General features: G+C 37.1%; 10 protein-coding genes and 1 pseudogene across 14 annotated transcripts; 7 read left to right on the forward strand and 4 right to left on the reverse strand.

The window, feature by feature from the left end:
• Window positions 1-1,542: 1,542 nt before the first annotated feature.
• LOC117619691 lies at window positions 1,543-2,446 on the reverse strand (annotated as a pseudogene).
• A 756-nt stretch (window positions 2,447-3,202) lies between these two features.
• LOC117618818 (acidic endochitinase-like) lies at window positions 3,203-4,105 on the reverse strand. The gene has a single exon (XM_034348553.1). The coding sequence runs from the start codon at window positions 4,103-4,105 to the stop codon at window positions 3,203-3,205; it is 903 nt and encodes a 300-aa protein (XP_034204444.1).
• A 2,662-nt stretch (window positions 4,106-6,767) lies between these two features.
• Window positions 6,768-11,910, forward strand: LOC117618817 (BAG family molecular chaperone regulator 6). Its single transcript, XM_034348552.1, has 3 exons — window positions 6,768-6,929; window positions 7,547-9,563; window positions 9,991-11,910. The coding sequence occupies exons 2-3, from the start codon at window positions 7,614-7,616 to the stop codon at window positions 11,758-11,760; spliced, it is 3,720 nt and encodes a 1,239-aa protein (XP_034204443.1). The 5' UTR covers window positions 6,768-6,929; window positions 7,547-7,613; the 3' UTR covers window positions 11,761-11,910.
• Window positions 11,911-12,453: 543 nt separating this feature from the next.
• LOC117618775 lies at window positions 12,454-14,038 on the forward strand. The gene has a single exon (XM_034348502.1). It carries the CDS (start codon window positions 12,738-12,740, stop codon window positions 13,557-13,559), a length of 822 nt encoding a protein of 273 aa, XP_034204393.1. The 5' UTR covers window positions 12,454-12,737; the 3' UTR covers window positions 13,560-14,038.
• Window positions 14,039-19,864: 5,826 nt separating this feature from the next.
• On the forward strand, window positions 19,865-23,193 carry LOC117619985 (F-box/kelch-repeat protein At3g61590). 3 transcript variants are annotated; one of them, XM_034350064.1, is made up of 3 exons: window positions 19,865-20,374; window positions 21,516-21,570; window positions 21,691-23,159. In XM_034350064.1, exon 3 carries the CDS (start codon window positions 21,716-21,718, stop codon window positions 22,931-22,933), a length of 1,218 nt encoding a protein of 405 aa, XP_034205955.1. In that variant the 5' UTR covers window positions 19,865-20,374; window positions 21,516-21,570; window positions 21,691-21,715; the 3' UTR covers window positions 22,934-23,159. The 3 variants fall into 3 exon arrangements, with proteins under 3 accessions (XP_034205955.1, XP_034205956.1, XP_034205954.1); XM_034350065.1 differs by lacking the exon at window positions 21,516-21,570 and having other exon boundaries at window positions 21,691-23,193; XM_034350063.1 differs by lacking the exons at window positions 19,865-20,374; window positions 21,516-21,570 and adding an exon at window positions 20,414-20,861.
• Window positions 23,194-24,738: 1,545 nt separating this feature from the next.
• Window positions 24,739-31,916, forward strand: LOC117619237 (putative phosphatidylinositol 4-phosphate 5-kinase 11). Of its 2 annotated transcripts, XM_034349147.1 has the most exons (10): window positions 24,739-25,003; window positions 25,846-25,999; window positions 26,511-26,676; window positions 27,037-27,147; window positions 27,516-27,703; window positions 27,973-28,008; window positions 28,713-28,804; window positions 29,660-29,777; window positions 30,734-31,042; window positions 31,439-31,916. In XM_034349147.1, the coding sequence occupies exons 1-9, from the start codon at window positions 24,892-24,894 to the stop codon at window positions 31,026-31,028; spliced, it is 1,272 nt and encodes a 423-aa protein (XP_034205038.1). In that variant the 5' UTR covers window positions 24,739-24,891; the 3' UTR covers window positions 31,029-31,042; window positions 31,439-31,916. The 2 variants fall into 2 exon arrangements, with proteins under 2 accessions (XP_034205038.1, XP_034205039.1); XM_034349148.1 differs by lacking the exon at window positions 27,973-28,008.
• Window positions 31,917-33,925: 2,009 nt separating this feature from the next.
• Window positions 33,926-37,305, forward strand: LOC117620191 (uncharacterized protein At5g41620-like). Its single transcript, XM_034350329.1, has 3 exons — window positions 33,926-34,522; window positions 34,941-35,066; window positions 35,673-37,305. The coding sequence occupies exons 1-3, from the start codon at window positions 34,130-34,132 to the stop codon at window positions 37,131-37,133; spliced, it is 1,980 nt and encodes a 659-aa protein (XP_034206220.1). The 5' UTR covers window positions 33,926-34,129; the 3' UTR covers window positions 37,134-37,305.
• A 13,493-nt stretch (window positions 37,306-50,798) lies between these two features.
• LOC117617044 (BTB/POZ domain-containing protein POB1-like) lies at window positions 50,799-54,515 on the forward strand. Its single transcript, XM_034346287.1, has 6 exons — window positions 50,799-51,318; window positions 52,160-52,285; window positions 52,688-52,809; window positions 52,897-52,960; window positions 53,060-53,339; window positions 53,448-54,515. The coding sequence occupies exons 1-6, from the start codon at window positions 51,051-51,053 to the stop codon at window positions 54,259-54,261; spliced, it is 1,674 nt and encodes a 557-aa protein (XP_034202178.1). The 5' UTR covers window positions 50,799-51,050; the 3' UTR covers window positions 54,262-54,515.
• Window positions 54,516-55,275: 760 nt separating this feature from the next.
• LOC117617047 (protein CURVATURE THYLAKOID 1A, chloroplastic) lies at window positions 55,276-58,053 on the reverse strand. The gene is made up of 5 exons (XM_034346289.1): window positions 57,786-58,053; window positions 56,274-56,371; window positions 56,000-56,107; window positions 55,749-55,820; window positions 55,276-55,545 (listed from the first exon to the last, which is right to left on the reverse strand). Exons 1-5 carry the CDS (start codon window positions 57,928-57,930, stop codon window positions 55,480-55,482), a joined length of 489 nt encoding a protein of 162 aa, XP_034202180.1. The 5' UTR covers window positions 57,931-58,053; the 3' UTR covers window positions 55,276-55,479.
• Window positions 58,054-61,008: 2,955 nt separating this feature from the next.
• LOC117617046 lies at window positions 61,009-62,515 on the forward strand. Its single transcript, XM_034346288.1, has one exon. The coding sequence runs from the start codon at window positions 61,481-61,483 to the stop codon at window positions 62,408-62,410; it is 930 nt and encodes a 309-aa protein (XP_034202179.1). The 5' UTR covers window positions 61,009-61,480; the 3' UTR covers window positions 62,411-62,515.
• Window positions 62,516-62,815: 300 nt separating this feature from the next.
• On the reverse strand, window positions 62,816-65,756 carry LOC117618558 (GDSL esterase/lipase At4g01130). Of its 2 annotated transcripts, XR_004584474.1 has the most exons (6): window positions 65,394-65,756; window positions 64,727-64,942; window positions 64,470-64,627; window positions 63,619-63,883; window positions 63,067-63,385; window positions 62,816-62,991 (listed from the first exon to the last, which is right to left on the reverse strand). XR_004584474.1 is itself a non-coding variant. In XM_034348184.1 (5 exons), the coding sequence occupies exons 1-5, from the start codon at window positions 65,644-65,646 to the stop codon at window positions 63,117-63,119; spliced, it is 1,161 nt and encodes a 386-aa protein (XP_034204075.1). In that variant the 5' UTR covers window positions 65,647-65,685; the 3' UTR covers window positions 62,816-63,116. The 2 variants fall into 2 exon arrangements, 1 of the variants encoding a protein (XP_034204075.1); XM_034348184.1 differs by having other exon boundaries at window positions 62,816-63,385; window positions 65,394-65,685.
• Window positions 65,757-69,140: the final 3,384 nt, after the last annotated feature.

Here is a 69,140-nt window from a genome sequence, read left to right on the forward strand (position 1 = left end):
CACAGAAAAAGAACCAAAAGCCTTATCAGTGGCATCAACAGTGTGCATATCAAATCGTTGTTCCTGGCTCTTAAGAATTGCCAGAACCTCCTGTAATTCAACCTTGTCTATACACTTCGTATTCTCAATCACAAGACAGATGGGATCATAAGGTTTGCTAAGACTTATTAAAACCTTTTGCACAAGTCTTTCATTAGGCAATACCTCACCAAACGTCTTCATTTGGTTAATTAGTTCATTCAACCGTGTAAGATACTCAAATAACGTTTCATCATCACGCATCCTAGTATACTCAAATTCACGTCGAAGATTTTGGAGTTTAACTGATCGTACCTGATCACCACCATGATATTTACCATATAGCAGATCCCATGCCATCTTTGCTGTATCAGCATTGGCAATTCGAGGGAATATTTGATCCGAGACTGCATTCTGGATAATACCCAGAGCTTTCGCATCTCGCATGTGTTCTGCCACTGTTTTCTCATCGTCTTCCTCTTTTGCGCTTCCTTCAGCCATCTTCTCCTTTGAATCAGAGATCGTAACCCCCTTTTCAACTAATTTCCATAACCCATGAGATTTAAAGATTGTCACCATCTTGATTCTCCAGAACTCGTAGTTCTCACCGGAGAAGATCGGAGTTCTCACCTCAGAACCTCCAGATCCAGCCATCTCTAGGCTTAGATGATACGAATCTCAAAATCAAAAAACGATGGGGTTCAGCGATTTCACCTGAACCAGAACGAGCTTGAGTGCAGCTCGATTGCAGCAACGTCGCACAGTCTACGCCCAGATTTCAGATCAAACTAGGCTCTGAGGCCATGTTAGAGTTCTGTGTATATTGAGTGAGGAAGAGATAGCAGAGAGTAAGAGTAGAGAGCAAGGCTCAATGGAACAGTGTATTGCTATTGCATATTCTGTGCTACAATTAAGCAAGCTCAGTGTGAGCTATAACTGTATGAAAGAATAGCTGGATTCTCTGACATCACAGAGAATCACAGCCTTACATCCAAAACTGCTCTCTAAGATTTTTACATGTGGCAACTACCACTTAGCATGTCTAACGCCTAACACCTGTCATAATCTAGACTAAGTGAATACACAATTTAGAACAAGGCTTATTTACTTAGCTCACAGCTTATACACTATTTCCTTATTTATAGAACTAAAACCAAAACATAATTTAGACGTAACGAGTTAAATTTGGTTACAGCATTGTTCTGGCTGCGGTCAACGTAAATTTCATTATACGAAATGTGAGCATGTAATTTGAGTATGGGGAGTTTTAGACTTTCGTTTGAGAGAGTTAGAAGTTGATCAGAACATAGACAATTCTAAAGCAGCCTCTCTTAGTGGGTGTGAAGACAATGTGAAGTTTCATTGTTCTTCTGTACCCTATATAATCTTCATAAGGTGAGCATGATTTGCTAGGAAACAGAATTACAATTGTTACTTGTAAAATTAAACTAACGAAAGAACAGGACTGCATCAACTGCTTTATTTACTTTCTATAAGCCATTTTGATCACAATCCAGGCTTAAATTATACTTTGCCTTTGATCTTAGAACTATAGCCACTCTTGTCATCATTTAACTTGTCATAGAGCATGAGACCCCCATATTTGGGTGACCTTTTAACAAAAGGTAATGCTTTGTTTATCAGATCATTCGACCGCACAAAACCACTACCAGCAGCTGCACGCGAAGCCGGAAGCCCAATGAAGAACTGACCGGCTTTTATAGAGGATGTCCATCTGTTCCATGAGTTCTGGAAGGCATTGGGGTTGCTGGAGGTAAATTCACACTGAGGGTTGTTGTAGAATTGAACCCAAACGCAGTTAAATAGGCCAGTGGATAGTGCACTATTGAGATACTGATCAGGAAATGGGCATTGTGGTGCTGCACTTAAGTACACTTTTTTTGCCTCTTTTGATATACTCAGACAACCTCCTAGCAAGTGTATCATAGTGAGGTCCACCTTTCTCAATGTCGAAATCTATGCCGTCCAAAACAGCGGTGCCTAGAGGCCGTGACTTTGATTTCCCCCTTAAGAAGTTGTTCCATAGGTAGTCTGCTACACTATTAGCATCAGCTTCATATGATAGTCCATAATTCCCTGCGCTGCCACCAATCGAAAAAAGGACCTTAATCCCCTTCCTTTGGCAGTTTTTGATGCCAGCACTCACTTTTCAGCAACCGTTTGATGCTGGATCACAGTGACCTGCTAAGTTGATTTGAGGTGCTATTGCCAAATTATGAAAGGAATCCTATGTTAACAACTTGATATCTACCGGTGTTACATGTTTTTGTTAGTGAGCCCTCGCCACCACTTTGGCCCCAATAAACCACAATGACTCCGGCATTGGATTTGGAAAACAAGACTGGGAGAATCAATTGGAAGATAGTGAGAGAGCTTGAGAACAAAACTTGGTGAACAAGGCAGCCATTCTTGTTTTCTTATGAGTTTGATGCCGAAGGTTCCTTTGGGATTTAACCTATTTATAGACTTTGCGGTATCTGAGTTCGGCATATTTCAAATTTGTGAACACGGGTTTTTTGAGTTCTTGCCAAACAAGTAATAATTACCAAGGAGAAAAGGTATACAAAGTTCAAGTTGATGATTCTTCTTTCAACAAATTAATGGTGGTTTTTCATTCTATTGTAGCTAGAAGGGTATTGGGAATAGCTAGTTAGGCATATGGAAGGTTTTGGAGGTTGATCCCCCACTCCTAACTAAAGGGCTACCCAAGTCGTAAACAACTAAGCAATGAAGAACTATTAGGGAGAAAAGTATACAAAGTTAATGGTGAGCACGAATTCTGTGAATTTGGATCCTTTTCTGTCTGTCAATTTTGTGAACATGGTTTTGCTATGAAACAGAGTTATCATGGTTACTTGCTATAGTCAATTTTCGATATATCTGTTCTTTCTTTTTCATTTTCATTTTTTGTGACGTTAACTAGCGTCGACAGTTAGTTTTATGCAATTTGAAAGGAAGGTGTACTGATAACAATGTCTCATTTATTACAGTGTTAATTTTATCATAAAATTACACTGATGAAAGGGCAACAACTGCTTTATTCATTTATTATGAGCCATTTTGATCATAATCCAGGCTTAAATTACAATGATGAAAGAGCAGGACTGCAGCAACTGCTTTATTAACTTATTATAAGCCATTTTAATCATAGTCCAGGCTTAAATTACACTCTGCCTCTGATTTTAGGACTATAGCCACTCTTGTCATCATTGAACTTGTCATAGAGCATGACACCGCCATATTTGGGAGACCTCTTAACAAAAGGTAACACTTCGTTTATCAGATCATTTGCAGGCACGAAACCACTGCCAGCAACTGCACGCGAAGCTGGAAGCCCAACAAAGATTTTGGCACGTATAGAGGAGGTCCATCGGTTCCATGATCTCTTGAAGGCATTGGGGTTTCTAGAGCTAAATTCACACTGTGGGTTGTTGTAGAACTGAACCCAAACATAGTCAAACAGACCGGTGGATAATGCAGCATTGAGATGCTGGTCAGGAAATGGGCATTGTGGTGCTGCTGATAAGTACACTTTTCTGCCCCTTGTGCTATGCGCAGCCAACATTCTAGCAAGTGTAACATAATGAGGTCCGCCTTTCTCAATGTCGAAATCTACGCCGTCCAATATGGCATCACCTAGAGGCCTTGAATTTGATCTCCCCCCTAAGAAGTTGTTCCATATGTAGTTGGCTACATTCTTAGCATCATTTTCAGATGATAGCCCATAGCTCCCAAAACCACCACCAATCGAAAGCAGGACCTTAATCCCCTTCCTTTGGCAGTTTTTGATGCCAATACTCGCTCTATGGCAACCATTTGACTTCGGGTTACAGTGGCCAGCCAGGTTGATCTCAGGCGCTTGGCCTCTGCCAAATTTTGAGAGGAACCCTATGTTGACAATTTGGTATCTTCCAGTGTTACATGTTTCTGTTAGGGTGCCCTCCCCACCATTTTGGCCCCAATAAACTACAATGCTCCCGGCATCTGATTTGGAAACCAAGGAAGGGAGAACCAATAGGAAGACTATGGCAGCTTGAGAACAAAACTTGGTAAAGAAGGCAGCCATAATTGTACTTCCAATGAGTTTGATACCAGGGTTCCTGTGGGTTTATTCTATTTATAGACTTGCATCTGAACGTGCTGAATGTATATTCTGAAACCTTAAAATTCTTTCTTGCAATAATATCAGACCCATGTATAAATATAATCAAAATTTTGAGCTGTACTTTGGAGTCAATGACATTACTTAATTTGCTTGAGTTGTGGTCAAACATGTAGTAACTTACTGACAAGGACAATACAAATGATTGTATTGGGCTATCTATTTTTTTAGGGGTTGACAAACTTGGCTTGGTGCCATTTGTCAAGCAGCACCAGTAGGGAGAGAGTTTAGGGTTGAAAAAATAAATAGGTTAATCCCATTTTTTTCAGGTGTTGATAAAAAATATTGTAGTCCAGCCTGCTGGTTGGCTTGACTTTAATTCAGACGTGCTAAGCACTAGGCCACTACTCTAGGTCACATTTTTCTCAAAGGAATTACGAAACTGATGAACACATAAACATGTACTACTGGTTTCAATGCATTGCTTCCCTTGCTAGACCAGAAGCCAATCAAAACAGCTTCAATATTTGCAATTAGGAGGATCTTATATGCTCCAAGTTGTACCAAAAAGGGGATCGCTTTTGCGTAGGAAAAACCAGTCTGGAAAGGTTCATTTCCCAAATTGCTAGATACAGAAACAAAAACGATATCACTTGAAGTTAAGCCTGCTATCTAATAGGGGGTTTGTAAATGCCCCAAATTGGCTGTGTAATTTCCTTGCTCTAGGTCACATTTTTTCTTTAGGAACGTATGAGACTGATGAACACTTGTAACTTTCTACTGATTTCAATATATTGATGCATCATGCATTCCTTCCTTTGCTAGACCAGAAGCCAGAGTGGTAGACACTATATTTTCCAAACAATCAGCTAATTAACTAATAATTCATGCTGACAATCTTTTCTTAAACAAAAACAAATCAGATTTGAGACCCGAAAGATGTCTTTGTTCTTCTTCCGTCCTGCATAATCTTAATAAGGCGAGCAATGATTTGCTTGGGTACTTCAAGTCAATCCTCTAGTATTACTTGCTAAGGAACAGAATTATCAAATGGTACTTGTACATTTGTTCGAATTTTCAGGATAAATTATCTACATCCAAGTTCATGAATTTTAATGCACTTCTCTCTTGCTGGTTTAGGGGTTAGTTTTATGCAATTTGAAAGGAAAGTCTACCAATAATGATTTATAGGACATCTTATATAACTAACTAAAGCAAGATGTTTTAAAACTTGCTTAATATTATTTCAACAGCATCAGCTTTATTATTAAATTAAACTGATGAAAGAGCATGAGTGCTTTCTTTTAAGCCAGTCTCATAGTCAGGGCTTAAATTACACACAGCTCTAGTGTAGGTGGCTATATACAAGCAATGTTGTATAACTCAACCCAAGGATTTGTTGGACCTAGATGGTTAGGGTGGGGATAATATCGATGCATAGTTTGGATTTAAAAAAAAAAAGTCTTATTGGGCATGTTGGTCTGCCAGAGGTAAACTCACACCGTGGATTGTATGCCATATGGATTGTTGTAGAATTGAACCCAAACATAGTCAAATAGGCTAGTGGACAGTCCACCATTGAGCCATTTCCAAATTTTGAGAGGAATCCTATGTTCACAATGCGATATCTTCCTGTGGTTTCTGTTAACTTGGTGAAAAAGGCAGCCATAGTTGTTCTAATGAGGTTTTTATTTTTATTTTTATGTGAGAAAGGAAAACTAGCGGAGACACAATCCTCTAGAATACGCAGGCCCAAACAGGTCCAAATAAAAAAAGGAACCAACAGAAAGGGGGAGACTACTCTCCCGAAGCTTCGAAGGCGAAAGCAAATGACCAAGGAAAGCAAAGACATCCGCAACCGCATTGGCTTCACGATAGACGTGAGAGAATGAGACTTGATCACAGAATCTTGTGAGTTGTTCTAACGAGTTTGATATACCAGTGGCTTCTTTGGGATTAATCTATATATAGACGTGCACCTGAGTTGTAAAAGAAAGTTTTGTTGAAACCACTTTCTTCTTTCTAAGTCAACATTGTGAATATGGTTCACTTGCAATATTACTAGATTCATTCCAAAGTTTTGGTAAATTTCAAGAACTAGTATGCAGAGAATGACATGAAAATATTTGAGGGGGTGTGAGAAACTTTGCTTTGTGCAAGTTGTCGACCATCATCAGAAGGGAGATAAATATTTGAGGTTGTGAACATAAATATATACCTTCATAGTAATCGAAGTGGTTAAGAACATCATCATGATATGTATTTGATTGAATTCTCTACAAATATCATTGTCACAGAAAATTAAACAATAAAAAAAAAAAAAAAATATTTCTCCCTCCAAATAAGAAAAAATAAAAATAAAAATGTCCATCATCTACGTTTGGACGCTATTATTATCACACACCCAAAAAAAAAAACAAAAAACAAAGGCGTAGAATGATCTACATTCTTTGGGAGAAAACTGACACGTGGTGGACAAAGACGACGTGCACGTTATAAGAAGCTCTCGAAACTTCACCGTTAGATGACGCGGGAAACATCTCGAAGACAAAGCTTAGATTTTTTTCTCCATTATTTCCGATTCTAACCCTTCTATAAATCTCCAATTATCTGACGCCCTCTCTCATCAGAACAGAGACTGATATCAGTAAAAAGCCAAAGACAGAGACACACAACAAGCTTCCATTTTTCCCCTTTTCGGGTTTTTGGACCGATTTGCTCCGTTAACTGAGTCATCCGGATTGTGGAACCGTAATTGGCTGTTTGATATTTCTCCAGAAAATAAATTGTAAGTTGTGGTTCTTCCTCTTCCTTTGTTTTGCCTTACAATTTTGATTTTGGCTTTTCTTTGTTTCTATAATATTGTGAGATTCACTGAGAGAAGATATGCAGTAGATAGTGATAACCCATGAATTAAAAATTTGAACTGAGCTTTTGATGTTCTAATTTGCATTGTCTTCAAAAATCAATTAATCTGAATGTAAATTTCCACTGGCTGCTTGTTGGCTCTATCTGCTGTGGTCTGAAAGTTGGATTTTTTAGCATTTTCTTTCCTGAATCTGGAGTTTTTATAAATATTTGGTTATGTATCTTTTCATTTGCATTGTCCTAAATATTCATTGATTTGAATTAGATGCTTCTCTTTCTGCTATGGCTTGGAAATTGGAGTTCTCAGCATCTCTTTCCTTCAATTTGGGCTCTATGTAAAATTTTGATTCTGCATTTTCTGATTTCCATTGTCTTCAAAAACACATCAATTTGAATCCAGTCTGCATTTGGTCCTTGTTGGTTCCTTGTCTGCTATAGTTTGAAAATTGGAGTTTTGAGCTTCTTCTTCTTCCCCTCCCCCCGCCTTTTCAGTGATTTATGAATTTTCTTCTCATTTTCATCTTGTTCTTTTGTCAGCTCTTGGTGCTGCTTAAACGTTTTGGAGGATTTTTTTTGGTGTTTGTGTGTATAAATTTGGTCAAAAATGATGCCAATGTACAGATACATGGATTCAGACCCCTACCAAAGAAACCAAACCTTCTCTTTCCCTCAGCCCCATTATCCTGGTCTCAGAGCCAACTCACCTAGGCCATTTGAGCCTTGGCCCTATGGTGGCAACTACAGCTACCCAATTTCGTGCCATTCTTGTTGTAGCCATAACAACGTCCCCGGCCACGATGGTTTCAGACCCTCTCACCCTCATGCTTCAATGCCATCACCAGTATACTTTTATGGGGGTTATCCTCTTCCATATCATGAAGCCTACCCTGTCCACTATGTACCTCCTACTCCTCATTATTCTATGGAGATTCCTAAATATGAGTATGATAAGAATATGCCTCCAAGTTTTCACTGCTGTGGGTGTCCTAATCATCCTCGCCACCAGAATATCGATAAGGGTGTTAAGATTGAAGAACAAGGACCGGTTGTTGAAAAGAAGGCGCATGACTCTTTGGTTCCGGTTCAGTTGAAAAACAACCCTTACCCAATTGTGTGGATTCCACCCGAATCAAAGAATGGTGGAGAGCAAAGGAAGCTTTCTGAACCAGAGACCATAGATGAGAAGAAAATTCCATGTAATTCGAAGCCTCGTGAGAGTTTGAAGTCTCAGGAAGGAGATCAAAGGCATGGTTGGTTCCCCTTTGACTTGAACAACATTGGGTCTTTGATGCAAGGTGAAAATAAGGGGCAGGTTCAGGATCATCAGAAACAGATGGAGGATAAAAACAAGGAATTTCCATTTCCAATTTTCTGGGTGCCATCTTATGAAGAGATTGGAAAGAAGGATAAGGATGTGAATGCTTCTCAGGATCAGCAGAGCGAAGACCAAAAGAAGCAATTTCCATTTCCGTTCTTCTGGTTGCCTTATGAAAACAAGGAGGAGGAGGAAGTAGGAAAGGAGGACAAGAGGGAAATGATTTCCGCTCCTAAGATTGTTCCAATGAACATTGCTGAGAAGGGTGATGTTACAAACGAGACTGGAGTGAATGAAGAAAAACCTGCTGGTCAGAGGGTTGTTGAGAGAAAGGAAAATACTGCTAATCAGAAAAGCATACATGTGAAGCAAATGAATCAAGAGGAGGAGGAGAACAAATATGAAGACACTGAGAGAAGAGGAGGAAGTGTCCCTGTGAAACATGTAGAAGACAATGTAGCTAACAAACCTTCTGGTACCAGTGTCAGAGGACCATCCTCTTTCCCAAAAAAGTCACCTGAGCTGCCTCCTGTTTGCCTCAGAGTTGATCCTTTGCCTAAGAAGAAGAAGGCAAATGGGAGTTCGCGATCTCCTAGTCCTCATGGTGCAAAAGGACTCAAGCAAGAGAGTTCAACTGATGCTACCAAACCCTCTGCTTCTTTGGGCTTGCAAGAGAACGCACAACAAGATTCAAAATCTGCTCCAAAGTACAGCAAGGAGGTGGAGCCTTCCAAAAAGGAGAAGGTTATTCCGGTGGTGGATAGGAACAGCACTGTAGACAAGGATGCGATGCGTACACCCCAGATTCCCGTTAGCTCCAAAGAGCGGATATCCAGGAAGCCAACCATTCGGGAAGCTGGGAAAGATGAAACTAGATGTGAGGTCAATGAGGATGAAGGAGCAAGAAAGGCACGAGATACAACAGTTGACAATGTGAAAGAGATAAATAAGCCCACAGAGACGGTCAAATCAGTCGTTGATGGAAGGAAACTTGAGAAAAAGACCATGTCAGATATAGAAGCTGCTGTGCGTATTCAATCTGCCTACCGTGGGTTCGAGGTTAGGAGGTGGGAACCATTGAAGAAACTGAAGCAAATAGCTGAAGTGCGTGAGCAGGTGGGTGATGTTCGGAATCATATTGCATCTTTGGAGACTTCTGATCTCCAGAACTATGACAAGCAAAAGGTGGTAATTGGGGAAACCATCATGAGACTTCTTCTCAAATTGGATACTATTCAGGTATGTGTTTGGCTCATTTAATCAATTTTTACTTTCTTGTTGACTTCTTATGGAAACATTGGTCTTTATCTTTTAATTTATAAATTTGGGTGTATGCTAACCAAGATTTAAAAAATTTCATATGTGCATCACTGCGTGGTTGCCTCACATGTGAAAATCCTGTATGCAAACACATGCCCGCACACTCATTCAGACGCATATACAGATGGACAGATAATGAACCATTTTTCACGTATTGTCAGTTTAGAAGTAATTGAAATGTGTGCTGGTTTTGTGATGCATGGTGTTGGATAGGGAATTTGGCATCTGAATCTGCCTAAGTTATATTTGGTTTAGGCCTTTAAGGATTGCAGATGTATTTGAAATTGTGGGATTTTTTTTCAATATTTATGCTCATCTGGTTCTTTCTTTTATTGTTGTTCAACAGGGTTTGCTCCCAAGCTTCAGAGACATTAGAAGATCCTTGGCAAGGGAGCTTGTAGTTTTGCAGGAAAAGCTTGATGATCTAATCACTAAGAAATGTCAAGATACACCACAGGAGGCATCCACTATTACACGTGTGGAAGAGCTCAGTTCCAATGCCAACAACAATAACTGCATGCTAGAGCAAAAAGATGAAGTGAAAGGACTTGGTGAAGGACCGGCTGATGGTGGTAGTGATAGCAGTCACCATGCGACAGAGCCTTGTCAAGGGCAAGTGCTTTACACTACCGATTATGTGCCTGCTTTGAGCACCAAGGAGCCAGACCTCTCTGACCATGGAGAGCTGCACAAAGCATCGAAGGATAGTGCTCAAGAACTGCCAGTGGCAAGTGGTCTAAAATCTGAAGATCTTGGTTCGGAGTCTGTTACGGAACAGAAGAATGATGTGGTTAATGGACAAAATAATTCTGGACAAATCAGTATGGTAAACACAGAAATGGGCAATGGTTCCACTGGGCTCGAGCAATGTAGTGAATCTCCATCTCTTGTAGAAGACAAGACAGTTTGTACAGGTATCTCTTCTGAAGTTGTTAATACGAATCCACAGACAATAGAGCTTGAAGAGTTGCCTCGAGGAGCAACTGATAATGGGCCTGCCATTTCAGAGCCTGAGAAGGATGAAAAAATAGAAATGAACAAGAACGAAGTCCACCAAAGTGGTGAAGTGGAATTAGAAATGTCACCAGATGTAACTTCACCCAATGCTGGTGCTAATGTGACTGATAAGGAAGCAGAGATTCATGAGCAAGCAGATTTGCCACAGAGCATGATCGATGAGGAGAGTCCGGCTAATGAGTTTAAGAAGATCGAAGAAGTCGAGGTAGTGAAGGAGGATGATGTCTTAGAAAGTGGAGAAGAAGAGCATCAAATGGTACTTGATGCCACTTCACAGCATGATGGGACTCCAAATTTGGATCAATTAGAGCCACAGCCAGAGGGAGAAATGGAGGAGCAGCCTATTCTCCAATCGAAGGAGCGGGTAAAGATGGATTCTCACAAGGATGAGGAACTCCCTGGAGATTCAGTGCTTACGGCAGAGGTGGAGCTCCCGCCACAAGAAAAAGCCAGCAAAGATGATTTTCTCCCGCTGGTCTTTGAGTCGATTGAATCCCAACCATTGAGCTTACCTGTTCAGATCGAAACTCAGGATGCCGTGCATGAAGATGGACCTTCAGATGTAATCGACGGTGATATTACTTGCTCCTCTGCATTGGCTGATCCGGGGAGGCCTATTGAGGATGAAGTGCCAATTGAGAGAAGTACAGAAGACTCAAAATACCAGCAAGCAGCAACCGCCGGAGAGGACAGAGAGGTGGAGGATAACAAAGTTGAATGCGAGGACTACAATAGACTGGCAAGTGGTGCTGAAACTGCCAAAGAGGATCTCTTCCTTGAGACACAATCTACTCCAGTGCAGAAGACTGAATTGGCATCCCCCACCAAGGGATGTGCCGTGGGAGTTGAAAATGAAAGAAGCCTAGTTGAAGAGAATGAGAAACTCAGGGAAATGATGCAAAAATTGATGGAAGCAGGAAACGAACAGCTGCAAGTTATATCTAAACTGACCGGAAGAGTGAAAGACTTGGAGAAAAAGCTGGCTAAGAAGAAGAAAGTAAGGACAAGGAGGTATAGAGCAGCATCACCTCCTGGAACTTCTTGCATGAAACCATCAAACGATCCGTTGAAGGAGGGGGCCGTTGGTGTTGCAATGTGAAGAAAGGTCACTCCATGTCTCGATCATTCTTAAAATAAATGTTGAGTTATTGTAATGTGGGATTGAATCTCTTTGTATCTACATTGTGTGAACTTTGTATGGTCTTTTTAAGTTTTAAGTTTTACAGAATAATGAAGAACTGTTTGAATATATACCTTCCATCTTGCGGCGTTCGATTTCTATCTTTGATACAGTAGTTCTCGAGTCTTTGAGTAGTTTGCGTAAAAAATAATGTTGGTTTGTTATACACGAATTACTCTGCTTAATGACGAGCTCACAATCGAAACGTGAAACGTGAAAATGTAAGATGGCGAGCTCACTACCTTTTTTAATTAACTTAAGCTACACCTGCTTATACATAAACTTTAGCCATATTTCATGGAACTCATTAGTCATCTTAGTTCTTAATTTTCAACTTTTTTTAATTGAACTCATAAATTATCATAATTCTAAATTTCCACATTTTTCACCACTAATTCCCACTTGGCGGGTGGACATTTCATGAAGGCAGTAGAAGGAGCTACCTATTTAGGAAAAGTGGTTTAACAATAAAAATGGAATGCCAGTTAGAAGTTAAAATTAAGAAAGAAAAAAACCGTTAATAAAACCATTAATTTTATTTTACCAGCCAAGTGCCAACTAAAATCCACTGGTTTTACTTTAACCCCAGTTGCACCACAAATTTTACTCCACTAGATCATCCACCCTGTAAACACTGGACTCTGGACACCATGGCCAAACCCAAACCAACCACCTCATTTCCCAGAGAATATTCCCCCAACTAAATCGGACCCACCGACTTCGGAAGCTCGTGTTTTTCTACAGTGTCCCCCGCTCCTCCTCTCCCTCCCGCTCTGGCTCTCTTAACCGGCATGTCTTGCGGCGACTGCCCTCTTGTTCTTGAATCTCATCAAGACCGTCCGCTTTCTTCACTGCTTTCTTGACCGAATCGCGTCCGTCGATTCCCCCCGAAAGCGATGATGAAGAAAGAAAACGGAGATCACGAGGGCACGATGCGCGTGCTTGAGATCCACCTCATCTCCGCCCAGGGCCTCAAAGCCCCCACCGGTACCTTGCGCCGCATGCAGACCTACGCACTTGCCTGGGTCGACTCGGCCCACAAGCTCCGATCCCGAGTCGACAAGATCGGAGCCTCGAACCCAACCTGGAACGACCGGTTCCTCTTCAAGGTTCCGCCGGGCTTCCTCTCCAGCGAGACCTCCGCCGTCTCCGTCCAAATCTATACCGTCGGTACCTTCCGCGATCACCTCGTCGGCTCCGTCCGATTTCTGATCAACAATTTTCTTGACGTCCACTCCAAGATGCCGTCGTTTACCGCGGTCCAGATCCGGCGACCTTCTGGAAGGTTCTACGGCGTGTTGAATGTTGGAGCGATGGTGATCGACGGCTCTGATCTGGCTCCGGCGGTGAATGAGATGTCGGCGATCGGATACCGCGATCTGATGGGGAAGGGAGAGAGCTTCGGGCGCAGGCGCAGGCACGGCGACAGCATGAGGATCAAGTCGAAGGATTACTCTGGCGACTCAAAGGAGAATTCTTGTGCCGAGTCAACGGAGAACTCGGACGCAGGCGAGTCGGTGGCGTCATCTCCGGCGACGCCATTGCCGCCTCTGAAGGAGCTGAACGGGGTAGGAGATTTGGCGGGAACAACCACCAAGGTGTTGAGGGCTGCTCCATCGGACGGCTCTCGTTTCTTGTGCTGCTTGCTGACACAGAGGAAGATTCAATACACTCCGACGGATCAGAACCCGGATGGGGCCCACAGCAGAGAAAGGTAAAAAAAAAAAAAAAAAAAAAAAAAAAAAAAAAAAAAAGGTCGAAGATTGAAAAGAAAATGGGTTTTGAATCTCGATGAACGTGGATGGAAATGGAGGTTATTCGTGGGTTTTGATTTTGGAAGAAAAATTGTGTGAATATTGCCGGTGGAGATGAACACAGGTTGGATTAATTGTTGATGAAGAGAGCATTAACAAACTACAAATTACAAGTTACTGAGAGTTGATTACTACCCAGACTTTAGTTTCTTCTTGATTCTGAATGTAAAGGAATCAGGCAGGCACTAGAGAGTGGCTTAGAATCTTCTATTAGGAAAACCATGTATAAATTTGTGTCCTTTTGTGCAAAATGTGCATCGAATCGATCTTGATCATATCAAAAAGCTGATCAATTTTTCGTTCTGAACTTTGATTGTCATGTAAGCTGTCTACTTTGAGGTTTCAATGACAATTCAAGAGGTGTGGACTTTTTGCACATTTCATCTTTTGTTTGATTTTTTATCTTTGACTTTTATGATGTTGCCATTGATCAAACCCACTTCATTTTGGGTATCTTTTTGCTGCAGTTAATCTGTTAAATGCATGTGTTTTATAATTTTACACTAGAATGTGCTTGAGCTACTACTTACTTGGTATATTACCTACATCTAAAGCATGATATCAAAGGCACCCCCATTCTGAGCTCAAGTGATTAATTCGGGTGTTTGAATCTCCATACCTCGATGTCGCTTGTAAAAATACATCCCCGTAGATATAGATAACGTTTTTTTTTTTTTTTAAATAGGGGTTGAATAGTATAAGTACGGCCGGACTTCAGACTTTGATAATGTGTGTGAGAAAAATTTCTCGGTCAAAAAAAACTTGTAGGCTTATTGGGTTGGGCTGTGGTATGCAACTGATGGGCCTTACATGAACCCAAGTTTTATATATGTATTGGCCCAAATAATGTTAGGGTTTGGTTAGTTGAGTCATTCTATACTATAATATTATAGTTAAAGTAAAATAAAAACTCGCCAACGCAATTGTGATCCGTATTTATGGTGTCTCCTTAAATCAACCCATCTGCCCTTTGATTTGATGATTTTAATGAACTCCGTAAACCAAAGCAAATCTCTTTACAACTTTCCCAAAAACTAAGAACACCATGACACGTTCCGAATGAACAGAGCGAGTAGTACGCTACGCATGACATGAACCCCCTTCCCCGCCCCAGTTACAGTGACAAAGCAGAGAAAATCAGCAAATTGCAGAAGCGGCAGGCTGGGTGGGTATACGTACCACCTATATATTTAAAAAAACAAATTACTAAACGGTGTAGCTGTGCTAGAGTGTAGTAGTAGGATAGGATAGTGTAGAGCGCAGTGCACGATGTGATTGATTGAAATGAATAACCAAACAAGTAAGCCAAATCAAAGACAGACGTTTTTGTTTTTGTTTTTTAAATGTGGGATGGGATTGCTACGATTTTTTTGGCTGATGCAAACTGCTGTAGATCCGGCTGGCTCTGATGACAATCTCCGGATCCCGTGCCGATTCTGATTGATTAGCTTATATATTATATTACCTTTATCGATTGCCGTCAACGTTAATCTGATCAGCGATCTCTGTGATACTGACTTCGTCGGCCCTAAATACGAAGCATTGATCAATTTCTTTAAACCCCAAACATAAGCATGGTAGAAATACTTCCTTGAAATAGATAGAGATATCACAATTTTGGTATTCTTAGTTAATAACGTTATGATAAGTATAATGGTGTGACGATTATTCCTAATGAAACTAAGTTGTTTCTGCAAAGGTGAAGACCTAATTTTTATTTTAAATTGCCAAATAACAGGATCCTTTTAAAAAGTTGTTTAATTTAAACAGTCCAAGGTGCATCCCTTTTAGATACAACATAAGTTGTAGCTTCTAGCAAAGATCAAAGGGTGATGATGATCGCTTTTGATAATTTGGTTGGTATAACTAAAATTACTTGGGGTAGATAAGAGCCAACATGGTTCCTGACTGAAAGATAATAGGAAATAAACACAACACTTTGTGACTGTCTTAATCCAACTAAGAGTACTAGCACCAAGTTTAGATAACTTAACAAATACGTCAAAATCTAATAACGACTTGAAAACTAACGTGATATTTGAGCATATAACATTATCTCAATAGACATCTCTAGATGCTCAAGCACCGTGTAAACATAATTTCTACAAAGCGTCAAGGATAGCATTCAATTCTAAAACTAATTAACTTGTAATTTCGAATCGCTATTGCAACACTTTTTTACTTTGGATTTATGCACTTGAAATGACAAACTGGACATGCGCATGGCATGATGCCTATCGACTAGATGATTATGTCTATATATATATTCTTAATGTGTCACATTTGATTTGATACACATCCTTACCTGTATGTCTTTTAGGGTTACAATGATCCACACTAGCTAGATAGATAGTGGATTTGTTTATTTAGGATATTTAAGGGATTGTTTTTGAACTAACAACGGTTATGATTTCTCAAGGGGTGAAAAAATAACAACGAGGGTTATAATTATTTGGTGACCACTTTGAATCTTAGATAGAAAAGGTCAAATGCCATCATAGAGCAAAGTGGGGAAAATGTTGGATTTGGTAGTGATCTTAATAGCCACGACGACAAGTTTATCTTGATTTTGCTGACTAATTGGTTTTTCTACATGCATGCATGCTCTTTGGTTTTCCTGCATTCATATCCCTTGGTTGTATATGTATATGCATCCATTTTTCCAGACAGTGAATAGTTTCTTCTTATTTTACTTTTCGAAATTGACTACCATGTTCCATGTGTTTTAATCTAATCAAGGAGCTGAAAGAAAAAAATTAACCTAGGGAGGAAGATTCAGAGTACCTAATTATTCGTTTACTAACTGATAGAAGAACCATGATCCAACTTAAGGAGGAAGATTAAGAGTACCAAATTACAGAGAACAAAAAAAAGGCTATTGGTCCCTCTCCACATGCATAAGAAAACAAATGCATTTAGTCATGTTAGAGTACCTATAGATAGGGGTAGGGCTCTTAATCTCTTGATTATTTCATGATTACTCAGAGCTTTAAAAAAAGCCGGCCATATATCGGAGATCGAGTAGCCTGCCCCGGCGAGGAGATCCAGCCGCTAGAGGAATGAATTTGGGAGATAAGAGAAATCATTTTTATAGACTAATGATTTTTTCTTCTTTTTTGCCTCAAGTAGGAAGAGGTGTTGAGTGTCCACGTTCCTCATCATCTCCTATTTGGAAGATGTTGTAACCTTTTTGAAATGAAAACCCAGCAAGCAAATGCCTAGAATCCATTAATGGATCTGCTTGCAACTGCCAATTCCCAGTGACCTATTAATGGTCCAAAAACGCTTAGACGTACAGCCAAGCAAAACAGATTGCAATATTTAATCCAAAAGCAAAAGCACATTTTCCACATGCATTTTCCACCCACAATATATGTGTGTACGAGACTAGAAGCACTTTGTGCGGTACTTCGGTTTCACAAAAATCTATAAGCTCCACTCATTGCTATCACCAAACTTAAGTTTGTAATAATTCCCTTTTGGCCATTCAACCATGTGGTGTCCCTTTTCCTTGCATACTTGCTCCACTATCTCTCCTTTTGCGTTGTTACCTTTTTCTATCATGCATTAGGTGTTTGAAGTCCATGCTCAGTTGGAAAGCTGCAAGCCTAATTAAGTCAACTCTACATTGCAATTGAGTTCCAATTATGCCAAGGGCCAAAGCTAAGTAACTCAGAACTGACCTGAAAATCTTGTACCCGATGAGAGAGTGAGTCGTGGAAATTATCCTCTCATTATCCAAAAACATGGTAAGATGAATGCTCCAAAGGCTAACCTGACCTAATTTGAAAATACATGTAATATGCTGAGTTTTTAGACATCACTTTCATTGATTGGTTGGTGGTAGATCTCTCTTTCATTCCACATGTCTTGCTAGTTTCAAATGTATTTGGTCGCTATTCCTTGACAAAACCCACACATGACAAGACAGACATACATTATATATATAATATTGTTGTGTAAAGCTTGTCAATAAACTATTACAAGTGAGTCATGACTTAATGTGCACAAAGTGATTTTATTTTACCAGAAAGAGGTTGCTACATAGTGCTGCAGCCACTACAATTTATTCCATTTCCCCTTTAATTACTACAAAAATAACTCTGTGATACAAGTCCAGACCTTTGACCTTTGGTTTACCCATTCAGCCATTTATTTCCCTTTTTTAAACAAAATAATTTTAATTTACCCCTTTATTCCTTTGGCCTGAAGAAAAGTTGATCCATCAGCTGATGAGGCTCCACGCACTAAGCATTATTTATAAATTTGAACAAATTTTTGTTGGTATTATTATGCAGTAACTGCACTAAAAATATTCCATAATATATATAATGCTTTGTTTATAATGAACATTGGGATCGTATATCCTACATCATGTTCTATTCTCTTGCTTGTTTTTTCGCAGGCGGTTTCTGCCCTTGTCAATAAAGGTAGGGTGGGGGCTAATGCCTAAGCTGTGATTACCAAATTTATTGGATTTAAATGTCATCACTTGCCTCACTTGTGCAAGTTTGCGACTTTTAGGTTGGAATTTATTTGACCTTTTATGGCTATGTATGGAGATACATTTGTGCCCCTTAATGTTATCGGTGGAGTCCTTCATATTTAGATTAACCTTTTGCGGATGGTGAGTTTCTGTATTTGTAATAACCTTGTGTGGTTATCTGTATTTGTATTGGGTCTTGTAACTGACGATTTTTGTGCTTGAATTATAAATGCAATCTACCGTCTTTATCTATATAAAAAATGTCATCAATTGCTAGAAACTATAATAAACATTTATGGTCTGCTATTAATTATATGTTTTGCATCATATTGTCAATTCCCCTTTTGCAATGGGCAAATCTAATTGGGCTTCCTAATCTTTGCCTCAATTATTTTGATGCGTGCTTTCTGTTTTTGAGCTAAATTTGGATTATTTTTATTTGGTGGGGAAACCCAAAGCCACTAAGCAAGTTTTAAAACATCTTGCTTTATAGAATATGGACAGTTTGGGAGCTTAACTATAATAACTTTTAATTAGATGATTGTGTTAGCATGCATGAATAATGAATTATTGCACTGCTGAGCTATTGGAAACCTGATACCTCTATTATGGCTATGGCAAATAATTTCCTCCTCTTGTTTGAATAATGAATTATTGCACTGCTGAGCTATTGGAAACCTGATACCTCTATTCTGGCTATGGCAAATAATTTCCTCCTCTTGTTTAGACGGACGCCAGATTCTGACTTTTTGTTGAAAAGCTATTTTTTTTTTTAAACAATCAAGCTGGCCCTTTAGATTTTCAAGATTTGAGGTACAATGTTTAACAGAGTAAACGTGTGTATCCACGCCGCGTGTGTTTAGAGTTTGAAAGGATTTTTTACATGACCTGAAGGCGTTTAGCTATATAGGATTATTAGTTTTCTATTTTTCCTATTAGGGATATCACATTATTGTACCACCTATCGGAATAGGGGCAGCATACCCAAAATTAGGGAAAAAATGGGAAAAACATCTAAGAACCACCCTACCCTATCCTAACCACCCCTCACACCAAGGTCATAGCCCACCCCAAGTTGCAAGGGTGGTTCTGTCCCTATGTTAGCCGATTTTCATTTTAAAATCTAATCTAACAGTTGGTTTAAAGTTGACAACCAAAATTATTGCGCATAATAATCATACTTAATTTATGATTACAACTCATATGCTTACAAGAGCAAAGTTGTTCAAATGCGAGTTATGGAAGCATGAAACATGATATTTGAGTTAGGTAAAGAAGGGCCATTGTGCCTCTAACCCACAAAAAAAGCTCTTACTAGGTCGCCTCCTTTTTCTGTTTCAAAGAAAATGGAAGGAAGAAAAGAAAGAAGAAAGGAAGGCTACCCATGTGGTTTGGTATTATGGACAGCCTTATTATGGTTGGTAAAGCATATACCAATTTCACAAAAGAGAAAAATTGAAATTAAAGTAAAAAAGAAAAAGAAAAAGATGGAGTCAAAAAAAAAAGTGGATAGGGAAAATAAGGGTGCAAATTGCAATAAGATTGGGGCCAATATGAAATAAAAGATAGAAACAAGAAGGAAAAAAGAAGAAGCAAAAAAGTAAAAATTAAGGGGTGATGAGTAAGACAGCATTATACTTTTTTTTGGGGTCTAAATCATTATACTATTCTTTTTTGGTTGTGTTGTGTCGTGGCCAAAAGTCACCTTCTTCTTCTCCTCTCATTCAAAATCCATAAAATGCTTGAATAAAACCACAGAACCCATCTCTCTAGCTCACTCTATGTTTAGTGCACAAAAACAAAACTCAAACTCTCTCTCTCTCTCTCTCTCTCTCTCTCTCTCACACACATAAACAGAGAGACGCAGACCCTATTGAAAAAACGCCTTCTCACTTCACTACCTGCCTGTCGTTTTTGTTACATCGAAAAAGAAACGGAAGTCACTTCTCTCTATAAAATCTCTTTCTTTCTAATTGGGTTTGCTGAGCTGAGGCATGGTTGCCGGCCAAATCTAGAGTAGCCCATTTCATGGTTGTCTACCATTTGAAGGAAATCTTCTTCTTTTGGACAGAGCCCTTCCCGTTTTAGCTGGTGCTTTGTTTAAGGAGGTTTGGTCGGTGAAAGATCAATTCTTTGGCTCATTTATTTCTTAACTGGTGTCAATATTGAGTCCCTGAACAAATCCAAGCAAACCCATTTGGTCAGTGACAGTGGAAGAGGCTTCAAATTAAAGGTGTGTGCTTGATGGATTTCGTTTTCGGAAATAAATTTTCTGCTTTTGCTTTTGTGAAAAAACTTGGTTTTTATGCTTTCACTGATCTGTTTGTGTCACCAATGTTAGGTGTAAGTTTGGTTTGTTGATGTATTACTTTCTAGTTTATGGGGTTTTGATGTTTGATTGATTGGTATCCATGGACTAATCGCTCTTCATCTGACATTTTTTATTTGTTTCAATCACAAATCTCTCTTAGGGTTTGATGTCAATACAATGATGTTTTTTTATACGAAAGCTATTTTGTCTGGAAAAAAACAGAAGTTTCATTGATGTAAGAAGTCTGGTTAAACAGAAGTTAATTTTTTCCATAATCATTTTGGTGTTGTTTGTTTCAAGGCTTTTTTGTTCCAAATGTAGTTGGATGTGGGCACTAAAGTTTTGGAATTAGTCTTGGCCATTTGATGCTGAGAGAAGTATTCTTTTTTCTGATAACTTCACCTTCTGGGTATGCATTTTAATTTGATACCATTTTCCTTCTGGGTTTGCATCATTTGGTGCAATCTCCTATGCCTTTGCTTAGTTGTTTAATTTTTTCATTTTGGTACGAAATGAAATTTCTGACATTTACAAGATTTTGTTGCACTACATATATCATATCTGTAATTTGGAGGTGCGGGATTTTCGTAATTGAATCTCCAGTATTCAATCACCTAGACTGTCTGAACTTTGTAGTTGTTATCATTTCTGGCTGCATTTTTTTTTTGGGTCGTGCTTGAAGGTTTCCCACATGGATATCGGTCTGGCTATCCCTGATATAAATCTCTGCCATGGGAATAAGGAATAATATCTTGGAAGGTGGATTGATTTTGTTTGTGTTTTTGTTTTCTCCTTTTGGCTTATAACTATTCATTGACGGCGTTGTGGCTAAATTCTGAGATCTACGTGTTGATTTCTGCTTTTGTTAGCCTTTCGATTAGTCGGAAGCATGTTTCATTTCTCTTCTGTAATTATTAACTTTTAAATTATTACAGACACATAGAAAGCAGTACTGTCTGCTGATTATAGTGTCTTTAATCTGTCAATCCTAATTAGGACTTACTACACCTAACATCCGGAGTTGATATGCCATACTGATTCATCAATTTTGATGTGATCTCAGGCTCTGACTTGTATTGGTTTTTAGACCACAGGTTTCATATTTCATATATTGTCAGGTGATGCTAATCTCATTATCCGTAACTCATGTAGTGGCAAGAGGCTCTAATCTCCTTTAACATAATTTCATGTGGTATATTATATTGATAAGATTTTGTGCATTAAATTTGTGTATACAGGTTTTTCTGTTTACTCTTCTTGATCATGGAGGGAGAAACATCATGGTTTAGCCATTCCTTTGATGACATGGCCAGAGAGATTGGGGAGTTTGATTCTTTCTCAGAGCTCAGTGACGAAGGGAATAAAGAAGCTACTGCAGTTTCGGTGGATTTGATTCTTCCTGATGACCTGTTGGAACGGATATTAGCCTGTCTACCAGTTGCAAGCATTTTCAGGGCACGTTGTGTGTGCAAAAGGTGGTATGAGATTGTTAGTTCAAAAAGGTTTCTATGGAACTTTTCACGTGTGCTATCACAAAAACCTTGGTATTTTATGTTTACCAGCTCTAATGAACCAACTGGTTATGCATATGATCCTATCCTTAGAAAGTGGTATGGCATTGAACTCCCCTGCATTGAGACATCTAATTGGTTTATTGCTTCATCATGTGGTTTGGTTTGCTTTATGGACAATGATAGTAGAACTGAGTTATATGTCTGCAACCCTATTACCAAAACACACAAGAAGCTTCGGGACCCCCCTGGCTTGAGATTTTCTGATTACAGTGCACTTGCAGTTTCTGTTAACAGGAAGTCACATGGTTATACTATCTCAATTGTGAAATCTAAGCAAGTTACTGGGAATTTTTTTCAATGGGATGTCTCCGTTCATATTTATGATTCAGAAACAATGAGGTGGGTGACCACTTTGACAGAGGTTCTGACAGGATGGAGAGGTGGGGATGAGAGTGTAATCTGTGATGGGGTTTTGTACTTCTTAATTTACTCAACTGGGGGTGGGGCACCGAAAAATCGTCACGGTCTAATCACATATAACCTCTCTTCTTGTCCTCCTCCTGGGTTGTTGATAAGGAGCTTTATTCCTGTACCTTGCCCTCTTACATGTGGCCGTCTGATGAACTTGAAGGAGAAGCTGGTTATGGTGGGAGGGATTGGTAAACAGGATCGGCCTGACATAATTAAGGGGATTGGTATCTGGGTTCTAAATGGGAAGGCGTGGCAAGAGATTGCGAGAATGCCGCATAAGTTTTTCCAAGGATTTGGGGAATTTGATGATGTTTTTGCCAGCAGTGGCACAGATGATCTTATATACATCCAGAGCTATGGAGCTCCAGCTCTTCTTGTCTTTGACATGAGCCAGAGACATTGGAGATGGTCACAGAAGTGCCCGGTAACAAAGAGGTTTCCACTTCAGCTCTTTACTGGTTTTTGTTTTGAACCGAGGCTTGAAATTTCTCCCTGATATGTTTCCTTGTGGATTGATATGATGTGGTGGTGCAAATTGTTTTGCTTGAAATCCCTGTGTTTCACCTTTGTTTTGTTTTCCCACTAGTTTGAGTTACAACATCTGTGTTCTAAAAGTCGTATAATGTACCTGCAGATAAGCTGCTCGTTATTCATGGTCATGGGTATATTATTCTTTGCATTGGAAATGCCACTCTGGTAAATACAATCATGAGTTCCTGACATGTACTCCTATTCACATTAAATATTGTGCTTGCATTTCTCTCTGCTACAATCATGACATGCAAGGAACTAGGTTTTACCACAAAAAGCGGACAAACTCCTTATCATGCTCTTTAGATTTTAACTCTTGCATCTCTATGCGACACTCTGTTGCACATATATAACCACGAGGTGCACTAAGGTTAGTCGCCTACCTACGCATGAGATGATCTTGATTATTGATACATGATTTCACCTACACGCGTGGTGGACGACAGATACTCACAAAATTCATATAACCATTAGGGGCACTTTGATTTCTAGGGGCCATGGTTTTGGAGATGTTTTCCTAGCAAGAGGTAATTGATCATTTTTGGCAATGAGCCAATAACCAAGCTTTCAAGCATCATATCTTTCCGCAAAACAATGTGTTTTCCACGTAAAATAATTAAGAATTTAATGTGGTATTTTGCCCTTTAAAAAGTGGGAGTTAACAGGTAAGCCAGCTTTGCCTTGCGTGGGTTGGTTGAGAAGTGACGAAGATGAACACTTTGGTTTAGTGGAGGTAGATTTTGTTTGGTGGAGATGTGACGATGGAAGATTGTGATTTTATGAATTCTAATGCTGCTTTTGTCCAAATGGACATTGCCTTGTGGCCCAAAGGCTTGTGCCCACTACCAAATATAAAAACCTGCAAATTAATCTTATTCAAATCCCTTGGCTTTTCAATGAATCTGATTTTTGAGATTTGGAATTCAGTGGCTAGAATCTCCCTATATTTTTTTAATTTAAAAAAAGAACAATTTATGTTCTAAAGACATCTCCATCTTCATAGCCGTATGTTTTGTATGTTTCTATTTTAATCACCCATTGAAATTTAATTTCACAATTTATATAATTCACTGTATGATAATGATATTTGTTCAGATAGAAGAGAGGACAAGTTCAAAACATTAGGATCAAAAACACCCAATGACATTACAATCAATAAGCCTATAAGGTGGCACCCATAGGGCCCATTCATGGGATGACAAGAATTCTCTATGAATTATAATAAAAACACATTTACAAGTAGGGTAATATTTTAGGAACATATATATAACTGAATTTTTTTTAGTAAAAAAGGTTGGCAATTCATTGGCTAGCCTTTTGACAAATTTTTTTTTTTTTAAAAAAAGGATCTCGACGGTACAAGAGAAGCCTTTTGGCAATTTAAGCATATAATTCAAACACAAATTATCTTCTAGATGAAGGGTTACTAGTTAATACTTGTAGTATAACTATTTTTTTTCCCCACATTTAGAAAAGTGGGAAGACAAGAATTAAATTTTTACCATAATTGTAGGAGGATAAATGTTTTACGACTAAAACTAGATTCCTAACAATTTTGTAAAAGAACTAACCAATTGGATTAACATAACAATCAAAACTTCTAACTTCTATTGAGTTGGAAACTTAGGGCCTATTGCATAAGATTTGACCAAGATGGACATCCAATAAGCATTTTCAATATATCAAAAGCATGGGCAAAATGGTCAAATTAATAATTAAAAAAAGGACCGTTAAGGGGTACGTCGTTACCAGACGCGAAACTTTGCTGGCATTAAAATTTCAGAAACGGCATTTCGGTTAAGATGATCCTCGCGCGCGTAAAAGGGCAAGGTTTCTGGTTCAGTAAACAGTCCGGTGGGCAATCCTCTCCGCCTCTCTGTCATAACCAACACAACAACTACTAAAGCTGAAATTTTAGAACTGATGATGATGATGCAGCAGAAGCCAAAAAGTTCGATGAAAAACCAAACCTCCTTCTTCTCTCATTTGCCTCGGAAATTCTTGGAATTCCAAAAAGGGATTTCTTCTGACAAAGGTAAATCTTTGCATACTCAATGTTCCTGCTGACGGGTTTTCTTTTATCTTCTGTAATTTGTTTTTGGTTATGTATGTGTCAGCTCATGTTTCTAGGATTTTTCTCTTTTGATTGGTATGTTTTGTAGCTTTTGGTTTGATGATGTCTGATACAGGAAGACCCATCTGCAATTTTGCATCAAGTTTACTTTTTTTTTTTCTTCCAATGAATTTTGATTATTTGTATGATGGTTTTTATTATTCGAATAAAAATAGTTCTTTTCGTTGCAATGAATATGTTGAAGAAAGTGATGAAGGAAGTTGGAGGTTATCGAAAAAGAAAAAAGAAAAAAAGAAGTAGGAGGGTGCAAAATAGCTGCTTCATTTTGATAGATGTTGCTCTTTCTCAATGTGGATACGAATAGCTTTAGAACGAGTTATGAGTATGTTGCACCTAAGTTGGTGCCTGAAGGGCATAACAAGTCACTTTGAATGAAAGGCTAGGATGTTGTTCAGTATTTGTGGACCAACACAAAAAAGAGATGATAACCTCTTATGTCAATTGTTCTGATATACATCATAGATAAGTTACAACAGATTAACCAAAGCATTTCAGATTTGTGGCCATGTTTAATTCTCATCTTCAACTTCTTTTTGTGGTGCACAAATGTATATACCAAATTTATGTTGCATTACTTTGTCTTTAAAACAGTACATTTTATGCAAACGAATAACATGTTGCCACACTGTGAATCTGAATTATTGATTAGGTTGCCACACTAGAATGTAGTAAAGCGTGATGTATGGCTGACAAGTACAATATTCAGCACTCATTACATCTTTGTAACATGTGATACTTTGCAGGAAAACACATGGAGCTTTTGAAAGAGGAGTTTTCACCAGTTGACTTCAAAGCTACTAAAACTAACTGCATAAAATATTCTAGACAGGACTTTCTACAACTTCCTTATATCACAACTGACTTTGAATGGAAAGATTACAGTCCTGCAGTTTTCAGGTTTCTTTTTAATTTTCTTTCAAATGCAATTATTCGTCCAAATAGATTTAATTTATCAAGTTTCGCTGTTCATTTTATTACACGCAATTTAGTGCACTGCTTATCAAGAAAAAAAAATGCAAGAGTGATGCCATCTAGTATAATAAAGCGATAGAAGATACTGAAATGTAAAACTAAAGTGCATATCTGAACCCTACCTTGGAGGTTGGTCAGTTCAACCCTTAAAAACTTGCTTACTTGATTTTGGCCCATTGGAGAAAAAAGTGGTCAAGAAAAAATAGTTATGTCAGACAGGGTATGAAAATAGGTAAAGAGATGCACATTGAAAATAAATTGAAACATGCAAAAGTCTATCCTTAAGTTATGATTATGTGCAGTTAATGTAATTCTAATGCATGTTCATATATGTGTGTGTATGCACATATATGTATACAGTATATGCACATATGCCTGTGTTTGTTGCTATTTTTTTTCGACTTTGCAAAAGCTGTAACCAATAGATTGTTTTCAGACGTATGCTGGAGCTTGATAGTATTGATTATGACCAGTATCAGCTGTCAATATGTGGACATCGGACTCTAAAGGAGGTTTGTTTACCGGGAAGATATGGCAGGGTAATTGTATCATCCAATGACAATCGATTTGTGATTAAAATCCTTCGGAAGTCTGAACTGAAGGTAACCAACTAAACTTCTAGTGACATTTTGCCATTAATGAATGGAAATTTACTAGACAAACAATTAATCATATACACATTTCATGGAATGTTTTTTGCTTTTTGTATTAATATGAATACTGTAAGTTGAGAACTTGTTACTTCTTTGATTTAAAAATAATAATACTTGAACAAGAGTTAAACTAGTAGCTATTACTTGTTTCTGAAAGGATTCTCTCCCCTATATATTTTCCTCTCTCTCATTGTTTTTCTTGTTGTTTGATCAGAAAGTGCAGACTTAACTCATACTATGTCCAAATTTTTGTGTTTCAAAAGATTAATTTATTTATGAATTGTGAAATTTCCTTTGCTTTTCACATAGGTATACTTAGAGATGCTTCCAAACTATTACCACCATGTTAAGAAGTATCAGGCCTCACTATTAAAAAAACTGTATGGACTTCATGTTGTCAGGCCAGCGGGAGGGATTAAGGTATGATCTTCTCAGTAACTCAGAAATGAAGTTTTTTTAATTCAAATTTGATGGAATATAATTTGATTGGTATAGTTAGCATATTATATAACCATTTACTATATATGGACAAATGCATTTGATTTATTACTTATGTTGGTCTTCACCTTAGCATTGTTAACCCCAATTGAGGACTTTATAGCATGTAAGTAGCCTAGAAGGCTGGAGGTACCATGTCAGGTAGTTTTGCCTCCACCATGTCAGGTAGTCCCGCTAGATTGAGGGTGTTCAAAAGAGCTATACCATGAAAATTCCAACCTACTTGAACAAAATTGATCCTTTATTGTATTCAATTTTCTTGTAATCAATTGTTGCTTTTTAATGAGCAGGTTTACTGTGCTGTTTGGGGAAACCTGATGCTATCAGAAATTTGCATAGATAAGTGCTATGATCTCAAAGGCTCTTCAATAGGCCGAGCCTGCAGAAAAACAACCATTGAGGATAGAGCCATACTTAAGGATCTGGATTTTGATTTTTGCTTTTACCTGGATCCATTAGTCCGAGCTCGGCTCTTAGCGTAAGTCCCTTGGTTTATTTGTCATTTCTCAGCAAATCAGCGTATAAGCAAACTTTTATGCATAAAACTTTTCTAGTTTGAACTTTTTGGATGTTAGTGAATAATCTATACTTTGAGTTGGATAGCCTCTTTGATTATTTATTTTATTTTTTGGTTAATTCATTACTTAAAATAGAAGTTTGGAAGAAGTTTTGAATGAGCAAACTTTTCTTTTCTGTTATGTACTGCAGCTGTTTCAGTAATTGCCTGTTTGTTTTTGTTGTTTTTAGTTGTTCAGGCCATGTTGCCATCATAACCTTTCAGAGGTACACGAAAAAAATAATATTGTTTTCGCTTCTTTTACGTATTGGATGTCTAGAGATCTTCTGAATCAAGAAACTTTACTTCTCTATTTTGCATTGCAGCTGCTCCACAAATTATCTGATTTGTATCTCATTTCCAAAAATAAAAATAAAAATTTGAGTCCATAATATTGCCATTGAATTTGACAGGTAGACCAAAAATGACATTGTTATCTAGCCAAGATAATTTCTATGGATGTAAAAGGAGATTAACATTAGTTTGAAGAGTGCATTCACGAACTATTAAATTGGAAATGCATTCCATCGTATGGTACTGTTTCTAAGTAATTACCTAGTCCTAATTATACATTATGAGCTTAATGGATTTAGCCAGTGGTATATTATACAGAGGGGCCTAGCCAATTAGCCAAATTTGCTTTATCTTGTTATGAGACATGTAACTGGATGGAAGAGGGACCTAGCTGGCTTCACTCTTATCTTCAGGATGATTTGTGTTCTCTGCATTCTATTGATGAATAAAGTCTTTGGCCTTTGGCCTTTAATAATAATAATAAAAACAAAACTTATCACGTTCATATAAAAAATGACTAATCTCAGAATACAAAATTTAGATAAAAGGGATGCATAAACCCTTTTGCTTCCTGACATATGAATCCCTTTTTCCTTTCCTTATTAACGTCTTTTATTTGTTGTTTTTGTTTCTATAGACAAGTCAAGTATGACTGCGAGTTTTTGGAAGCAGAGGGCATCATGGATTATAGTTTTTTGCTTGGTATACACATAGAAGCTTCACATGAAGGTGATTCTTCTCATTAATCGTCCTCTCTGACTTAATGAATGTTTAAGTTTCATAAGATGCATAGATATTTCGTATCATGCAAATATATGCAGATAAGGAAATTCTAAAATATGAGAGTACAGTGACCATACACTGAAAAATTAGTACAAAATTTAAAAGAAGTGTGATGGTATTTTTGTTTTCCTGTTCTTGTCGTTGTTCTAATATTGTGTTAGAAATGCATATTCTTTCATCAGTTGAACATATGATTGATTCTTCTTGTTGATTCAACTCTTTCAAATATATGCTACATAAGATTGATCATTAGTGCACCCCTAATGAAGCAGGTATTTATATCTTACAATTTGTTTAAGGTATGTTCAGTTGTCAAAATTTTCATTTACTTAATTTTGATACCTATTTTGTAGGATCCATTCAGGAGTTCAAGATGTGTGTTTGTCCTGATTCTCAATTCTTACCTTTTCTGATTGTATTGTTGTGTACATGTGTTTATGATCTCTTTTCCTTGCTTCCTTGTGATGTTGCTCCCCAGACATACTGTGGCTTTCTTTGCTAATCTGCATATTATATAGTATCTTTTCATTCTCTCTCTCACTCACTCACTCACTCACTCTCTCTCACACACACACACACACACACACACACACACACACTCTCTCTCTCTCTCTCTCTCTCTCTCTCTCTCTCTCTCTCTCTCTCTCTATTTTTTTTTTTTTGTACTTAAAACGTGCACGTGTAGTGAAGAATTATTTGCAAAGATGATTTCATACTGCTACACTTCTCCACTCATCTGTCATAGGTCTTTGAAATTATGCTAGCGAGATAAGTGTAAAAAATCTATCTCCCCTTTGGCAGGTTCAATTGATGAAAACGCTTCCAGAAGTTCTACTGCCAAAAAGAAAACGGATGATACTTCAGAACAAAATGAAAGCTCAGAGTTAACTCTTGCCGATATCTGCGATCTACTTGACAGGTATATTGTATACGTTGCTGCATAATCAATCTGTTTGGCATAAATATAGGGCCAAAATGAGTACCCACTTCAAGTTGACATAGAATTGTGCTAAGATGAAAGAATTGGCAAAAACACAAGTTGGAAGTTTGCTAGGCTTTGTTTTTCATTACTGTTATGCCAATTGTAAATATACTGAACTGTATAAATAGACAGGGGTTGCAACAACTAACTCACTGAAGAAATAATATGACCATTGAGGCTCTGCTGCAGAGATAATTCCAGTCATTCGCTATTCCATTTCATTTCTTTCTTTCTTTCATTTATATTCCAACTATTGTCAGGGTTAAGCCTTGTCAAATTAGTATCAGAGCGGTTCGTCCTGGATGCCAAATAAAGCAATGGCAGAAGGCACACGATTCTTCCCATTTCAATTCCTGTCTACATTCGTGAAAATCTGCAGTAATTTTCCATTGCTTTCTTTGGCATCAAGGACGAACAGCTTTACTTCTCTGATACTAATTTGTCAAGGCTTAAGCCCTGACTGTAGTTGGAATGTAAATGAAAAAATGATAGAAATGAAATGGAACAGGGAATGACTGGACTTCTCTCTCCAGCAGAGCCACAATGATCGTACTATTTCTTCAGTAAATCTGTTAGTATAACCCCTGTTCTAATGATACAACAAAGTGGCTTTACAACTCAGGTAACATTTTTAACTAACAAAACGACCTAACAAACTTCCAACCATATTTTTTGCCAACTCAGCTGCTGATCCTTTGTTTACTTGGCACAGCTTCATTTTCTTCATTTTGGATGGTTTTGTTGGTAGTCGGTACTAAACAGTTTCATAGAGGAAAAAAAAATCAAATTATTATACCTTTAATAAGGATTATGAAAAACCTGTAATTACAAGTTCATAGATAGATGTTCAACACAAAACTGACGATCCATAGCTCATTATTCTTCCGCTGCAGGCCTGGGTTTAAATTTGGGGATAGACTGCCAGCACGTGCTGTCCGGGCATTCAGGAATGAAATGGAAAGTAAATCATATAGGTCGTGCACCAGTGCACAGGAATGCTTCAAGGTTCTTTTAATCTTTGGAATAGTAGATTTTTGTCAGAATTACAATATGAAAAAGCGCATTGAGCATGCTTGCAAGGCAATAAAATATGACTCAAAATCCATCAAGACTGTGAATTCCAAAGCCTATTCTTCTCGCTTTCAAGAGTTTCTGAGCGCAGTATTTCTGCCTGAAGAGTCAGATTAGTTTGATCACAACAGGTAGGTTCTTTCTGTTCCTTAACAATCTAATCTTTAGATTTCTTTTATAGACAGATTCATGTTACCCTTAGACTCCAAAAAAAACGAGGAGAGATTCATATTAGACCTGCTCAGGCCACATTGGGCCTTACTTTCAATGGGGCTTCCCTTCAGCAATGGGGCCAATATGCAGTGCTTTTCCATAAGTCAGTTCTCAAACCTAACAAAACTCAAATGTCTGAAACTCTGGTAGATTTTCACTGAGTGCATGCCTGAAGGCACACATATTGGTGTTTAGTTTGTAATAATTTTCACATTGCATGTTAACACAATGTAACTATGAAGGGTTTCTATATCTAGACACATCATTAATAATGTGAAGAGTTCTTAGCATAACTCTAAATATGTTTGTGACAGGGACTCAGCCACAGGATAGTCGAATATTGCGCCTAGTCGATTATTTTATAAAACTTAGTGAAGAGGAGATGCTTCAGATCAACACCAAGAACTCTACTACTCGTGTCGGCTATCTCAGGATCGGAATGTCACATTTTGTGCATGAGGTAGAAACTATAGCTTGATGCATTAGTACGAGTGAGAAGTAATGATAATAGTTCTAAAGATAAAGAAAAATGAAGATCGATGAAGGGGCACGCCGCACGGCATTATGCACAAGTTGTTCACATAGACAATTCTTGCTGTAAATTTCAATGTGATTATAAACTTTCACTGAAACCTTCAATTAATATTGTTCATAAGTAGACCACTGCATGCCATTGTTCATACGAGACAATCCTTCGCTGTAAATCTCTTTCTGTAAATTTCATATGATCATAAACTCTCATGTAAATCTTCATGTAATATTGTTCATCGTAGACTATTCTTTCTTGCTACAGATTTCAATGTGATCTGTCAATATGTCATAGCAGGCCAAGTTCAAACTACTAGCCTCAAATCACAGGCAAATCCAATCTCTGTAACATGGAAACACCCAAAAAAGTGTGAAATAAACAGGGAAGGTACAATTTACAAAAACAAGGAATAAAAAGAAGTCGTCCCTTGTTTACTGTAACCCTTTGAGGCCTAATCATTGCCCATGTTGGATTACAAAAATCGGATGTTTGTAGATGTTTACCAAAAGCAAGCCCTTGGACCACATTCAGTCAAGAACAAAACCCAACCACACAAGTGGTCCAATTATGATTTTGGTGGTCCTTCTATCATGAAAATTCAATTAGTTTCCAAGTTCTAGGTGCACTGGAGAAGTGGAGTTATATTTAATGTTGGAAACTTGCTAACCAAAAAATCCTGAGCAAAACACTTGTTGCCTGCAGAAAAAAAGCAGAAAGACAACTAGAAGAATAAAGAAACATAAAGCCTATTGGCATATATGGCACATGGGCTAAGGACCACAAATTGGGGCCTTGTTGTTCTGACTGGTCTGGTCCTGGTGGACCAGTCACCAGAGCTAAGATTTTGGCTTCAGCTATGGTTCTGTCAAAAGCCCCAGATTACAATGCTGTGGACAGCATGCTTCCCCAATGACCAAGTCACCATAATCCGCATGGTTAAGAGCTTAATTTCCTTTTAATCTTCCCCATAAGAGATATTTAGCCAGCCATAATTATACTTAATGATATTTGTTTATTAACAAACTCAAAGTAGCCTAGTCCCTATGCAGGGCAGATCATGAAAGCAAGAAAAGGGCCACCGCATTGTATGCATATCTTGTCATTTCTCTCTCAAGAAGAGTCAAGATCACCTGTTATCTTACCATGTGAGTGAAAATTTTGAAAATGGACTAACAATATGATTGCAGCCTTTGATTTTAGCTCAAGGGCCCACAAAAATGTCGATATGCATGTGAGAAATTTTGCGTATTCTAGGTAGCATTTTGTTTAAATCAAAGTTTAAGAAGATTAAATAGGAGGGAAGTGAAAAGAGTAAATATAGAGGTAGGAGACAAAAGAAAATACATATAAAAAAAATTAGTTTGTCATATGCACTTGCCTCCTTCCGTGTAAGGAGATATTCCTCCTTTGTGCGAATCACAGTTTGACACATATGCAAAAATAATTCATCCAAAATCAAAAAATAAAAATTTCTGCACACATGTCACATTGCTATTGACAGAAATGTAAGTGCTTCTATTTACATGATAAGGAGGGAAGTATTTTCCTATGCATAATACTTCTCTCTTCATATTTTAAGATGTTACAAAGTGAATTCTCCGAATGTCAAAATTCATTTAGAATTTAAATAAAAGATCATACATGTTTAACCTAGAACTACCTAAAGTACTTTCTAATGTATGAGATAAATTTATTAAACCATACTTGGACTTGAAGTCCTATGAATCTTAATTTATGATGAACAAAGTTTAGTTCCTTAAAAATAGGAGAAACTCATCCTTAAAATAAATAGGATTTTGACACTTGTTTAATTTCAAAACAATAAAATAATTTTCAGAAAAAACAAATTAAATGAAATTGACAAGTGTAAAACCTCATTTGAGGGGAGGTCCTTAGTTTTAACTTTTCAGGATGCAACCTTAGATCCTGACAGTGCTCGAATGGCAAAGTTTACAAATAAAAACATATATATATATATATATATATATTTTGAGAAATTGCTCTCAGATAATACTATTTAACATATGACCAAAAAAAAAAAATCACTATTTAACAGTTGTATTTGAGAAAAAATTTCAAATTTCCTTTTGTTTTTACTTTTTAAAAAAAACAAAAAACAAAAAACAAAAAATGATAAGTGTTAGAATCAGCGGGCCCAGTTTTGAAGGCCCCTGTCCCAATTTCCTTGGCATATTAGCGCTGAGGTGGATAAGCTTCGGGGTAAATCGGGGGACAAAGAAACAGAAAACATAAAACTCAATGCTCACTTGGAAAATAGGGATGCAAAATATGTAGGACAGAGCAGAGCAAGCAAGCCTCAGTGTCTGTAGCTTTGAGGAAAAAGAGAGAGAAAGAAATAAGCAACCTAGTAATCTTGAAGCTCCCAAAAAAAGGAAAAACAAAAACGTGGGTGAAAGAGCTTAGAAGCTCACAGATTGAATTTTGAATAGAGAGAGAGAGAGAGAGAGAGAGAGAGATGGAAAGAAAAGAAAAGGGTGTGGAAAGTGAAAGAAAAAAGCAAGAAGGATCATCAATGGTGAAAAAGTTGAAACGCGGTGTATTGGTAGGGAAAAGAGGAGGGCTTTGTAGCACGCCACCGCCTATTTGGAGGCTTGATGAGTTTTATAACAGCAACAACAAAACCAGCTCTGAATTTCTCAACCTTCACCCCACAACTTCACTCTCTGCTAGAAAGCTCTGTTCCAGCCTCTGGGAAATTGAGTCTTATCAGTTCCAGCATAACCCACTTGCCCAAATGAGCAAAGCAGGAGCTAGACTTCGACACAAGCACCGGAAGAGAAATGGGTTTGAGCTTCCCAAGCATCTGATCGGGCTTGACACTTCTACTAACTCACTACATCACCACCAGGTATCTATACAATATTAATGTGTGTTATTTTGGGAAGTGTTTGATGTTGACTTTGTGGTTTTTTTTATTTGGATTTGTTTAGTTATTTGGACTTGAATTTCTTCTTTCGGGAGCAAATATGGCTCAGTATTTTTTATTTTTTTTCAGAAGCAACATTATAATTTATAAGTGGTTGCATTATTAAGTTTAATTCTCAAGGTTAATGTTTTTGGCATAGAACTATCTTGATGGAATGATTATGCAGCAGTAACACTAGGAGAAGTTTGTAATGTTGGGAAGAACTGCTAGACTTTGTATATGGCTTGAGAGCTCTGATCTAATTTTTGCTCCTGAAGCTGCTAGACTTTGTGTATCCGAATTCGTGCTTGTCTGTATGTTTCGATTTCAGCATTGATCCTTGCCCTTTGTCTCATTCCAGCCAGCAACTGCAAGCAGCTTGGGGAGGCTTGTATCAGCATCACAGATACAACACCATCAATCAGTTGAGAGCAATGGTTGTGCTCTACAACCCCTACCTCCTGCTAGTTGTAGTAGCTCACTGGAGGTGAGTAATTATGTGCCTCTTCTCCTGAATAAGAAAAAGAATCCCTCTTGTTAAAAGAAAAAAAGAGAGGTTGTTTCTATAGCCGACTTCTTCTTAAATAATTTATATATAGAATAGAAAGAAGATATCATGAGTCCAGTAGTCTTACAAATTCAACAATATTTACAATGAGGATTAAGAGCTGACTTTCCAATTCTTTGAAAGTGCTTCTTTTCACTGACATTAAATTTTAGAAGGCTGATTCATTGTAAATTCTGGGAGTGATTACTCAAAATGTAACTTAATGGTGCATCTTCCTGGATGCCCTTAAGAGAATCAACTGATAAGTAGACAACAATGTAAAGTAATACAGAGCTTTCTCTATTAAAATATATAGAAGTCGAGATTCTATGCTGAGTAGAAATGTTTTGGAACGACAATATAGTGATATTGTATTATGTAACTACAGATATTCAAGACAGAACTTTGGGGTATAAAATATTAATGATATCATCTAATACAATTGGAATGATGTTTTGAGTTATTTTCTTTCACCAAATCAAGTGAGAGCTAAAAGCTATGTTATCTGCTGGTTTGATGGATTCAAGTATCCTTTGGTTTTCATAGGTGGCACCTTATAAGGGAAGGATAGGTGAGTCAAGTCAAAGCTTTAAAACATCCACAAAATTACTCAAAGTGCTCAATCGTATCTGGACTCTTGAAGAACAGCATGCATCCAATATAGCATTGGTAAAAGCACTGAAAATGGAACTAGATCATTCTCAGGCAAAAATTGAAGTGTTGTTGCATGAGAAGCAATCAGATAGGCAAGAAATGGACGACTTGATGAAGCATGTTACAGAGAATAAACTTGTTTGGAAAAATAAGGACCAGGATCGGATCAAAGCTACAGTCCAATTGCTCAGGGATGAGCTAGAAGGTGAGAGGAAGTTGAGAAAGCATTCAGAAAGCCTGCATCGGAAGCTAGCTAGAGAGATTTCTGAAGTGAAATCTTCCTTCTCTAATGCTTTGAGGGAGCTTGAAAGGGAGAGAAAAGCGCGTATCCTATTGGAAAACTTGTGTGATGAGTTTGCAAATGGAATAAAAGAGTACGAACAAGAGGTGCGATCCCTGAAGCAAAATCCTGAGAAGGATCACAGTGATATGACCAGCTCTGACAGACTAATTCTCCATCTTTCAGAAGCATGGCTTGATGAACGGATGCAAATGAAGATAGCAGAAGCTCAGAATGACCTTGCAGAGAGGAATACAATCGTAGAAAAGTTAGGTTTTGATATAGAAAACTTTCTTCAGGCAAAACGATCTGTTGAATTGAAGAAAAATAGTAAGTTCTCCCCAATGGAGCTCAAGGGAAATTGCTCACGCCGGCATTCATTAGAGTCCTTTCCATTGAATGAGGCTGTAAGTGCACCACAACATGTAGCTGATGAAGATTCTACTGACGGTGATTCACACGCTTTAGAAGCAAGCAAGACTGCCAGTGGAAAACAAATCAAGCTCAGCGCTAGGCAGCACAAAAAAAATGTTGCAGAAGGCCAACATGAAGGACTAGTGAAATCTAATTCCATGAGGAAAAAGGTATCACAGGAGAAAACCAAGGGTAATAGCTTGTCTGGTTTGCAAGGGAAGTTTGAAGAACATATGGCCAGAGCCATGTCCTATACTGGAAACAGGAGCCAGTCTGCAGATAATAAACATGATGAAATCACTAAAATGGGAGAAGAGAATCGAACTCTGGTTGACAATCTTGAAGAATCTGAGTACTGTGATTTAATCAAAGAAGGTCTACAAGAAATACAAAGTAAACGGGTTGCGGTACATGGATTGAAATCCAATCCTCCCGATAGTAACTGCATGGTAGAAACTGGTATCCAGCCTGTGTATACAGGTAATGCTAGTCCAGTGCAGCAATGGATGTCAAAATTAACAACCCCAGATTTTGGAAAATCTGAATCTACTTTGGAATGGCCTCCGGGGCTTAACGAAAATACACTGATGGCAAAATTACTTGAAGCCAGGTTAGAAGCAAAGCGCTCTCGCTCGAAGACTTCCAAAGGGCCTGTCTAGTTTGATCATGTTAAGCTCAATCATGGAACATAGCTGTTCATTGAATTGAGGCCAGGATCTTTGTAAACTGAGTTTCTAGTGCAAATGTCTACAAGCAAATGTCAAATGCAGTGCACTTGTACATGAGAATTGTTTTCTTATCTACCTTGTTATACATATATTTTTGTTATCATCCAAGTCTCAACTTCTTATCAGACAAACCTCTCGATCATATATTTTTGTTATATGATCGATTTTTCAAAAACCTCTTAAATCTCAATCAATCGATCTAAATTACGAAATGGAGTCTGGACATGGATACTGAAAGGGCGGATCTAGCCTGTTTTCGGCAAGGCTGCTGCCCGGCCGAGAATTTTCAGGAAAAAATATATATATATATATATTTTATATTTCCTATCTCTAAAACATGTATGAAAAATAGTTTGCTAATATATACTTAACATATATGAAAGAATTTGTTAATTGAAGAATTTAAACTTATAAGCTCTAGTCGGGTAAACTTGTTAGATTTAAATAGTATTGTTTTGTATTGTATTGCATTTACTTGTAGTTTTTGTTTTTGTTAAATTTTTATTTATATGTGGAGATGCATTTGAGGGTAACACTCATTACGTCCCCTGACTATATGTATCTTTTTATGTAAATTAATGAAATTCACTTATATCGTCGAATTTAATAAATAAATTTTGCTCAGCTGGCTTTCAAATCTGAATCAACAACTATGTTGAAGCCTAAATCAATGCCTAGTTGTATGATAGTTATCTAATAGGCTGATGGCCATGAAAGCTACTCCTAACTTTCCTGATTGTAACGAGGAGACAAATGGCACCATCATTAGTGACATATTTATATTTATATATAATTTTCTCAAGCTCTTCAAATGAAAAAATTTAGGTTTGCTCAATTGCTTTTGACCACATAAAGAATTATACTTTAATCCACCAAATGGTACTTGATATTCTATAATATTTAAAACCCAAATGCAGACCAGAATTCTGCGGCTGTTGCTGACTACAACACCAGCCACCCCCTTCCCAATTGAGTTCACTGAAATATTAGAACTGTTTTCTAATTTGTCAATAATATTTAAACAATGCAAAGAAACATTTTTTTTAGATTAAAATTCGCATGGGATTAAGTCCCACCACCTACCACTACCTGCAAGTAAGATTGAAGAAAAGTGTTCAGTGCATAGAAATATTATACAATTTGCTTTGACCCAAAATTTCTTGGTACTTTTAATGATCCAATTAGTTTCTGGAAGTTGGAACTTGGTACCATAGTGAGTGTGACTGGACAGCTCTGAGTATAATTGCTTTTCATAAATTTCTGGCTTATATTGATAAAATTGACAAATAGAGGCTTAAAAAATCTATAAAATTATGTGCCTACTATGTTTTCTGTTAAAAAGATAGTGACCATACTGAAAGTACTTCTTTTTCATTATCCAGTAACCAAATTAAGCCTTTAAAAAAATTAATACTTGTGCGGTATGATGGTGTTCAAATTTAAGCATAACAGTTTTTTTTAATTTTCTTCTTGAATGTAGTGGACCACTATGAAAAAGCAACTAGCATAAGAATAAACTTTGCGATAATGATGTAGCAATTTTCTTTCTGATATTTTCATGGAAGTGTACTTAATTTTTAGTACTTAGAAATGGAATTTTATGATTTGTAGGTGTTGACGCAAGGTAATAACCATGTTCAGTCTACCCAACGCAAGCATGACACCTGGCCATGAAGAGGTCATGTCGACAACAAGACCCATCTTAAATGAAGGCGGTGCCACCCTCCTTCAGAACCACCGCTCCCATCACCTCAAATTCCACGTGTAGGCATGTCATTCGTCCATAGACAAAATGTGACATGGGTCAGAGGCTACCCTATACACCACCACCCCCTTATGAAACCTTGTGAAGCCATCATGGCCACATGTCAATCTCCAATTGATCCACGAATGTGATGGGACTGGTGCTTAGACATGACATGGTCGGCTTGGCACCGAGCCGTCTAAAGAGCAGCTTGGAAAAATCTTGTAAAAACTGAAGAAAGTTGAGATTCCACCTCAAAATTAATTGGCAATGGAAAAGTAGCTCAATTCCTTATAAACTCTAGGATAGGTCCCTTAACTTTTCAATGTGAGAGAAATACTCTCTCTATCAATCTTCAGTCAAAGAATATTCTCATATTCCTTTTGTTTCCAATTTAGTTCATTACTTTTAATGGCATGTTTATTAATCCGTAATTGGATTATGATGAATTGGATTGAGGAGAATTAGATTATGGATTCCTATTGAAGTTGTTTACTAATCCATATGGATTGAGAGGAGTTAGATTCCGAATTCCTATTGGCGTTGTTTACTAAACCATATGGAATTGGGATAATAGTGGTACTAATTACTAAAATGTCATCGTTGTTTGGTTAAAATAGATGACAAATTTGAAAAATTGAAAATTGTGTAAGGATATAATGAGTAAAAAAGATGAATTCCTAATGGGTTAGTTATCTACGAATTAGAATATCATTTCCCACCCAAGAATTGAATTCCTCCAAAATCAAGAATTCAATTTCTAATTTTGTGTGGGCCCCACTTTTTTTCAATTCTTTGATGTGAAGTAAATGTAAAAATCCTCCATATGTGGAATTCAATTTTTAATGAGAATTCCAATTTCTGATTAATAAACACACCCAGTGTCTTAATCTTCCTAATCCCAATATTCTGAGGTGGTCAAGGTTCTTAATTTGACCACTGGAATTTTGTTTTTCACCAGTATAAGCTTTTTCTAGTGGAAATAACAATTTTCCAGTCTCATATACTTTTGAAGAAAAAAATGATAACTAGTTAACGGCTAGAAAAGGGTTCAATTAATATACATTTTATTGCTTTAAAATGGTTCGATTAATTTAGCAAGGATTTGAATTTGCAAATGCCTTATGCTAAACTGAAGCTATTACACATTTGAGTGAGTATAAGAAGCGTCTTAATATTTTTAATTAATCTTAACATCACGTGACATGTTAATGTCATAAATTTATTACAATTATACGAAGTGTTGAATTTATAATATTGAAACCGTCCCAATTCCATCCCAAGGCTAAATACAATCTCTTTCATAGTATATTTTTAAGACTAGCTAGTAAGTTTAGGGTTAACTTTCCTAATTGTGTACTTGTCTACTTGGCTTGTGTCATGTTTGTCAAAATTTTCAGGACCCCTGTCCTGTATGTAAATATGCACAGGCCTTAACAGAAACATCTAAATTAAGGTGACACCAATTCCACTTAAAATATACAACATACCAATTACCAAACAAGATAATCATCCAAGCCACACAAGCACACATTTCTTTTTTCTTTGATGAAACACACAATTGGTACACTTTACAAGCAACGTTCGTGTATGGGACCTACAATTTTAAGAGCCTCTGATCATAAAGATGAACACGCACTGACATATTTATGATTATATATAATCACAACCAATAATAACCCTAATTGGAAAGTTAATAAGAAAAGATGCTCTCAATCAGCAATAATTGATTTCTCTGTACTAATCTTGCAACGTTTCACCAATTCTTTGACAAGAAAATCCCATTATGGGATTCTTTCATTAATATTAAATCTGGGAAAATTAATGGCCCCAACTTGACCTAAAGCCGAAGTCCTGGCCTATATAAAGACCCCTCAGGGCTTCCCATTCTTATTGCCAATATCGCTTCCATTGATACATATATAGGTTTAGCTACTAGCTTATAGGGTCAAAATAGGGTCTTAAGTGGGGCCCAAATGGAGCTCTCTCCACTTCAACTCTGAAAGGAGGTGACGGTAGACCACGACTGCTAGTTCATGAATACCCTTAGATGCGCACGATAAAACTAAATGTGCGCATGTTAAGGGTTTGCATGAGGTGGGAGACGAGGCTACTTTGATCTTTTTGGTATTGGAGTGAAGGGAGCTCCAAATGGTCTTCCAAACTTTGCTTTTTTTTTTTCTTTTTTTTTTCTTTCTTTTTATTGAACCTCCTCCCCTGACTCAAACAAAAGCATGGTGGTGATCAAACTTTCTGCACATTTGGTAAAGTCAAGAATGCCCCAATTGTCTACTTGCATTACAATGTGCATATATGCCTAGATCGATATATACCGAGTATTGGTTTGTACAATCCTTTATTTTATATGTTAATTAATCTGCTTTTTCAACTAATGTTTAGCTAAGTTTGTTTGGTCAATTGGATTAAAGACAGCAGCCACTTTACGAAGCACCAAGACTCAGCGGCTGCACCGTGCAGATGTGATTTCGATTTTGCCAGAAGTCTTCATGGCCTAGCATTTGAACAGAGCTTTTATTTTGTTTGCATAACAGACATGTTCCTTCCGACAGCCCATTTTTCATAGCGACATCCATATTATTTTTTCGATGTTCGATTACATTGGAATAAAATGTCTCACAAATCATACTTTTTGGGGGTAAAAGAACTCCCCTACCTGCCATCAGTTGGTTTGACGAAAGAGTATATGTACAGTTATGCAAAGGGGATTTTAGATATGAGCCCAAAATTGTACAGTACTTATGCAAGGAGAAAATTCACATTAACCAAATTAAATTGTACACATACACATGCCTTCGTTTGAGGGGTATTAGTTACGTATGAACACACCGATCTTCGATAATCACTTTCGGGCCTTAATTAAACTGAAAATCTAATTTCTTCAATACAAGTGCTATACGCCATCATCCCCATGTCTTGTTCTCCTAGATGGGTATAAAGCAGACAGTCCTAGCTTCAACTTCAAAATATGGGGAATTTTCAGCAGTTCCAAAATCACACCTCTGTAGAGTCAAGAGTCTCAACTCAATGCTTCTTGAAGTGGCTAAATTTTCTGCATTGCAACTAACAAAGCAACTGAGTAATGTAGAGAAAAAAAACATTATATAGTTTCATGTTAAAGTTAAAGTTAAATATAAATGCGCTCATATGTACACAAGCACAAGCACAATAAGAACCAAAGTTTAGGAAGATCCATTAGGAGCTCTCTTCACTCCAAACCAAAAAGATCAAGGTAGCCTCGTCTCCTACCTCATGCAAACCCTTAGCATGCGCACACTCCCATCGATAACGTGCGTACTTAAGGGTATTCATGAACTAGCAGTCGTGGTCTACCATCACCTCTTTTCAGAGTTGGAGTGAAGAAGAGCCCCAATTGAACCTCACATAATACTCTATGGATATAAAAGCAAGAAACTTTCGAAACAAAATGGCTTATGATGAGAATAGACAGACCTTGAGAGGTGCTTATATAGGCTACGGCTGGGAGGAGGTGATATTAGGGTCATGAATGCCATTAATTTTCAAAGATCTTGTAATATTGAAGAAAGAATCTCCATATGCGTTTTGCTAATTATTTGCCTCTCCTATATCAGCTTATAAAAGTAATTTTTCAGAAATCCAAGTAGGATCTGGAAAGACGATGAAAAGGAAAGTAAATTTAACTTGAAGGTAAAGCAAACAAACGGGAAACCAATATCAGCGTACCAAGAAAAATCTCGTTTAACATTGGACCTTATATAAGGTGAAACAGGAAAGTTGTGCTTGAGGCTCAAGTAATGAAAAACTTATCCCTTTGCAACAAGTCCTATTCAATTTACTTATGTTTAATGGGATTTTACTTGTTTCAGTATATACAAGTTTTTGGGGTTATTAGTTTTGAGAGTGGATGAGAAAATGAATCACCGTTAAAATTGAAACATTTCGAAGCACCCCAATCAGTTTTGGAAAACGAAACATATCTTTTCTTTTCTTTTTTTGTTTTGTTTACTAGAAGATACAAGAGTTTTATTTTTGTTACAATCGGGCAAGATATAGGTTTTTTTGTTACAATAAGAAATGACTAGTTAACAGTCCGGAGTGAAAACTAAAAGGCTCAATTACAATAGTCACACATGCAACCAATCACTTGAATCCATAATCATATTTAAACAATGATCTAATACAGGTTTCAATATGGTACAAAAGATAATCATGGTTATGGTACTCCCCCAATCACAGCCCTAAGGGCTCAAATCTAGCAGCAAACCAATGTCACATGGCTTTACTCTAGCGACTTTTTCACGAAAAGCCGAAAAATGCCCCAAGACACAGCTTGAATAAACTGAACACACACCAACATAAATAACAAAACAAAACCTCACCCAAAGAGAGACTTAGAAAACCAACTTAAAATCTAAACAATGACTAAAGCTCTCCTGAATGTAGACCAACAAACCATTCAACAATCTCATAGAGAATTGATGCACTTATTACAATTAAACAAACAAACAAAACATAACGTCCCGCTCAGATCAGGCCCTCACCAAACCAACGGAGGACGGAGGTGAACATATTCGCACAGATCTGACATAGATCCACCACAACTACCCTTAGGGGTTTTCTCTTTAGGTTTTCACAAGCCTAAATTTGTGGCTTTGGGAAATAGTGAAATTAATTTTTATCCCTTAGCTTATCTGTTACTTGGTTTGAAGAGGCCGATTATTATACAGGATACTCTTATTCAAGATTGTAATTGAGTTGTCAGTATGGTATAGCTAAGTTGGTTGAGATTTTTCACCTCCACCTATGTTGACAGATATTCGAACCCCCAGACACTAATAAATATTTGTGTAAACTTCCTCCCTAAATCGCTTATACTAAAAAAATTTCCAATAAAATATCGTTCCTTCTTTTTCTTTACGTACCCATGTTGTTGGTTTTGAATTTTGGCCAAAAGCTCATCCGAGGATTGCGCAACAATGATGGTTTTCTTCGTTATTCACTCTAGGACCTTTTTTTGGGTTAGATTATTCTTGATGCACTGAGATTTCCATCCACCTTTCAAATCGTTTGCTTGTCTGATTTTGCTTCAAATCAAAATTTTCAGAAAGCAAATTATTGAAATTTTGCAAATAATTATGACTTTCCGGGTGGTCTTTTGTCTTATTACAAGGAAAAAAAATCATTTTTTTTTCCTTTGATAAGGAGAAAATCACATTAAGGAATAAAATTAATGTCACATCCAAGGAAAACTACGTGAACCAAAAGTCATACACATACATGCTTTCTTTTATCTCATTTGATTACACATCAACAACTATCTTGAATAATAATCACATCGAGAGCTCATTTGAAATTAAACAAAAAATTAATTTCTTGAGTACAAGTGTCATACGCCATCGCCATGTCCGGTTTTCCTAGATAGATACATTTCCAACTCCAACTTTAAATTATGGGAAGGCTAGCAGACTGTCAGCAATCCTAAAAGGAAACTGTATTCCGCCTTCCTTAAAAAGAAATTCATGCAAATCATAGTTTAACACATGTATAAAAATAATTTATAAAAAATATAAAAAGATAAATTTCAACACACATGTCAAATTATGATTGACAAGAAAATAGGAGTTCCTACTTGTAAGGAAGGAGGCAAATATGTTCCATCCCGAAATCACACATTGATAGAGTCAGAGTCTCAATGCTCTCAAGTCTAGGTGTGCACGAGATCAAAAGTAGCCAAATAATTTGCCAATGAGATCTCGCCTATTGACAAAGGACATTAACTTATAGACTAGTGTTCTCATGTTCGAATCTCCATGACATCTTGACAGTGTGTGTGTGAGAAAACCCTTCTCCTTCTTCTTAACTTTGAAGAAATAAAAAATAGACAAAGAATTTAGTAATCTATCTTAAAATTAAATAGATACCCAATAACGAAAATTAAAGCATACAATCCACCAGGAAGACATTACATGTACATACAACCAATATAGGAATCAAAGTTTAGGAAGATCCATTAGGAGCTCTCTTCACTCCAAACCGAAAAGATCAAAGTAACCCCGTCTCCTACTTCATGCAAACCCTTAACATGCGCACATCCGTCGCTAACGTGCATACTTGAGGATATTCATGAATTAGCAGTCGTGGTCTACCATCACCTCTTTTCAAAATTAGAGTGAAGAAGAGCTCCAATTGAAACCCACATAATATGATCTAAAACCTTAGCATTCAGGAGCAAGAAGCATAGGAAGCAACATGAGTTTAGGAGAATAGCAGACGTTGAAAGGTGTTTATTATATAGGCAACGGCCGGCTTAGGACCATTAATGCCATTACTTTTCTAAGATATTGCAAGTATTGAAGAAAGAATCTCATAATGGAATTTTCTTGTTGAACAAGAGAAGGAATATTGAGTGAGGAGAGAGAAATTGATCATCTTTTATCGCAACTTTCCCCAGAAAACAACTCGTGGCGGACCCTACTCTCTCAACAGACCACCCCCCATAGCTAGCTTGACAATGTGTCCCTATCATGTCTTGGTTTTACATTTCTTCATTAAGTCAATAATATGTGAATTTCATGTATTTTACTCTTCTTTTATTTTAAGCTTAAATTTTACTCAAATATTTAAAGAGGAGTAGCATAATCCTCGAAACACTCTAAAATGACAAAAAGGTCGTGCATGACCTTAGATTTAATTGAAGTTGTTGTGAGAAATTCTTGTGTGCGGTTGTCGTATATAACATGATAATTAACTTTGTATAGGTCATTGTGAGGATAAGCGAGGTCAAAATACAAAAATCCCTTTATTGTGTGAGCGTGACTAGACAATCCACGTGGTCCTACAAACGGACTCAACAATTTCTCCCAAAATTGCTAGAGCAAATATTTTTGACAGAAAAGTATGAAGGTAAAAATTTAACTGTCAATAATAAATTTTTTTTTATTTTAAATCATAAAATAAAATAATAGAAAGATTTTTTTTTATTTCACTAGCTTTCTAACACAGAGTAAAAATCTACCCATGGATGAAACGGTGAGCATCATGACCCCACCCCACCAACCATCACTCCTGAATGGAGAATCTAACAAAAACGTGCAGATGCTTTTATAACACCACCACATTTTCACTGTTCTCTGCAACATTAATTTAATAAATTTGGTACAATCAAGAAAGAAACTTAAACATATTAATATCTAAACCAATCCCAAATTTATGATTCCATTAATTCTTTTTTCTTCTTTAATCCATAACATTCACATTATTAATTAATTAATAATAAATAAATAAAAACAAGTACTGCATCCAGACACATCCCAAACGAGAAACCGAAATCTAGCCGTTGCAGCGCCAGTGTGCCTCTTACCTATTTCTAAGAGTCGGCGTTCTCTTCAATATCTAATAGTTATAGATTTTCTATTAAACCACGAGTCAGATTTTTGTTGCCTTTATCAAAAAAGAGAGATGAAGAAAGATGCCCTTGTCTGCCATTACCAGTCTCTGTTTCCCAAATCAACCCCATGCATGATGCATTCAACTTTTGTCAGAAAATTAAAGAGAAAATCTAACCCTCAGATTTTCTTCACATCCCCCATTAATGTCCTTATTTATTTCTGAATCCTATCCTGTGGTCCTTCTCACCTACTAGGGTTTTTACCCATTACTTCTATCTCTATTTAAAGGCCCTTCAGACCCACCATTTCTCCTCACAACTAGAGCAACCATTTGGGCAGATTGGCATCTTTTACCACTTTCTCTTTTCTTATTTTTTCTTCTTTTTAGTTTGTCTTTTTGGTAGCATTTCTTGTACTGTTTGAGGGTTAGTTGGGAGCTTCCTTTGGTCCAAAACCAGGAGGGAGAGATGGTTTACGCTGCTGCTGGTTCATGGATACCTCTGGGGTGCGCACGTTCTCAAACTGAAGTGCGCAACTTAAGGGTTTGCATGACCTAGGAGATGTGATTGCCTTCTCCTCTCCTTACTTGGATTGAAGGGAGCTCCATATTGGCCTCTCTCTCCCTTCTCTCTCTCTCTCTCCCTCTCTCTCTCTGCTTTATTTCAGTTTCCCTCTTAATGTTTTAGAACTATGCAATTTGAATTTGATATCTAAACCTATATGGTGTTCTTTTTTAAGCTTTGGTGATTTGCAGGATCGATCAGAAAATTCATGTTGGTGAATCTGAATAACTTCAAAACCATGGACATGCAGATCCAAGGGGCCAAAAGCCATGTTAATTTCTCTTTTGTTTGTCATCTACAAAAATCAGATGTTTCCACATTTTCCATGGATTTGTTTTAGTTCCAATGTGTGTAACTTTGTATTTTAAAATACATTAACAAGAATCAAGATCCATCCATCTACGGTTTTGGATCTGTTCTGAAATGACTTGAGAAACTAATCGAAGGAAGAGACTTTGTATAAAGCCATTTCTGTATTAGAAGTTCATACATACGCAACGCCAAATTAATGTTATTTGTTTCTTACTTTTGTTGTAATCTTACATTAATTTTTCTGTACATGCTCCAATAAGTATTTTATATTAAAAATTAGTTGCATATTTTAAAATCGAATTTCGATTCTCGCAGAAAATAAAAGTCGGATTTCGCTCCTGGAGCCGTATTTTGAATACATACATGGTAAACATATAGACACATGGTTTGACTGGGTCAATTGCCTAGCTCAATAAGGAATATTAATATTTTGATAATTTAACCTTGGGAATAGTTCATATATTTTAATCATGTTTTTAGAAGCATGCATGTGGATGTTGGCCGTCCATCTCTATCTAATTTTGTGCCCTTTTTTGAACTTTGAGGTGGTCGGTCAATGCACCGTTTTTTATTTTTATTGAAACAGCAATTCTTAACTGTATGCTATTTTCTGCAATCCGATAGATAACTTCAAACGCGTCCTCAGCTCAGTCGACATATAGCAGCGTATAGAAAAGTTTGCCTTTTCTGCGCTCGCACAATTTGATCGGCTTTTATTTAGGGGGTTGATTTGATGCACACTATTTCAGCAACACGAGTCCAAGGCCCAAACAGCCACATGTGCCCATTCATTCATCAAATTTGAGGACCAAATCAAAATGTGCATGTCTGACAGTGTACGTCAAAGAGAAAATAAGGCAAATTCCGGTCATAAGATTACATCAAGGTAAGCGGAGCTTTGTGGGGAGTCTCTGTTTAAAGTTTCATACCACAACCGGCCTACCAATCAAATTGTACTAACGTCTTTATCCAACTAACTCGATGGATTATAGAATGGCATTGTGAACGTCATTATTATATAAATAGTTTTCATTGACGGATTTCTTAAATAAGTTTATTTAATGGACACTTTTTGTAAGGCCCACTACGCATTGTATTTCACTAATCCAAATCGTCTATTTTGTAGATATTCATTCAAAAATCATCTCTATAAAATAAAAAAAATCACTTGAATCTAATATTATTTGACAACTCAATTACATTATTGAAATTTAAGTACTTTCTTAAAATACCGTATTTATTGATTTTGTTGGTCTCAATTAGATGCCTTAATGATTTTCAATTTGCATGATTTTTTGCAAAGATGATCTCTGAATGAAGATGTGAAAAATAGATGATTTAGATCGTTGAAAAAAGTTTCATAAGGAACCCTAATGAATAGAAATCCTCTGAGTTCTCAAAGGCAGATTATCCAAATAATGGAAGTTTGAAGAGTTCTTCAACTGGAAGTTTCAAGCTTAATTATATGTCTTTCGCATATATAGCTCGATCCTCCTTGAAGTCTATGGACTATTAATTTAACTTCTTCAAGTCTATGAACTCAAAAAAGAGTGCAAGACCATCCCAACTTCTTTTTTGGGATCTGAAGACTATCCGAACTTAAAACGGAATTCCCTGGACGGTGCCGGCACGGCAGGACTTGGTGATTGGGAATAAGGTAGGATGTTTATGGTCTTACCGACCAATATTTTTGGTTGGCACCTAACCTAACTATATATTCTACTCTTCTTACCCTACCCAATACATTGTTTGTACACATCTTGATTGGACATAATACCATTACCAAACAAAAGAATCTAGACTTCTATACTGAATCTAATATTACATTATATATTACTGTTTGGTAGCACTACTATACTTTCTTGGATTAAATTATCCAGGACTTGGCCAATGATCTGAGCCCGGACTCAGTAGACCAAACCGATTGCTGGCCGGCGGCCAATAAACAAGTTTAATTAATTCCGTCGTTAAGGATTTGGCAATGGCATGCAAATTGATCATATTTTTATCGTTTAAACCGTGTAGAACGATTGACTTTAGACTTTACCAAGAACTCGGAATTGTGTACAACGGCTTAATTGGACCCTTCAAGCCTTCCACACGACATTAATTTATGAGACCAATTCCATGCCACTGATGGAGGGGCTTTCTCGTGGCCTCCCCCCCCGCCCATCACAACCAACCATTCAGCATGCACTAATTTTAATCAAAATAAACTATAAAAAATATAAGTACACAGTGATCTTCAATCGTATATATATACATGCCATATAATGCAATTGAATGAAATTCTTGCAATGATGGGGAAAAAACACCATTATTGCAAGAATTTCTTAAAATAAAGAATAATTTTTTATTCCTTATGCGTTAGTAAATGTGGAGAACTCATAATTCAAGAATTGGAATCATTTCAATATCCATGTATTAGTAAACACAAGAGAAGCAAAAATTAGAATCATTGCAATACACATTCCTGATAAGTGAAAACATGCCATCACTAATTTAATGAAATTCTTGCAATGGTGGAAAGAAAACACCATCATGTTCTAAATTATTCTTTATTTAGCATAATCATTTTTCTTATCTTTTTATTCTAGTTGTTTACTATTTTTTCTAGAATTTTTTTATTTTGAATATTTGCAACTACAAGGTAATTTACAACTTACAAGGCAATGTACGGTGTAGACATTCTGGATTAAAAAAGAAGTTTATCAAGGTAATTTACAACTTATATCTAGAAGAAAACCCATAACTGTTCCTTTCTCCATCTAGAAAAAGCTCTAGTTTAGTATTTTACAGCAGGTCATATAAAAGGCAAATTGCAGCTCTTCTTTCAAGTCACTTGCTTAGATAAATTTTGGGTTAATTATAATTTAGTACCTTATAGTTACACCCTTAAAACACGTTAGTCTTTATCTTCTCAATTTTTACAATAACATATTCCGATTTTTTAAATTTATTACAATATAATTTCGCCGTGTCATATCTCTTCGTTAGTTGCCTACGTAGCATTGTGAGTATCTCATAAATTTTCTTAATATGGTAACCACAGTTCATTAGCGAAAAGCAAATTATAATTTATTCTGTTTTTTTCCCATTGGTCAGTGTCTTATCCTATCCAAACAAAAGAAGATAACACTATAATACTTCTCTATTTTCAATTTTCTTTCTTCTAGAATACCCTCAATATTAAAGAATTAATTACCGGAAATCCCAAACAAGATATGTACCAAAACCTAATGCAATATCATATGCCAATAATACTATAATCACCAAAGTTTTTCCCAAATTTTGAAATAGGAATTGATCCAACAAATTATATGAAATATGTTAGGAATAAATAAACTTATGAAAATACAAAATAAATAAATAATGAAAAAATTGGAATTCTTTTATTTTATTTTAATGAATGTAAAAAGTGTAGATATTAGACATGATGTGGCCACCTTAATTGACCTGTCACGCCCTCTAATTAGATGTGTTCTCCTTGCTAACAATAAACTTAAAACTAATAATCCAAGTCAGATACAGAAACCAAACCAAACCAAACCAAACCCCAAACCAAATGACAGAAATTTCAGTCAAGAGAGTAACAAACAAAACCAAACGAGCACATAACAAAAGGGGTTGAGAGAGAGAGGAGGGGTCATCTGCCGCTTCAGAGTTAATATTATCACGACTTTATGACCCTCTCCCTCATCTCCTCCTTATTTCTCATTTGATTCAAATTCACCTCTCTCTCTCTCTCTCTCTCTCTCCTCACCCAAACCCCATCCCACCATCTCTCCCCATACTCTGCCACTTCACCCTCTTCTTCTCTTCTGGGGTTTTAGGTTTTTGAATGATGAAGGAATTGAATACGGATCTATTCGATCCGAGAAGTACGCTCATGGACCCCGACTTCTCCCGGGACGCGACGCCGTCGGCCGATGCCGATGCCGACGACTTCGCCTTCGCCTTCAACGACAGTAACTTCTCTGACCGACTGCTTCGGATCGAGATCATGGGTGACACACCCGAGTCCAGACCCGATTCCGAGGCCTGTACCAGTATCGCTGATTGGGCCCGCCACCGGAAGCGTAGAAGAGAGGACATCAAGAAGGAAAACAGTACGTTTTCTTCTTTTCGTGCTTTTTAATTGTGTGGGTTGTTTGGTTATCGATGATATTCGAGAAAGTATGAACATTTTGGGGTTTTAGGGTTTCGTGTTGGGCGTTACTTTACAGCTGTTTTGTGCTGAGAAATGGAAGAATTGAAATTTGGTACTTGTTGAGGGCGACCATAGGATTCATTTTTGGAGATATAGATTATGGCCGAATAATTGTGTGCTTAAACGAATGGGAGAGCTTTATAGGACGTTTTTCACTTTCTTCAAATCAATTTCAGATGCAGCCAAATGGAAAACTTTTGATTGAGCTTATTATTTGAGGAGTAGTGCACGTCTATGTCCGTTTCTTTACTCTCTTTGTTTATTTGGGTGCTGAGAAAATTGTGGAAATGGAAGCTACGGGCAATTTAATTTCATATAAATTTTGATTCTACTTCCTATGTTGTCTGCCTCATATGACTGCCCAAAGACTTGCTGGGTTTGACCTTGAACCTATTCGAAACCAAAGTAACTAGAAAGTATGGGATTTTAATTCTCACTTTTTTAATTCATTTGTTCAACTCTTTTTTGGCCTGCATTTATTCAACTTGGTGTTTCCCTGTATTATTGGGTAAAAGACACGGAAGCTTCTAATACACTGAATTATGGACAAGACAAAGGCATAATTGCCGTTTCTCAGTTGGTTTATTTTCCCTTTGGTTATTTCAGTTTGGGATTTCTGTTATCTGGGTACTGTTCATTCACATGCTTGCCTTTTCTTTCCTTCAATTTCGTGCATTTTGATTATGCTATGATGATTTTTTTTGGGTAATGCTGGTTAATATTTTAGAATTTTTTTTCAGTTCCGGATCCCTCAGAATGCCCAGAGGAGCAAATCTTGAATGACAATCAGCCTGATATGGATGATTGTGAGGGTTGTGAAAATCAAGATGAGGAAGCAGTTGCAATGGTTGAAGAATCGCCTTCAGGTATTTGAATGCATCTTTAATCAATTGTGTGATTTTGAAAAGCACATAAACAAACAACCTTACTTGAATGGGATCTGTCCTATATGCTTGGACCTCTATGTACTGAGTTCTAAAAAAACCCAGACAAATTAAAATTAAAATTTTAAAAAGCTGCTTCAATAGCATTGTGTTCTGCTTAGGTTTTTCATCTTCTATTGAGTGTCTAAGATTTCTTAGTGAGGGTCCAAAAGTTTATGAGAATAATATTACCTGAGTGAAACCCTAATACTTTAGTCTTAGTTCAGTATGTTATTGTACCTCTCAGTTAGCAAAGTTTACAGTCTTAGGAAGAGCTCTGCAGTTTAATTTCCTAGGGTGTTATCATGTTACAAGTTTTCTAAGCCAGAACCCGTTTTCTTGTAGGGGATGAAGCTGCAAACAGCAATGATTCAGACTGGGGAATGGATTGTTCTACAGTTGTAAGAGTTAAAACGTTGCACATTAGCTCTCCAATTTTGGCAGCCAAGAGTCCGTTTTTCTATAAGGTGAATGTCCTCTGGTGTTATTCGTGTTCCTTTAGTTCTTATCACTGGAAGGTTTTTCTCATTTACCCCCATTGTATTATTATGCAGCTCTTTTCAAATGGGATGAGGGAGTCTGAACAACGACATGTAACCTTGCGGATCAATGCTTCTGGTGAGAACAAATTTCAGAAGCTTACTATTATCTTTTTATATTTAGTAAATTTTAGTGTTGTACACCTTACAATTGTTGTACTTGTTTTCCTGTGTGCAGAAGAAGCTGCCCTCATGGAGCTCCTGAATTTTATGTACAGAAATAGCTTAACTACCACCTCAGCTCCTGCTTTACTGGATGTGCTGATGGCTGCTGACAAATTTGAGGTTGCTTCATGCATGAGGTATTGCAGCCGGCTGTTGCGGAATATGCCCATGACACCTGAGTCTGCATTGCTATATCTAGAACTTCCTTCCAGTGTCCTAATGGCTGAAGCAGTCCAGGCGTTGACTGATGCAGCAAAGCAGTACCTTGCTGCCCGTTACAAGGACATAAGCAAGTAAGTTTCCTTGTTACTCACATGTGAACTTAATCTACCAAATTTTTGTCTAGTAACATTGTTTGCATTTTTGGGAGGTATATTTCTGACTTTGATTTTTTCAACCAGGTTTATAGAAGAGGTGATGGCCTTACCCCTAGCTGGAATAGAAGCAATTGTATCCAGTGATGAACTCCAGGTTGCATCTGAGGATGCTGTATATGACTTTGTATTGAAATGGTCTAGGACTCACTACCCAAAACTGGAGGAACGGCGAGAAATCTTGGGTAGTCGACTGGCACGCTACATTCGCTTTCCTTACATGACTTGTCGAAAGCTGAAAAAAGTTTTAACCTGTAATGATTTTGACCATGATGCTGCATCCAAGCTAGTGCTTGAGGCTCTTTTCTTCAAGGCTGAGGCCCCACACAGGCAGCGAATCCTGGCAGCAGAGGAGTCTGCTACCTTGAATCGTCGCTTCGTGGAGAGGGCTTACAAGTATCGCCCTGTTAAGGTGGTGGAATTTGACCTTCCCAGGCAGCAGTGTGTGGTGTACCTGGACTTGAAGAGGGAGGAGTGCGCAAATTTGTTCCCATCCGGACGGGTGTATTCTCAGGCATTCCACTTGGGTGGCCAAGGGTTCTTCCTCTCTGCACATTGCAACATGGACCAGCAAAGTTCTTTCCATTGTTTTGGGCTGTTTTTGGGGATGCAGGAAAAAGGGTCAGTGAGTTTTGCAGTGGACTATGAATTTGCGGCAAGATCAAAGCCAACGGAGGAATTTATTAGCAAGTACAAAGGTAACTACACATTTACTGGGGGCAAGGCAGTTGGCTACCGGAACTTATTCGCAATACCATGGACTTCCTTCATGGCTGAGGATAGTCTTTACTTCATAAATGGCGTGCTCCATCTTAGAGCCGAGCTTACTATCAGACACTGACTTCTAAATCATCCTGATTGTCGAAGCCGAAGTTTGATTTTCTCCTCCAGGGATGAGTACGCCTGACCATTGTCATTTTGTTTGTCTGTGTTTTCTTTTTACCATCCTTTTCCTCCTAACTTGGAGAAGGCATTGTAATAACTAGACACATTGTAGCGCTCTCCGTTGGAGGCTTAAACATTATTAGAACTGTTTATTTCTTGTTCATGTGGACCATTATATGTAATGTATTATATCCACCCAAGTTCTTGCTCCGCTGGTAATCTATCACTGTACGTATCAAAAACATTCCAAGCAGACTGGAAAAGTCTAACAGCTCACTTTTCATTTGGCTACGCGTGTTTTGCTTGCTATTGCTAACGAAGGTGACCGACCAAGTTTCTCTCATTCACTAATTAAGGATACTGCTTGCCTCTTTTCTTGCAAATCAGAGTGTCCACATGTGCAAATATAATTCATCAGAAACACCCAAAGAAAAATTTCTGGGCATAAAAAAGGAACCACAATTATCAAACAAATATACTCTCTCTCTCCCTCTCCCCCCAAAACACCTCATAATAGAGAGAATCAAATGGGAAAACAATAGCGAGCAAATAGAGGAGTTGAAGCAAATACTTTTTTCTTTTTAAAAACAAACTAACATTATCTAAGACGGGGACTGCATGAGTAATCATTTTTAAAGTGATCAAGAAATTATTGAGAGATCGTTATAGCTGAAATTTGGTGTTCTTCTAATTATCATCTACAGAGCATCAGCTAATCTCCGCACTGTGTGGAACGGAATTATAATTTTCAAAATTCAAAAACACTTGACTAAAGTGTTCTTTAAACCGAGGGCTGGTTAAACTTAAAAAATTCTAGGGAAAATAATAATTTCAAGTCCATCCAATTCTTAGACCCGAATGAGATGCTTGGACCCAAAGTCTTCGTTGAGCTGTGTTAAATTATATTTGCTAAACGTCTTGTAATATAGATTTTCAATTCAAACACAACTCACAATTTTGAAGATGGAAGTGGACGAGCCAACAGACCCACTGACATAAAATTGTCAAATTTATTCCAAAGATGGAAGTATGGAAGTACAAGACTAACAATCAATCACAGAAAACCTATTCTAGATTACAGGATACAAACGCCTCTTACGGTAGAGATACAGAACCAAAATGAAACGATGGCGAAGATAATTATGCTTGACTTTCGCCGCGCAGTCATTTCGATCTATTCAGTTCCAGCAATCTTCTTCTTCAATGCTTCAATGTCTGTAGCTAGTTCTTTTCTGCTTGACTGAGGGTAATAGCAATACAAATTGCAATTGTTAGAAGAATTATGGGGTCTACATGTCAATTCATGTGCTGTAGCCAATGCCAAATTGCTTTCAGGTGCTCAATTGCGGGATGTCGTCATAGTTATTAAAATCATGAGCAACAAGGCATCATGCTTGTAGAAAACAAAGATATACAACTTTAAATTGAGATCTTTAAACTTGCCTTGAAGAGTAGGTAACGGTAGACAAACCATCCAGTGTATCCTAGCCCTACCAACTCCAGGACCTTTGGAAGCTGAAAGTCAATTCAGAGTAGTTAATTAATTTCTAAACAGGAGATAATGCAAACACACACAGACACACGCACACACACACAAGGTTGTAAATTGAAATATAGATTCATCATTTCCATAATCAAAATAGAATCTAAATTGCAAAATCTAGAGGCAACTGGTTTCAAAAGAAATCTCTTACAAGTGGCACTGAATTGACGGCCCCAACAACTATTGAAGACAACCACACAGTGACTATCGCACCACCTCCATACAGAATTACTGTTGACTTGTTTTCAACTGCATCCCACTGGCAAGGAGAACATAAAGAATATCATTTTCAAACAAACTAAGGGTTTCACTCAATCAAGACAAGTCGTAAGCAGCAGAAACTTAGAAAAGGATTATAAAAAAGATTCAAAACAAAGGGTAACAACAAGCTTCTTGCAATTATACGGTGCCAGCTTATTTCTTACCTTCTCCTTCAAGTCTGTTAACAGCTCACCAGTGTCAACGGAAGTGGATGTCTCTTCTGAAGATGATGCTCTGATCTGGAGAGAAAGCCTCCGGGATTCTTTGAAAGAAAAACAATGCTTATTTAAGCTTAAAGTTTTGATTCAATTTCAAACAGCTTATATAAAGAGAAACAAGTTTTGGAAAAAATAAAATTATAAGAAATAAAATCTAAATATCAAATAAATAGTGAAAACAATTAAACAAGGAAAAAAGTATAGCAACTAGTCATGCTTATGTACAAACAGCCAAAATGCACAAAAGGGCAAAAACAATTAATGAATGCAACCAATCAAGTTTGGGTTCTGCCATACCAAAAAGAGAGAAAAAATCACACTCCAAAATTATTTTAAACATCATGTTCATTTGTGTGTCTTGGATTACATGTACAGAGTTGCAACAAATCTTGAGCAAAATACGAGATTGGTCGATTGAAACTCCTACTCTGACTGTTGGTTTTTCACAGTATGGGGTACCCAAGGGCTAATACCCACACCTATTGCAGAAACTACCAAAGAAACAAGATATGCATCTACTTGGCTGCGGTGGTGGTATTCCCAGTTCACAATATGAACCCTATGGTTCCATTCTCCTATCATTGGCTGACCAAAGTATGTGAAGTGGACTTGGAGCATGGAAAGCTATAACAATAATTTTTAGTTCACTTACTTGTAATGTACCAAATCAGCAACAAGCCTACAATTTTTAAAGTGCCAACACATTTAAATAGATGTTCAAAATCAAAAAGCTCCGACACTCCCAACTATTATATTCCCACCCTTAAAATCTACTGAGGCTGAGTTCAACATGAAACTAAGGATGGAATTCTGCAGGCGCATTATAAGGAAAGAAGGGACTATTACGACTATTGAAAACATAATCAACTCAGATACATCCATTCCTTGTAACTTCAGCTTACCTTCATTTTCAGTGTATTACAGAAATGCACCAGATCCCTCCTAATCATTGCCTCTCAAATAACATTCATGCCATCAGCACATAATAGCAGACATTATGTTCATCTCAATCAATACCCTACTTTCAAAAAACGAATAGCAAGGTTCAAAACCTGTGCTTTAAGAACCAGAGGCAAGATTTACAGCCCTTATATTCTATTTACCTTTCCCCTACATCTATTAGCCGGAGAAATAAAGGAAAACACCAGAAAACAGAATCAAAATTCTTACTTTATAAATCCATAAAGAACATAAGCAGAGCACATACATGACTTACACCAAGTCAACTGCAGATAGCTGATAATTTCACTGAACCCAAAAAAATTAATTCACAAATAAATCAAAAATCCCAAAAAGTTTCCCTCTCCCCCACATTTTATCAGCAGCCAAAAGTTGCAACGAAAAGAGCACATACATAGCTTCAACAGCACAAAATTGAAGAAAACCCCACAAAAACCAGCTACATAAAAATAATGCAAAAACACAAAAGACAACAAAAGTCTTCAAAAATCAGAGTACCTGGAAAGGCTTTAAGAGGGAAGGAAGATGTGGTGGACGAGAGGCGAGGAGGGAGGTAAGGCAAGGCAGAGCAGCGAGTGGGTTTAGCGGGGAGACGCGGCATGAAGACGGCGGTGGTCGCCATGGATGAGGCTGTCGCTGCCATGATATTGAGTGTGTACTCTGAGAGAGAGTCGTATCCTCAGCTGCTTTGCCTCTTGCTGTCTGACTTTGTTGATTGCTTTGGTTACTTGCAAATGATTTTTTCCCTCGGAAGTGTTGGGTGTTGGTTCGCTCATTATCTTCGGTGGGTTGTATTCCTTCCTCAGACTCATTGGAGAGTTGACACGTGGACTTTTAAACCTTTTTGATTGGATGATTATTTATCTGAAATCCACGTTTGAGGTCTCTCCTTCTCAAGCTCAAATACAAAGTGATCTCTCTCTTTAATTTGCAATACTTGTTTTTACTTTTTTCTACTTAGGAAATGAAGAGCAAAGATTCTAACTTTTGTTGCAAATGTGAAAGATGAATGATCCACTAATTAGTAATTAGGAGAAAAACCTTCCAAACGAAGTGTAGATTCTCTATTTCTTATAACTGGGAGAGAAATAAAAAGTTATATAAAAAGAGATAAAGAGAATGAATGTATGCATACACAATATGTAATTTTTGTTTTTGTTTTCTACAATTAGAATAAGAAGTTCATAGCAATGTCATGGTAATATAGATTACTTACATTCTACAAAGGGAGCTAGTGTATCACCCTATTAAGATTTGGGACCCTTATTATGGAGAATATTTTGATTGTAAAAGTGTTTATTCATGTTTTGTACAAAACCTAAGAATAAAAAAGAACGTAAAATGGGTATGTGAGAGAGATGAGAATAACGGGTATGTTGAAATGTTCTTTTTTGTTTCAATTATATGAACATTTTAATGAGAATTTGTAGTTAACATGGTTAATAACATTTGTTCGTGCACCTTACAATCTTGTTTCAGCTCTATCTCTCCATCTCTTCTATTAGATCGGAGATTCTGTCTTGGGTCTTTTCTTTTTTGAAAAAAAAAAAAAAAAAAAAAACTATACGAACTATTTTAGGCCGTGATTATATGAGAGAGAAAAATGATATAAATTTCTTTCTTTATTCATGATGTATTGAATATTGATCGACCCAATTGAACCAACCATGGGCTTCCCCAATTGAGTCGGTGACCCACCCGGCTCAAAAATCCAATTGATCCGAGATTCTGTCTTGTGCTCATCTAAGCTGAACGATTCATGACTAAATATTATATACTAATACGACAGTCTTAACAACAACAGAAGCACCAATCTTAAATTATAATCAAACGGCCCAATAATGATTAATAACCTTATTAACCGAAATAATGAAAGAAAAAATTCCATTGCTGGCAGTGATCACTTTTCCTTCAAGACCTGGCATATATTAAACTATGCATTAGGTTTTTAGTTTTTAGTTTTTCTTTTTTCGAGTTTTCAATATGATTTTTATAATTAGATTTGTTGATACTCCAAATTGGATCAATGATTGCCCAAATAACTATAATCTGTAAGGAATTTGTAGCTCAAGTGGTTAAAAATATTTATACATGCACTCGAGGTCCTAGATTCGATTCCCCTTCTCTCAATATCGCTTGTATTTTTTTTTTTAAAACTCTAATTCAAAATCTTAAGAGAGACATCAGTGCAACTTAAATAAAGATTTTCTAATGCTTGAGTAAGTCGAAAAATTAAACTTTAATGATCCGATAACTTGTAATTAACGAGTGGCTCTTAACCTTCCCTAACATCTCCCTTTGAAGTTCTCATTATTGGGGTGATATTAAGTGTCATAACTCAATGATAGTTTCAATTTTAATAATAATAATGGTGACAGGTGACTTTCTGTATTATCAATTTTAATTCTGCAATGGTGATGAGAAAAATGATGAGAACAGAGACATGGTAGAGGTGGGGAAGAAGTACGGACAACAGATGGAATTTTCAACTTAAACTTATTTGCAGTTTTTAAAATTTCATTTACAAATCATTGTATGTAATTTTTTTTTTTTTCTTCTTCTTTAGGACATTACTAAATGAGATGTCTTTTTTTGTTTTTTGTTTTTTGTGCTCTAAAATATTAGTTGTTTAACAGTTGAGAAAGTCAATTCTTTTGGCAATAAAAAAAATGTTATATAACTTTTTTTTTAGAACAAGGTAAGGGGGTATTTCACACACACACACAATTATGATGCTGTGGAGGTTCGAACTTGAGATCTCATATCTCCAAGTCAATGCCATTTTCTATTAGACTAGACTTCATTGGCCATGTTATATAACGTTAGAAGTCATAAAATCCTCACCAACATGATTGATTAAGAATATTAAATATAGCAACAACTCTGTTATATAAAATAAATAAAATTACAATTTTATTAAATTTCACAGAACAAGTCTCATTATTTTCCTATTTATTCATCATTGTGGTTGGACCTTAGAATCCGTACCTATTCCTTAATTTTAAGGAGGGGATAAGACATTTGAACCAGAACCAGTAGGTCCACTACAAAGGCCAACTCAATTGCAATATATTATCAACAAGACCCTTCTCAAATCAAAGGACAGATTAGATTCCCTTGTGTAGTTGTATTGTATGTGTATAAAACTATTAAACCTTTGCATATAATTATAAAAGACATGAGAGAGAGAGAGAGAGAGAGAGAGAGAGAGAGAGAGAGAGAGAGAGAGAGAGAGAGAGAGAGGTATATGCAGCTGTATGCACTATGAACATGAAACCAATAGGCTAATTTTTGTTTCTCAATGCAAAACCAAATATTTATACCCTCTGAATCATCTATGGGGTTTTGGCCCTTCCGTTTTTTCTCTTGTTTTGTTTTTTTGTTTTTTTATTTTTTTTGAATTTCCTTGAACCAAGGGGATCCCAAATCAGTTGCCTAAAATAGTGCTCAATTGTAGACTTTAGAGGGTCCAGAGCTTCTGTCTTTCTCCTGTGGAACTATAACCCTCCAAGTCCAAGGCCTTGCTTGCACCCTCTGTCATGAGCAACCCAAGTCACTCTCTCTCTCTCTCTCTCTCTCTTTCTCACCAAAACAGACTATCAACCAAAATATAACCCAAAAAAGAAAACAAAAGAAAAGGGATAGTTAGTGATAATAAAATAACATCTTAAACAACTTAATTGGACCCCTTCTAATTTGGTGCCCATCTAGCATGGCCTTCCATTTTCATATAATACACACAACACAACCAGACCTCTTCCAAATTCCACTCCCACATTTCTCCCTCACCCTCTCCAATACATCCCAATGCCTTCTATTTCCTAGGAAACTCCAAGAAGATCGCGACGGACAAATGCGATTTGAAGAATTCTGAGCTAGCAAGGCTGTCATTTTGAAGATATCCATTTGGTGATGTGATTCTGGTTTACCTTCTCAAAACCAAAGCCAATGTCTTTCATTTCCGGGGCCTGCATCACATCATCATATCCTGCAGAACTTTTATTGCAGGATGATTCTTTATTGCCTTTGAGATTGTGGGTTTGATTAGATTTTTTTTATTTGTTTATGAATTGTGGGAGGTTTGTTTGTATAATATTAGGAGCTTTAATGGGTGTGGCATACAGATGGCTATATGTGGCTGCAATTCAAGAATTTGACAACAAAGGCACAAGAAGACTTTCAGGGTGGTATTGATGGAGTTCTTCAAAAGCTGGCACATCCTCTGGCTGCTCTTTTCTCTGTCATTTTCATCATCATCATCATCTTTTGTGCAAGCCTTGTATGGCTATGACCCTGAGTCCTTGAGCACTTTTTTCCATGATTATGCAAACACAAGTCTAAGGAACCCTCATACTGGCACGCTATACAATATTTCTCTCCCTGCTAATTTCTCTGGCATGGAAGCTTCTTTTGTTAGGGTCCTTAGTGCAAAGTTTTGGAGTAGAGGGGCAAATTTCAGTTCATTTCAAATACCACCAAGGGTTATTCCAATGCCTTACGGAAGAAGGCTAGCTATAGTGTTTGAGAATTTAGGCAATTGGTCTTCAAGTTACTACCAGATGTCCAATTACACATTGGTTGCTCCTGTTGTTGGCTTCATGGCTTATGATTCTCCAAATGCAACTCCAATAGGAAATCAGAAGCTCAATTTCACTACTCAGGGTGACCCCATTACAATCCGGTTTCCGCATATTGATGATGTGCAAGGGAAAAATGTGACACCAAAATGTGTCCAATTTGGTGCTGCTGGGAGCTTTGAGATCAAGAACATGACCAAGGAAAATGAGTGCATTACACATGGTTTAGGCCATTTTTCCATTGTTGTTCCATCTCTGCCTAGGCCAGCGCCAACGCCAACGCCAACGCCAACGCCAGAGAAGAAAAAGAGGCATCGGAAAGGGTTGGGGAAAGGGTTTGTAGTTGGAATTGTGCTTGGGTTGGTTTTACTGGGATTGGTAATGATAGCCATATTCAAGTTCTGGTGGAGGAAGAAACTTAAAGCTATGGAGAAGCAGTCTGAAAAGGATGTAGCTTTTGATACATTTTGGGTTGGGAGAAGTAAAATGCCATCTGCATCAATGACTAGAACCCAACCATATCTTGAACATGAATATGTTCCTTGAGTACTTCAATCTTCTTTGTAGTTCTTTTTCTTGTGTACTTCTTTTTCTTTTTCCATCCAAATTTGTAATAGTGAAAGTTATTTTAAATCATGAACTTTAGACTGATGACAGAAACTTTATTTTCTCCTTTGGTCCAGACAGAAACTTTATTTTCAAGTTTCAATTTTCCTGCCAAATGGGGTTGTGCAAAATTTGGTCAGTCAGTACTTTTGCAGTTCAATTTGATCAAAGAATACATGCATGTTTGATTGGCTGAAATTAGGTTTAGAAGGGACGGCAGCTTGGCTCTTGTGCCAATAACATTCATCAGATATATGTAAAAGACAAATCTAAGGTCGTTTGAGCAGAAAATATTTGCATTTTGCAGCGTTGGAAACTGAAAGTACCACATTCTACACAAGTCACTAAGCCAATCAATAAATTTCCTTATTTAAAGAGAGAAGAGACATGGTTTAATAAATAAATAAATAGTTTGATAACCTATCTCCATCAGTGATCAGTGAACACTGAAAGAAAAAGTCGAAGATTCCACATGCCGTTTTCAAGAACAAGCTTCCAATGTCAACCAACAACAAAAGGCCCTGCTGAAAAACTGATCAAGGAAATATGCTTTGGAAAACAAAGTTACGTTATTGCTTTTGAATAAATAATTTTACCTTATGGGGGAAGAAACCAGACGAGCCAGTGTTTGAGAGCAAAAGATTGCTCAATTTAAAGGTTGGAGGTCACAGAAGTCATGAAATGGAAAAGGAGGATCTGAATAAGAGCCATTGAGGATAGCCCATGTAACAAGCTTGTTTGCAGCTTCTGTGGCATGGACTCCATCCCAGCTTACATAGTTGTAAGGATCACTACAAGCTGTTGCAGTCACAGTTCTCCCATTGATCACCTTTGTGTTTCCACAAAAAACTCTAGGGTCAAAATTGTGGGCACCACCCCCATGCCCACAACATGCTTTGGTACCATACTTGAGCCCTGTTTTAAAAAACAAAGCAAAACTTAATTCACATTGACATGGTATACTATATATATGTTATCAAATTATCTATCAGGATTATCGATTTAGATAGAACCGTGCTTGATTCACAGTTTATCAACATAACATGTCATATATCATAAAAGCGATTATTACGAATTGTGTATATTTGTTTATAGCTATATATGTAGCCCAATTAATTAAGTGACAAAACCTTAGTTGGGAGGTATACCATGAGATGTGGGATGTCTGAAGAGCTCCAGCAAAACAGAGGAGGTGTCCACATATATGAGGGAAGCATTTGTGAGAGAGCCTCTGGTTTGTCTGAGTGTCTCCTTCAACATGTTGTTGTAGTCTACAACTGCATTGTTGTAAGAAATCGAGCATCCAAACGCATCAAGTTCAGAAGGAGGTAGCCCCACCAAAAATGATGGGTAGCAACCCACTGGTGCCAGATTAAGTACCAGAAATGCCCGCCCTCCTAAGGCATATAGCTCCTAGAAATTTTGAATAGTATAAGCACAGCATAAATTTTTATACCATAAACAGTTTTTATTTATTTATGGTTTCTCAAGATTGGCATGCAATTGTAAAAGACTTGTAACTCAAGTAATTAAAATTATTTATTAAGCGGATGTAACACATAGCTATAGACACACGGGTTACATCAAAATCGTTATTTCTATCCCATACTTGCCTTTATACCTGTAATATTCAAATCGAATAATCTCATCCCCGCCCTTTTTTGGACAAGTTCCCCACCTCGCCCCATTACAAAAATACCAATTTATAAATGAGGACAATACTGAATGGGGATGGGATGAGAGCCGCTAATCTGGACCGAGTATGCCATTCTAATCTCTTTTAAGGTTTTTTCCCCATCTCCGCTTTCATGCCCATATGACTTGGGTCCGTTTTAGACTTACAGCATAATTTACCACTCCTCTAAAGTGGGCCATCTTCGATGATCAAGCCTAAAACGCATTTACCCAACATTAATGAGGCTTTCCTTGAAGGAGTAAGTACCCTATTGAAATTTTGAGTTGTAGGCCCAGACCAAACAATATGAAAGTAGTCACTCACCTTGATAGTACCAGCAATTTGGGAGACCACTTGAGGAAGATATTGCTTCACTCCGCCTACACCAATGGCTGCCAAATTGGAGGTGAAATCGTTTTGGCCAATGTAGAACGTGTAGAGTGATTTCCCGAAAATGTCCCAGGACGGAAGTCTCTTCGATTCTTAAGGAGCAATAAATCGAAATAGTTAGTACTAAGAAAAATCAAGGGTATGTTTGTCATCTAACATAGCAATTGAAAATGTGAGTTTACAATATTCACCTTGTTGATCCCAGGAGTGTTCTTCAACTTGGGTCTTGAATGCCTTCATTTGGTTGAGCTGGATGGCTAGAGAGAATGGGCTGATTCCAGTGACAAACAAGGACGTGTTTGGCAAAAGCACAGTGGATGCCAACGTAGCATAGTTGGCCCCATGTCTATAGTCGGATCCAATCGACTGCAGATATGGGCTTATGAATGGCAACCCTAGAGCTTGAGCTGCCAAGTTCAATAGATTTTAACACATGATCTCGGTGTATTATAGATAAATGTTCTTAATCATTATAGATAAATGTTCTTAATCATTTAAGCTACGAGTTTGTCGTAATTTGTTAATTTAATTTTAAACATAAAATTAGAAATCAACAAATAGAAAATCAGTTGAGGGTTTCCCAAACAGTCCAAACTTTGTCCGGCTTGGAGTCTTTGTCTTGTGGTATAAAGTGGCCTTATAATAAAACAACCCTACTCTACTACTGGCCTGTCAAAGTAGGGCCTTCCTATATCCTATATCCCAGAAGATGAGGAAAATATCAAGGCAAATGACAAAATTGCTGAACAAATACAATCACATAAATAAACTCTGTGTTTAGATGAGAGAAAAATGGAACCAAAAACAGAAGATTTGAATACAAATAAATGTCAGAAAAACAGTGTATGAATTAGTTACCCAAGAAATCAAGTATGAGCCTCCCATCTGTAGCCCGACCCACAGGTCTCTTGAAGTAGGTCATGCCATAGGGTCCAGATTCTGCTGGAAAAGCTGCCCAAAACCCACCTGTGTCTGAATTCGAGTCCCCAAAATTGAAGATTGCCTCAAACTCGCATTTGGAATGACTTAAACAACTCAGAGTTGCCACCATTGCCATCCCTGCAAGAAAAAGCTTCTGCAGGTCACAAGCTTTTGGCAAACGCAGTCTCATTTTTCTTTCTCAGAGCATGCAAAAGCTATTTTTCTCAGTGGGATTTTGATACTCCACTCACTCTGTGTGAAACAAGCGTCGTATAAAAAGGCTGAACCACATAATTTTACAAGTTTCAGACCCATCAAAAATTAAGCATCATCATGTACTGTCGGTCATGCTGTGAAAATGTTTGTTGCCCACAAATTGACAATTATTTCTAAAACAGTAAAATACTTTGAATTAATACCATCATATTATTTGTCACATTAACTGTTAATGGTTGAAATTTGAAAAAATGTTTATGTCCATAGATGCGTGTAGTTGTAGATAAATTTTAAATACCAAACTTATGTGACGTGACTCTGATTCATATTTTAACGGCTCTTTTCTTTTTAACTCTGTTTTTTTATATATAAAATATTATGATCACAACATATCTGAAACTTGATATTATGTCAATTATTTTTGCCTTGGTTGTGAAGTCTAATCACTTTACAGTATCAAGGAATCATAACCCATCAATGTCATTTGAATGTTTGAAGACTCGTTGAAATGAATATTGTGAATTAAATATTTATAATTTTGTTGTAACCTTCAATCAGAAATGAAACCAAGATCCGAATTGGCCAAGAAATGGCTGGCTTTATAAAACTATATTTATACTTGAAGGTAGAGTGGCCCGTTTGTGACTTTTATTAGAAGTGTTTCTATTAGAAAAACGTCAAAATTTTTATTAAAAATAAAAGTGCTTCTGAACAAAAAAACAGACACTTAGAAGTGATTCTTGTAAAAAACGCATACCTCAAAAAATGCTTTTATAATCTAGAGGCACTTTTAAGTTTTCTTCAAACACTATCAAAAGCATTTTAGTTGTCAGAAAAAGATCTAAGCAATTTCAAATTCCCCACAATTTTCATTAAGATGAAAAGAGAGCAATCCAAAAATTCAGAAAGGAATTGGACTTGTCAACTATCACATACAAATTGAGAAAGGGATTTTGCCGCCAACTATTGGGCCGTGTTTGGCTGTTCCATTTTTTACACTCGAGGCCTGTTTGCAGTTCGGCTTTTGTGGTTGGGCCTTTGACCCCTGCACAATAAAAAATAATAATTCAATTTAAAAAAATTAAGAAAAAAGAAAAAGGGGAAATTAGATCGGATCTAAGACCAAATGCTTGAGGTCCACCTCAACTGGGCCCCACAAACGTGGCGTTGTAAACCATGTGTCTGAAAGACACGTCACGTTGTCGGTAAGAATGGCTTTTTCTTTTTTTTGCCTGGCCTGATTCACCCGCCATTAAAATTATAGAAAAAAGGAGGCTACCACGTCAGACCCCTCCAATCACATGTCCTTTTCCTAGTCCACCGCAATAACCGCATCGCCGTTGATCCTCCCTTTCTCTGACGTGGCCCTTCTGACTCTTTCCTCGCACAAAACCCACTAGGCACACACTCACATAATCTCTTCTTTTTTTCAATTTCCATATTTCGCCCTAGCATTAGCTTTCAATCTCTTCTCCTCTAATTATGAAAGGGCTAATAATAGATTGATAGCCAATTCACCGATAACAAGATAACTCAGACAACTCAGTGTGGGTTGGATGATGGAGCTTATGGTGTGTTTTCAGTTTGTTTTCTTATTTTTTAAACAAAAATTAAAAATATATTTTATAAAAAGTTTTCATTTCTCTGTAGTTTTCAAATTCACTGTTATTCTTTTAAAATAATTTTAAATATTTTCAGTTTTTGTTTTCATTTCTTTTTCTGGTTTTATTTATTCACCAATTTATATCACTCTAAATACCCGAATTCATACCTATCCAAAATAATATGAATGACTCATTATTCACTTGGTTGTTGGTATGAGACATTCCAACTTGGATATGGTTACTTGACTCTTGCGTTTGGCTGCCAATCCACTTGAAGCCTTTGGACATCCAAACCTAATCCTTACTGGGAAAAAAAAAATAAAAATAAAAAATCTAACTCCGATAAATTCAATGAAAAACGCTTCAAATTCTTAGTAACATGCACTTTTATTATATGACCTCACATTCACAATTTGATCCCCAGTAAAAATTTGATTTCTAAGTTCTACATAAATACATGTTACTTGAAAGTTTCATTATAATTGAACTAAGGCAAAATGAAATTATAATATGGGAAATAGCAATGTGTGGAAATAGGAAATTATGAAATTCAATCCTCTTTGAGCATATGACACTGAAAAATAACCCAAAAAAAAAAATGAAAACTAAAAACAGCTACCAAACAAGTTTTCTTTTTTTATTTTTTTATTAAAAAAATTTGAAAAATGAAATGAATATCAAACAGACCTACACAAATTTATTTTTAATTTCATAAATCTACTTTATTCATTTGCATTTCGATTGTAAAAATATAAAGAAGAGCCCAAATATATTAAGTTGATTTTCACAACATATAATTTCATCATTTTGACATTTTAGCCCATCTTAACTAGCTCAAATATGTAGTTTCTTCATACAATTATCTAGAACCCAAAAAAATCTTCATAAGATTATATAAAAAAATCTTCTTACATAAAGGTTGACACATAAGATTATAGAATCTTTCTCCTACATGCGAGAATTTAAATAAATAAAAAATAATTAAAATAAAGTTGGTTTTTATAAGAGTCTCGTTAATCAGCATAAAGACTAGGGCGGCCAAAGATAGGACAGCACGTAGCTCCCACGTGGATGAAGGGTATGACACCTGGGCCATTTTCAGATCTCTAGGAAGTATGGGGACATGATATTTTGAGCTGGCTACGCAACCTCTGCTCGCATGGATGGACCCCACACCATTCTCAGTCCATCTACGTGGAACACGTCAGCTGCGGGGACCAAAAACACCGACATATGCAGATGCGGGTAGGGCCCAGTGGCTAGTACGTGTTGACACGGATGCTTTAGTATTTGTTAAAGCGGGAAAGGCAGCCTCGTTGGCAGATTGACAGTTTATCTCTCCTATGTCAGGCGTCGTGACCGATTTCTGTCCGTTGGATTAGATTAATGTAAACCGTTGGATTGTCGTGACGTCAGAGGTGGGACGCAAAGGATATTTAAGTAAAGATACAGTTTCAATTTTTTAAGAGATATTTAGTGATATACCTATTTCTAGCACTAATATTATAAATAAACCCTACACAATTGAATTCCTATAAACAAACTCAAAAAAAAACCCAAAAAATGATAGCTAGCCTTATTAAATTTAATATTGATTATTAAATTACTTTGATGCCCTATTGAGTGCTTTGGGTATTTTTATGAGATTTTGGGGTTGGGCTTGTTTTAAGAAATTGATGGCAGTTTTGTAATTTATAAGAAGTTAAAAGCTTTTTTGTTATGTTGTAAATGGGCTTTGGGTGTGTTTCTAAAGTCCATTTTATATAGGGTATTTTTATAATTTGGGCCCCCATATTGAGTATAATAGTGAATCTCTCATTTTTTAATTGTATCTGGGGTAGGTTTGGGCCGTACACGTGGCAAG

Source organism: Prunus dulcis, chromosome 2 (assembly GCF_902201215.1).
Source record: "Prunus dulcis chromosome 2, ALMONDv2, whole genome shotgun sequence".
NCBI lineage: Eukaryota > Viridiplantae > Streptophyta > Magnoliopsida > Rosales > Rosaceae > Prunus > Prunus dulcis.

Bases quoted from the DNA above. Each gene is read 5' to 3' on its own strand.
- LOC117619985 (XM_034350063.1), top strand. From the start codon at position 20,818: ATGCTGAGAGAAGTATTCTTTTTTCTGATAACTTCACCTTCTGG. The intron at 20,862-21,690 runs GTATGCATTTTA...TTGTGTATACAG, and splicing joins CTGATAACTTCACCTTCTGG to GTTTTTCTGTTTACTCTTCT.
- LOC117618817 (XM_034348552.1), top strand. From the start codon at position 7,614: ATGATGCCAATGTACAGATACATGGATTCAGACCCCTACCAAAGAAAC. The intron at 9,564-9,990 runs GTATGTGTTTGG...GTTGTTCAACAG, and splicing joins TCAAATTGGATACTATTCAG to GGTTTGCTCCCAAGCTTCAG.
- LOC117618558 (XM_034348184.1), bottom strand. From the start codon at position 65,646: ATGAGACTGCGTTTGCCAAAAGCTTGTGACCTGCAGAAGCTTTTTCTT. The intron at 64,628-64,726 runs GTGAATATTGTA...TTGCTCCTTAAG, and splicing joins ACACTCCTGGGATCAACAAG to AATCGAAGAGACTTCCGTCC. The intron at 63,884-64,469 runs GTGAGTGACTAC...CAAAATTTCTAG, and splicing joins AAATTGCTGGTACTATCAAG to GAGCTATATGCCTTAGGAGG.
- LOC117618775 (XM_034348502.1), top strand. From the start codon at position 12,738: ATGATGAAGAAAGAAAACGGAGATCACGAGGGCACGATGCGCGTGCTT.
- LOC117617046 (XM_034346288.1), top strand. From the start codon at position 61,481: ATGGAGTTCTTCAAAAGCTGGCACATCCTCTGGCTGCTCTTTTCTCTG.
- LOC117620191 (XM_034350329.1), top strand. From the start codon at position 34,130: ATGGAAAGAAAAGAAAAGGGTGTGGAAAGTGAAAGAAAAAAGCAAGAA. The intron at 34,523-34,940 runs GTATCTATACAA...GTCTCATTCCAG, and splicing joins ACTCACTACATCACCACCAG to CCAGCAACTGCAAGCAGCTT. The intron at 35,067-35,672 runs GTGAGTAATTAT...TGGTTTTCATAG, and splicing joins GTTGTAGTAGCTCACTGGAG to GTGGCACCTTATAAGGGAAG.
- LOC117617044 (XM_034346287.1), top strand. From the start codon at position 51,051: ATGATGAAGGAATTGAATACGGATCTATTCGATCCGAGAAGTACGCTC. The intron at 52,810-52,896 runs GTGAATGTCCTC...ATTATTATGCAG, and splicing joins AGAGTCCGTTTTTCTATAAG to CTCTTTTCAAATGGGATGAG. The intron at 53,340-53,447 runs GTAAGTTTCCTT...TTTTTCAACCAG, and splicing joins CGTTACAAGGACATAAGCAA to GTTTATAGAAGAGGTGATGG.
- LOC117618818 (XM_034348553.1), bottom strand. From the start codon at position 4,105: ATGGCTGCCTTCTTTACCAAGTTTTGTTCTCAAGCTGCCATAGTCTTC.
- LOC117619237 (XM_034349147.1), top strand. From the start codon at position 24,892: ATGATGATGATGCAGCAGAAGCCAAAAAGTTCGATGAAAAACCAAACC. The intron at 26,000-26,510 runs GTTTCTTTTTAA...GATTGTTTTCAG, and splicing joins TACAGTCCTGCAGTTTTCAG to ACGTATGCTGGAGCTTGATA. The intron at 27,148-27,515 runs GTATGATCTTCT...TTTAATGAGCAG, and splicing joins GGCCAGCGGGAGGGATTAAG to GTTTACTGTGCTGTTTGGGG.
- LOC117617047 (XM_034346289.1), bottom strand. From the start codon at position 57,930: ATGGCAGCGACAGCCTCATCCATGGCGACCACCGCCGTCTTCATGCCG. The intron at 56,108-56,273 runs GTAAGAAATAAG...TCTCCTTGCCAG, and splicing joins TAACAGACTTGAAGGAGAAG to TGGGATGCAGTTGAAAACAA. The intron at 55,546-55,748 runs GCAAGTTTAAAG...TATTACCCTCAG, and splicing joins ACCGTTACCTACTCTTCAAG to TCAAGCAGAAAAGAACTAGC.